Source organism: Glycine max, chromosome 12 (genome assembly GCF_000004515.6).
Source record: "Glycine max cultivar Williams 82 chromosome 12, Glycine_max_v4.0, whole genome shotgun sequence".
NCBI classification, from domain to species: Eukaryota; Viridiplantae; Streptophyta; class Magnoliopsida; order Fabales; family Fabaceae; genus Glycine; species Glycine max.
The window spans coordinates 1,396,658-1,463,464 of NC_038248.2; the positions used below are offsets into that span (position 1 = coordinate 1,396,658).

At 31.0% G+C, this 66,807-nt stretch overlaps 7 protein-coding genes and 2 long non-coding RNA genes across 15 annotated transcripts; 5 read left to right on the plus strand and 4 right to left on the minus strand.

Annotated features, from left to right (window-relative positions):
- Window positions 1–6,556: 6,556 nt before the first annotated feature.
- Window positions 6,557–10,241, plus strand: LOC100811998 (protein RETICULATA-RELATED 4, chloroplastic). Its single transcript, XM_003540202.5, has 8 exons — window positions 6,557–7,229; window positions 7,311–7,379; window positions 7,527–7,658; window positions 7,748–7,801; window positions 7,916–7,960; window positions 8,896–9,035; window positions 9,749–9,874; window positions 9,964–10,241. The coding sequence occupies exons 1-8, from the start codon at window positions 6,738–6,740 to the stop codon at window positions 9,998–10,000; spliced, it is 1,095 nt and encodes a 364-aa protein (XP_003540250.1). The 5' UTR covers window positions 6,557–6,737; the 3' UTR covers window positions 10,001–10,241.
- Window positions 10,242–11,392: 1,151 nt separating this feature from the next.
- LOC100813625 (NAD(H) kinase 1) lies at window positions 11,393–19,255 on the minus strand. The gene is made up of 11 exons (XM_003540205.5): window positions 18,846–19,255; window positions 18,054–18,201; window positions 17,834–17,953; window positions 16,782–16,966; window positions 15,510–15,623; window positions 15,260–15,354; window positions 14,517–14,623; window positions 13,275–13,348; window positions 12,459–12,537; window positions 12,062–12,369; window positions 11,393–11,933 (listed from the first exon to the last, which is right to left on the minus strand). The coding sequence occupies exons 1-11, from the start codon at window positions 18,870–18,872 to the stop codon at window positions 11,625–11,627; spliced, it is 1,566 nt and encodes a 521-aa protein (XP_003540253.1). The 5' UTR covers window positions 18,873–19,255; the 3' UTR covers window positions 11,393–11,624.
- Window positions 19,256–24,522: 5,267 nt separating this feature from the next.
- LOC100816796 (protein TRAUCO) lies at window positions 24,523–28,655 on the plus strand. Its single transcript, XM_003540211.5, has 2 exons — window positions 24,523–25,672; window positions 28,225–28,655. The coding sequence occupies exons 1-2, from the start codon at window positions 24,562–24,564 to the stop codon at window positions 28,497–28,499; spliced, it is 1,386 nt and encodes a 461-aa protein (XP_003540259.1). The 5' UTR covers window positions 24,523–24,561; the 3' UTR covers window positions 28,500–28,655.
- Window positions 28,656–29,474: 819 nt separating this feature from the next.
- LOC100788651 (ABC transporter G family member 15) lies at window positions 29,475–36,469 on the minus strand. The gene is made up of 9 exons (XM_003540567.5): window positions 35,995–36,469; window positions 34,144–34,223; window positions 33,489–33,950; window positions 33,115–33,237; window positions 32,101–32,226; window positions 30,926–31,210; window positions 30,559–30,831; window positions 30,381–30,488; window positions 29,475–30,025 (listed from the first exon to the last, which is right to left on the minus strand). The coding sequence occupies exons 1-9, from the start codon at window positions 36,245–36,247 to the stop codon at window positions 29,669–29,671; spliced, it is 2,067 nt and encodes a 688-aa protein (XP_003540615.1). The 5' UTR covers window positions 36,248–36,469; the 3' UTR covers window positions 29,475–29,668.
- Window positions 30,024–30,907, plus strand: LOC121173180 (uncharacterized). Its single transcript, XR_005887533.1, has 2 exons — window positions 30,024–30,210; window positions 30,338–30,907. It is a non-coding gene; the product is annotated as an uncharacterized lncRNA (long non-coding RNA).
- Window positions 36,470–40,661: 4,192 nt separating the features above from the next.
- Window positions 40,662–42,911, plus strand: LOC112998522 (uncharacterized). Its single transcript, XR_003263590.2, has 2 exons — window positions 40,662–41,287; window positions 42,800–42,911. It is a non-coding gene; the product is annotated as an uncharacterized lncRNA (long non-coding RNA).
- Window positions 42,912–42,931: 20 nt separating this feature from the next.
- Window positions 42,932–49,459, minus strand: LOC100777598 (ABC transporter G family member 15). 5 transcript variants are annotated; one of them, XM_041007325.1, is made up of 10 exons: window positions 49,359–49,459; window positions 48,809–49,121; window positions 46,893–46,978; window positions 45,837–46,298; window positions 45,499–45,621; window positions 45,131–45,262; window positions 44,730–45,014; window positions 44,291–44,563; window positions 44,088–44,195; window positions 42,932–43,462 (listed from the first exon to the last, which is right to left on the minus strand). In XM_041007325.1, the coding sequence occupies exons 2-10, from the start codon at window positions 49,068–49,070 to the stop codon at window positions 43,106–43,108; spliced, it is 2,088 nt and encodes a 695-aa protein (XP_040863259.1). In that variant the 5' UTR covers window positions 49,071–49,121; window positions 49,359–49,459; the 3' UTR covers window positions 42,932–43,105. The 5 variants fall into 5 exon arrangements, with proteins under 5 accessions (XP_040863259.1, XP_014619904.1, XP_003540269.1 ...); XM_014764418.3 differs by having other exon boundaries at window positions 49,351–49,386; XM_003540221.4 differs by having other exon boundaries at window positions 49,306–49,375.
- A 3,481-nt stretch (window positions 49,460–52,940) lies between these two features.
- On the minus strand, window positions 52,941–57,741 carry LOC100783869 (uncharacterized). Of its 3 annotated transcripts, none has more exons than NM_001254696.3 (9): window positions 57,658–57,741; window positions 57,372–57,488; window positions 56,481–56,583; window positions 56,233–56,292; window positions 56,032–56,094; window positions 55,714–55,911; window positions 55,516–55,627; window positions 55,217–55,434; window positions 52,941–53,739 (listed from the first exon to the last, which is right to left on the minus strand). In NM_001254696.3, the coding sequence occupies exons 2-9, from the start codon at window positions 57,479–57,481 to the stop codon at window positions 53,650–53,652; spliced, it is 954 nt and encodes a 317-aa protein (NP_001241625.1). In that variant the 5' UTR covers window positions 57,482–57,488; window positions 57,658–57,741; the 3' UTR covers window positions 52,941–53,649. The 3 variants fall into 3 exon arrangements, with proteins under 3 accessions (NP_001241625.1, NP_001401625.1, XP_006591862.1); NM_001414696.1 differs by lacking the exon at window positions 57,658–57,741 and adding an exon at window positions 57,565–57,612; XM_006591799.4 differs by having other exon boundaries at window positions 53,379–53,739; window positions 57,572–57,741.
- Window positions 57,742–61,477: 3,736 nt separating this feature from the next.
- Window positions 61,478–65,711, plus strand: LOC732577 (biotin synthase). The gene is made up of 6 exons (NM_001250298.2): window positions 61,478–61,873; window positions 62,259–62,438; window positions 62,738–62,844; window positions 63,079–63,284; window positions 64,368–64,507; window positions 65,257–65,711. Exons 1-6 carry the CDS (start codon window positions 61,682–61,684, stop codon window positions 65,554–65,556), a joined length of 1,125 nt encoding a protein of 374 aa, NP_001237227.2. The 5' UTR covers window positions 61,478–61,681; the 3' UTR covers window positions 65,557–65,711.
- Window positions 65,712–66,807: the final 1,096 nt, after the last annotated feature.

Sequence of the window (66,807 nt, forward strand, 5' to 3'; positions counted from 1 at the left end):
GAGGGACATAGCGCTTGTGAACAACCACTTAGCAGCTCAGCAATTAGAAACCACTTGATTCTGGTTTCTTTAATTTGTGGGGAGTGAAAATTCAAAATTGATTTTTTTTCTTAAAAAAAAAAGTGAAAGTGAATATCCATCTATAAGGACTATATATCTTGTTGGATGCTTCAAAGATGTTCTGTTGCGTTGTGGCAAATTATGTTTATTCCTCCCGTCATGGTCCCATGATTTTTGCTGCACCCAGAATACTTAAGAATATATATATATATATACTTCTGATATTATCTTACACATCTAGTAATATTGACCATGGTATGTTTGGAAATTAACGGTAAAATTACATTTGAGGCAAAAAAAAATTATTAATAGATCAAAATTATGTTTTATTAATGAATTTGTAGTAAAACATGCATTAAATTGTTTAAAATAATAGAGTATATTTTCTTAATAATATAAAAATATTCGTACCGATCGACGAACATTAGATACCCACCAAGAAGGGCTTGAATAGCATGACCCACTAAGAAGTGCTTGAGTGGTGCTTTGCCCAAATTCGAAGACATTCAATTCAAATTTAAGTGCATGAAATTAAGAGTAAATAATCTATGTATCGAGAGTTTTTTTACACTATTATCTAATTATTAATTATCATATATGATTATTTATTAATTTTTATAACAACTATTTCAAAATTTTAGTAATAATTTTTCTTTGATTAACAGTAAAAAAAAAAATTATACTCAAAGTGTATAGAAGTTAGAGTCTAACAAGAATTAGAAGTATGTTGCTTTGAGTTAGGTTAAGTGATATTAAAAATACGAGGTGGAGTCAATCATGTCTTCAACTAACTTGATGGCAAGGCCAAGATATAACAGTTATAGAAAAAAAAAGGCTATTATGCTTAAAAAAAAAAAAAGAAGAATATTACGAAACTGTAAAATAAAGCTCAAACAAAGCAAGTTCAACCACAAACCAGACTTTTAATAAATAACGTATATTTTCTCCAAAAAAAAAAACGTATAGAAACAGAGCGTATGCAATAATATAGTTTTCTGTGAAAAAAAAAAATGTCATAATATAGCTTTTCGGCATCGTAGGTGCACCCACTCCATGACGTAGAATTTGTTTAAATATGCGTTGGATAAAATTGATTTTATAATTTATAATAACGTGATTTTATAAAATTGATTATGGTTTGATTATTACACAACGTGATTTTTATTAGAATAATAGATATTAAAAAAGTAATTTTTAAGATAATATTATTTGAATATCTTGGGTCAAAAAAAATTTTGAATTTATAATTGTTAAAATAAGTTTTTATCCATACTTTTTTTCGACTATAACAACCATGCTTTTTTATAACATTAACTTGTATAGTTTTTAAAATAAATAATACATACATTTTTTATACAATTATTTATAAAAAATTGATTAATTTTTATAATAAATACTTTAAAAATTATATTAAAAAATATTATTTATTTATTTATAATTAGTGAATCTGGGATATTATTTGGCTGGAAATCAAAGATTAATTCAATTTTTTGTTGATTAGTAGAATTAAACTCGTTGGTTAATACTTCTTCCCTCTTCTAATTCTTAAAAAAACTACTTTTTTAAATTTCTCTTAGTTTAGAAAATTTTCATATATATATACACACACATTTTGTGTAAAGTAAAATTTGTGTGCAGATTCTTTCCAAAAAAAATTATGTAAATGGCATATATATAATTTTAAAAATTAAATAAATGAAGACTTTGTGTGTAAATCAGAATATAATTTAAAAGTCTTAAATATGAAAATGCTGGTTAAAAAAATATAGTTAAGAATTATTATATGTGTGAAAAAAAATAGTTATAAGCAAAATAAAATAATTATATGGAGTTTAAATTAATTAAATGAATTAGTGAAAAGTTAGTATTTGGGTTAGTAAGAAATTAACTGGATTAGGCAATCTATTTTTTTGTGCTTAAGGTCAAAGTGGGATAGTTTATCTTGAATTTGTTGATTCTGTTGGTGTTGTTTTTATGTAAAACGATATTATTTAGAAATTTACATCTTTCTTGTGTATATCACAATTTCAGTAATGTTCCAACAATAAATCACTATTGATGAAGTTGTATTTCACAGTGCGGTGGCGATGGTTAAGCGTGAAAAGGGAAATGAGTGAGTGAGAAGTGGGAGGCAAAGAGAGAGTTATTGAGTGAAGATTTTAAAAAATAAATGTATGAATAAACATGGAAAACAACAAGCAACTCCAAGTGAGTGAGATTGAAATTCTTAAATTTTGTTTCAACTGGTTTTGTAAAATACGAGGAACACGTACAGGAAACGTGTAATGGGAGCATCCAATTTGTTTTTGCTCGACAATGGACTTATTGGTATTAAAATGGTGTCAAAAAATTTTGAAGAAGAGGAGAATAATTTAATGGGCTAAAACACTTCAACTTAGGAGCCCAAACTTGTAATATTTAATTTATGCAACAGCAAAATAATAATAATAATAAAAGAAACTGATAAACAAATAATTAAAAAAAAATTACGTGTTTTTAGTTTTTGTTGAAGGTGTATTGAAAGATTAAACATATTGTTTTTATTAAGTATAGATATTAACTAATACAACTTATTGAGTGGTATAATTGAAAATGAAATGTTATATTTTTTAAGATTAAAAGCAAATCTCAATATTAAAAAATGATGTCGCAAAAGAAATATAACACAATTTTGTGTTAGAAAAAAATAAAATTCAATTTAATTATAAAAAGTAACGGTCTTGGGTTACCTTGTTTGGCCTCATTAATATTATTTGAAGAATATGGCACGTCAGAACCAACGTTTTTATTTATCACATTGGCAGCAAACTCACATAGTGAGAGATGAAGAAATGAATGATTAGTGAAAGTGTGAAAGTGTGAAAAAACAATGTTGAGTATTCCGCTGACACAAAATAGCACTCAAACCCAACGGAGTCCACTATTCAGAACATGTTTGTGATTTGTGAACCAATTTTGGTTATTATATTCATTTGAAATGGTAACTAAAGATGCTATCAACAATTAAATAACTCCAACTCCCTGGAGCTTGGACCGAGGGCCTCCACCTCATTCTTTCACCTTCACCATCTACTGTTTCGTCTTGTCTTATTTTCCTATGTAAGATAGAAAGAAAATTAAGAATCAAGCTAATATAAGATTTTTCTTTCTTTAAGAATAAGAGACTATATCCTCTAAAAAAAGAGAGACTATATTAGAACCATTATTGATTATTATGCTTCAATGTTATAAGGACACTCTTACTGAATTTAGTATGTTTAATGAACATCATTCTAAACAAAGATGTACAACACAACACTTCAATTGGGTCGCTAGCAACATCGAGAATAATAGCTTTTAATAGTTTACCTTTTTTTTTAAAGGCAAAAGATTTTAATAATTTACCTTAATACTAGTGTAAGATTAACTTTATATATGTAAACTAGGGAAAGATATGTGTTTGTAGTTAAAAGCATACTTTAAATTATTTTACCTTGTAATTTGTAATTTAGATTAAATTGTGGTTTATGATAAGGTTTAATATTTTGAAATATATTTTTATATATTTATTACAATTTTATTATAATTAGAATGCAATAACAGAATAAATATTTTTATACCATTATGCAATTATCATTTATGATAAGGTTATATTATGTCGTTGATCTAAAGGATTTTTACTTAATGAATATTGATCACATGATTTTATGCTAAATAAATTGTTCCTGCAATGTGTGGATGCATTGTGACTAATTACTATGCTAATATGTCAGGTTGAAGATAATATACGAAAATTAAATTTTATTTATGATATATTGAATTTCATTTAATAAGTTTTGTTATCCCTAAAATAAAAAAAAAATAGAGTTATCCCATTTGAAAAAAATCGGATTGAATTTATTTAAATTTAATATTATTTTCAAACTAAAACGCAATCTTTTTATTCTGGCAATTTTTTTATAGTTAAATCAGATAATTTTTTTATCTCAAAATTAATTTAAATCTAGCCACGAACATCTTACTTGTATGAAGCGAGTAACATCATGCAAAAGCTAACGATTGCATTCCATTTTATAATACATTAAATAATTGGGAGTATGATATAACTATTGAATGGTCTTTATATTATTAATTAATGTATAAAATAATTTATTATTGAATAAAATTTACTTTTAGTTTTTCAACATATACTCATAGGCATATATTAGAAGATTCGTTTTTTTAGAAAAGTATAAGATTTATATATTATTTTAACTTAAATAAAGAGGACTAAGAAATTCTAGAATGGTTATAAGTGGCCAGAAAAAAGTTGTATGAACCAAGTGATGGAAAAGAATATTTTTTAACTTTCACAAAAAAAAAAAAGGAATAATTTTTAACATCATGCAAAAGCCAATGATGCGTTGATTGTATAATTCATCGAATAATTGAGAATATAGAACGATCTTAAAATAAATGTGCCCCCTTAAAATCCACTACAAGGAAAGATTTAATATTGATTTACGCCATCATCAATTTTGACACATTGTTAAGAAATCACGATCATATTGATAATTATTAAAAGCTAAATGTTTATAACTTTCTCTCACCTTCATCCTTCCTTCTTCCTTTTCTTTTTTTAATGATATCGGTAAGCTAAATGACTTAAATGATCCGATACTACAAGATTAGTTAAAAACTGGTTTTTCATTCCAGATTAAATATTTTTTTAACAAAAACAAAGAAAAAGGAAACAGTTAATTATGAAAGGGTACGTCTTCATGCTCAAAGTCTCGATATTTTATTGAGGAATAGAAAAACGAATCAAAAGATACAATATGCTATTTATTGTTTAGAGAAAGGACAACTTTTTCAAAAGAAAGATAAAACAGAATAAAAGAGATCTAAAAAAGGCAGGATTATGGTTGTTAGAGATGGTGATAGCACGGCATGAGGCAAGGATGAGTAATTTTTTTATCAGACAGAATATTACAAAAAAAATAAAATAGACATGTTGTAATTCCAATTTCTCACTCGTCTTTTTGGTGTAAGATGTATATTTTTATTACCATATTATTGGAGATAGGAAAGATTCAAAAAAAAAAAAAAGACTAGAAAGGGTTTTGAAAGTTGGATTTGCGTTAGATCGAAGAGAGGAGTCTAGTTGGTTAAGAGATGAACTATCTATCTTCTATGCATAACCATTTCAGTTTGAATGTATGAGATCACCACCGATCAAAAAATTACCATAGGCATGATGTTTAAAATCCAGAGTAAGTGTGTATGAATTACTTTTAATGAGATCTTTTATTATAGTCATATTTTTTATTCAGAAGACTCGAAATACACATTTTATTTAAGAAAATTCAATCAAGTATCATTCAGGTAAATGATTTATTAGTATATTAACATAAATTTAAGTATATTATAAGTATTATTTAAGTTACAGATAATGCAAATATTTATAAACTTTTTTGAGTCCATAAACTTTTACCTAAAGAAATTACAATTTAATTAGCATCTGGAGTTCAAGTTCTTAATGTACATGTTAAACACTCTTAGAGAAGTGGAGGGTTTAACTTGTTGAAAATATGCTTGATATCTTTAGTTTTTAGAAAGTAATAATTTAGTTTATCTTTTAAGAATTTATTATTTGTTTCAAATCTTTGAAATATTGTTTAAATTAAAAAAAATTATCTTATCTTTGAGATGTTTGTTAGATTTAAAGGTATTATATGTAAATAATAAGGGGTTTATTCCTTTTTGAAGATAGTATGTTAGGTTTATCAATAAATGCCCGAGATAAAAAAAATCGTCAACCTGAAGATGAAGATGATATGAAAAAGAGTTTATAAATTTGTAATGAATATGATATGAAAAAAGTTACAATGAAGATGATGAACTAAAAAATATATTTGATGTCTAAGGATTTGTAAGCTTTTCATAAAAACTCATGATGAAGATGATGAACAAGAATTTACATGTTTGTCCCTATAAATTTGTAATGATCATGAAATATTATGCATCTCTTCCACATTTCATTATTTTACAAATATATCTCTGCCCACGAAATCAAGAAATAACCCATCATTACTATCCATAACGATCATTATATCTGATTGTCTTTCTCTAGAAAATACTAATTGTTTTTATTAAAAAAATGAGTTATATACCCCTACCCCGAATTTTAAAACGGTGTATGCGAATTAAAGAGTAAATTTTTGTTTTTGTCTTTACAAAGATACTAGCCGTGGATGACAAAATAAAGATTAACTTATAATTTTAATCTTTTAAAACATATAATATTGATAAATTAATTTTTGAAAGGAAAAAAAAGAGAAGCTAAATAAGTAGTTGAAAGTGTAACATGTGAATTCCATGGATCTAACATTTTAAAAAATGTTTGATTTAAGTAATAATATTAGTTAGGAATTAAAATAAATTTTAAAAAACTAATATGATAGAGTTTTAAATTTTGAAAATGGTGGTTTTAGTTTTTGTCTCTAAAATAAGATTTGGCACATGGTGAGAGTGGAGTGGAAACATAAAAACCTAAGAAGTAACGCCAGTCGCCTTCAACAACAATTTTGTCCCAATATTAAATACACAGCGTAGTATCAGCACTCAGCAGTTCAAGTAATACTAAACTAAAACTCAACAGAAAAGTGTTTCATTTGTTTCTCCCAAGTCAGAACACAACACAACACAACTAAACAACAATGTCGATCGCTTTTTCCTTCTTCACTCCACTCTCTTCCAAATCCGTTCCATCCTTTTCCCTCTCTACCCCTTCTCTCTGTTTTCGCCTCACTCCCCTCCGCCGCCCCACCGATCGCTTTTACCCTCTCTGCTCCTCCGCCGGAGGACCTGGCGGCGGATCCTTCGGAGGCCACGGCGGTCCCGGACACGGAGGACATGGTGGCGGCGGCGGCGGCGGCGGTCACGACAACGACGACAATGAGAGAAAGAACGAGGCTTTATTGGTGGTGGCGGAGGCGGGGAGGTCGTTGGAGAGCGTGCCGGCGGACCTGGCGGCGGCGATAAAGGACGGCAAGATTCCGGCGTCGGTGGTGAGTCGCTTTCTCGAATTGGAGAAGTCTCCGTTCTTCCGGTGGCTGCTTCAGTTCACTGGGTTCAGGGAGCGTCTTCTCGCTGATGATCTCTTCCTCGCAAAGGTTGCTATGGAATGCGGCGTTGGCGTCTTCACCAAGGTTTCTCTTCTCTCTCTTCATTCACACTTTATAATATAATTTGCCATCTAAATACATGGTGTTCCATTCTCTCGTGTTTAGACTGCTGCTGAGTACGAAAAAAGAAGAGAAAACTTTTTCAATGAGCTCGAAATTGTCTTCGCTGATGTGGTACTAATTTTCTTTCTCAATAGTTTCTTGTGTGTTGTATTGCACTTTGTATATGCTACATTCAAGAAAAAAAAAATGTTGGTTTATGTGAAATTTCTGTTGGAGTTAATGGTGTAACCTTCCCTTTTACACATATTGTTTCCCTAGGCTATGGCCATAATTGCAGATTTCATGTTGGTTTATCTTCCTGCTCCTACCGTAGCGCTTAGACCGCCACTTGCACTCACTGCAGGGCCTATTGCTAAGTTTTTCCATGGCTGCCCGGATAATGCATTTCAGGTTTTTATATATACGCCCCATAGGTTTTGATTACTTTCATAATTTTTGCGACTATATTTAGTTATTGCATTCTTAATTTCCTTCAACAGGTTGCACTATCTGGAGCATCATATTCCTTGATACAGAGGGTTGGTGCTATTGTGGTATGTACTACAATTTGGTAACTTCTGTCTTATTTATCTTTCAATTTGAATCCAATTTTGCGCCTGTAGTTTCCTGTGACTAATTGTGGCATATAATGTGGTTACCTTCCACAGCGTAATGGGGCTAAGCTTTTTGCAGTTGGAACTGCTTCATCCCTGGTTAGTTCTCGTCTTCCTTGGAATTTTTTCTTGTGTTTTTCTGGTTTAATATTTTTTTGTTTTCAAGTTTTTGACATCACTTGACCTTCTCTTCCCCATAACCTATATGAGTATTTCTGAATTTTTATTCATTAATCATCACAATAATTAAGGAGACTCATGATTTGCCAATTGAGTTGACTGATCACCAATGCAGTCTTCTTGTTTACCTTCCAACAAATCTTGAGAGTTGGATAAAGAGTTTTAGCCTTCACGTTTACCTTCAAATAATGGGCATGATCCTAGTCAGAGCTAGCACTGCAGAAATTCTAGTATGAAAGAGTTATTTTTAATGTTTCTCATAGGCATGGTGAATGGCTTTTTTTTTTTTTGGCTTTCACAAGGAGTGTCCCCCACCGAGCATAGGGCTTAGGGTACATGAGGCAAAGGGTTGATCCCTTCTTACTAGGTTTGCTCCATTCTCAAGGGCTGAGAATCAAACAAACTTTTACCACTCATGATAACACGGGTGCTATTTGAATTTACTTTTACTAGTTTTTTTTTGTATAATTTTAAGTTTTATGCACCTGGGTCTATAAGCTCAGTTTGTCTATGCATTGCTAGTGTTAATACTGATCCTTGTGCTTGTTTTGAACTTATCTTTCACTCCTTAGGTGTGCAGGATGGGACTGATTTGGCATAATACATTCAACTATTACAATCAACTGCTTTTGTACATGTTCTTCAAATATGAATTTGAAACTGTTGATAAACTAGTTCTTAAGAATGAGATTGTGAATGGCCTAAATTTTTTTTTGAAGGATCTATGTCGTATATCACAACCTTTTCTTTTAATAAATAATCCTACCAATTGTTCTTTGCCTTCACTGTTTTACATGTGACTGGAATTAAATGACCTCAGACACTGGCATATACTGCATTTTGTATTCCTTCAGGTTGGGACAGCTATGACAAATGCCTTCATTAATGCAAAGAAGGCAGTTAACAAGACTTCTGAAGGGGAAATTGAGAATGTTCCCATATTGTCAACCAGTGCTGCTTATGGTGTCTATATGGCAGTTTCTAGCAACCTCAGGTAAAAGGGATGATGTAACTATGGATGCATCTTAACAATTGTAAAATAGAATCTACAGATGATTTGAGGATGTCGCTTTTGCTTCAAATTCCCTCATGCCTTTATGCATCTGGGTTTTCCACTAATTAAATGTTATACATTTTATGGTTATTCTAACTTTTAGTAAAGGCTATTTCACTACTTGTTATATAAATATTGCCTACTATAGGAACCATTGAGAAATCAACGTGAAATAAATATCATCAATATGATTATGATGTGAGTGCTACCCACCCATAGTTAAGTAATTTACGTCAGGTGCTTGTCATTGTTTATAATGGTTAACTCATTGTCATCTGATTATGGACAAGCATCTCAGTATATCATGATGAATTGCTTGGAGAGAAAGGACACACTTTCTTTTTTAAAATGTTTATTATGTGATAAACAACTAAAGCTACTGGAAAAGTCAAACAGATGTTACAAAATGCAAGTTATTGTAGATGGTATTTGCACATTTTTAAAATGTTTATTATGTGATATTTGTTGCATAATTTTCTAAAGAAAAATCATGATTTATGAACTGTTATCTTTTGCCATGTGAAGTATGTTATTAATATTATTACTTTTACCACATTGAAAAATGCTCTAGCCTGTTCATGTCTCCAGCAACTGTATATCCATTGTTGTTTATAATCTTTAGTTCTTTACTAAGAATCTGATTTTGCTGACAGGTATCAAGTACTTGCTGGAATTATTGAACAGAGGCTTTTGGAACCTTTGCTGCACCAGCACAAACTTATCCTTAGTGCACTTTGTTTTGCTGTGCGGACTGGCAATACATATTTGGGTTCATTATTGTAAGAAATTTCATGCCTTTTATGATTACTTCTAAAGGGAGCTTTACTTGTTGCCAGTGGTTCATTTTCTCTATTTTTTTCCTTGGCAGGTGGGTGGATTATGCTCGTTTTGTAGGGGTTCAATAGGCCCAAGACCAAGATTACTACATGACTCTGATCTTTCTCTATTGACAACATTTTTCTCAACATGTTCATTTGTTTTAGTAGATCTTTACAAAAGCTATTTATTTTCTGCAGAGGTTTGGTTGTAGGACTATCTCAATAGGTTTTCGTTCTCTATTTTTATTTGCTCATTGCTGAGCACTCCGTATTCTTGTTTTTCTCACAAGTTTCCCCATTCAATTGTGCAATGAGGATGTGGAAATAATTTATTTGTTGTTATCAGGACATAATGTGACACTCGGTGAACAGATTCATAACTTTTCTTTTAGGATAAACAGATTCATAACCCGAAATTTGATGGGTTTTTTTTTTTTTATAAAAAATTGTTATGCAAGGGGTGGGTTAAGGTTTCAAAGATTAAAAAATGAATTTTAATTTCAATAAGTCTCTTTTATATAATTGTTTTTTTTTTTATAAATAAGATACTAACGTGTAACGTGGAGTACAATAAGACATTAATCAACCACATGGAGTGCCCGAGCAAGAAACTGTATGCAATTAATGCAGCAACATCTGAAGGGGTCTTTGTAAGAATAATATAAAGTGAGTCTGAAGAGTGGCAGATTCGCAGTATACTTCAGATGAGGAAAATTCTCATTCAATGGATGTAACAAGAACACTTGGCCATATTATTTACAAAGGCGCTATTGAAAGTTTTCATGTATCTCTAGAATATATAATGCCTAAAATGTTTGCAATTTTTGTTTTACTCAATATATTTTTCTAAATTTCAAATCATATCTATGAAATTCTAAAAGTAGATATTTCAAGTAGTTTTAAATCGTTTTATTTTTTTATCGGCAAATATTAATTTTGTTAAAAAGAGAAATTAAACCCACAACATTCTCCTTCTCTTTTTCCTTAATCATCTAACCCACCTTATATTTTTTTTAAATAACTTTAGTTATATTGTTAATCCAAGTAATACTAACTTTTCAAAACTCAGAAAATGGAAAAAATCTTTAGTTAAGATTATGTTTTGACAAGAATTTAATATTTTTTGGTGTTTTTGTTTTAAATGATAGTTTTTTTAATAAGTAGTTGTAAGACAAAAAAAATGAATTAAGCTTTTCCAATAAATTAAAATTAACTTTATCTACTAAACTTTTGTAAACTTTATATTGACAATTGACATGATTAAAGTTAGTTTTGAATATTTGTTATCTTAAAAGATGAAATAAAAAAAAAATCAAAATGTGATTATAGAACTTTTTAAAACATCGTTATACCTATTAAAATACTAAATAATAAAGTGTTTTAAATTATTTGTTTGTCACCAAAACTTGTGGAAAAGTAAAAACCATCATTGAGAAATACATTCATAATTATTCATTACTATTAAAAGGTACATTTATATTGAAATGATCTAAAGTATGATCCATATTCATCTCTTTCTCAAGAGGAGAGTATACATTCTAAAATAAGAGAGAGGAATAGGGTGTAGAGGAGTATAATTTACTCTAATAATTATAACTACATGTGACTATTGATAAAGGAATAAAATTACACTAGATTTTTTCTGTAACAAGTCGCTATTATCTTGATAAATGACTAACCAGTTTGCAACTAAAGTTTACTAAGAAAGAAGTCATGTTTCCCGGGGGCCATCAAATGATTGTGTCTTTCTCAAATTCCAATGGAGGCCCTCATGAATACTGCGCAAGAAGTCATTAGTAGAATCATCCAAACAAGCCGTAGGAACAGGCCATGGAGCCATGCTGCACACAAGTGCATCTCCAGGTGCTAACTGCTTCCTGTCCTTGCCATCAAATGATGCCCATGCAGGGCTTCTGCTGTTGAATGGCACTTGCACCCTCAAAGTCACATGCTCTGGAAATATCAATGGCCTAAAAGATAGCGAATGTGGGCAAATTGGAGTGAATAAAATACCTGGAACCTGCAGCAGATTGAAGACTCAGTTTCAGACTGTAAAATGAAATCAATTAATAGCTTTCCATGACACTTGAACAAAATATAGCAGACTTAAGTTAAAGAACAAGAATAAGAAACTATTCATCAAAATACCTGCGGATGGACCATTGATCCTCCAGCTGCTAAAGAATATGCTGTACTGCCAGATGTAGTAGATAAGATTAATCCATCCCCTTGCACACACGTGACAAAGGAGTTGTCACAGTAACATTCTAAATTTGTGAGGAAAGAAGATATTCCACGGTCAATTGTAACCTCATTTAGAACAAGGATAGGTTCTTCAGTTTCATATTCATTTTTAGCTGCATCTCGTATAACATGACATTGCAAACGATGCCGTAATGTGATGCTAATGGGGCCCTTTAAGATTGATTCTAGGCATTCTTTGTATTGTTCGCTATCTGAAGGATGGTTAAGTTCAGCTTCCAATTAGAAATGAAATAGATATTATAATATAAGATAATATACATGAGCACAGGTTGGAGGATACAGAAAGGGGTCATAAAGCCAAGAGACCCTAAAGAAAAGGGGACAATAGGAGGCACTGGCCCTTTGAACATTGAAGCTGCCTGCACATTTAGTACATGATAATTACTAATAAATGCCACAAAGCAAACCAATATACAATATATAATAGGATAGGTAAAGTAAAACCAAGTATTATAATAGATCTAATTACTAAATTGGAGATAGCCCATCCTTAGTCTAACAACCATCATATTCTTAGAAATCCAAGTTACAAAAAGAAAAAAATAATGAAAATCCAAGATCAGTATGGCTAATTAAATGAAATTTAAACTCTTAAAATGAAAAACTTTTTTTAGTGATTTATTAGTTTGAATGAGTAGAGTTATAAGTACAATTTGATACATTATGTATATGCATGATTCAGACTTACCTCAACATGATATCTCTCCCTCAAAACTATCTCAATGCATAGAATCATTAACAATAAAGTATCTAGCAACATATTCTAATAATAATATAAAAAAAATCAGCAATTCAACTTCAGGCATCAGTGGTATGGATAAAATTACTGGAAAACTGATAGTTTTGTAGTGTGCCAATTTCTCTCTTATTCCCAATACCTGTTGGTTAAATTTTATGCAAATAATTTTATGGCTTCTAACCATATTTTATGTGACGAAGTTGACAGGTTTCACTTTGAAAAATGAACCTTTACTAGATTTGGATCAGAAATAGTTTCTTCAAAGACTTTATCAAGGAAATACCCAGTTCCATTGTATAACAGAAAGCTAGACTGCTTTCTTACAATAGAAAATTAATTTATATTGATTTCACATACCCATAGGACAGTGCCATCTCCACCAAGAGTTACCACGAGGTCAACTTTAGTGTGTAGTCTCAAAAGTTCCTTATCTACAAAAAAAAGTTGTTCATAAATAGTTATAATTTTGAGAAAAATAAAAGTATGCAACCAATATAACCAAATACTTGATTAAAAAGATAATACAAGATATTGCGTCAAGTGATATTCGTCATCTTAATTCAAACAAGGAGGCTGTAATACAATAAAAAGAACACAATTTTTTTAATCTAAATCATAGTATTTGCTTTAAGAAAATGATTGATTAGGGTCCATCATTTCTGAGCTAAACTCTAATGATCTTGGCATTATGTTTTGCCAAAAATAAAAATGCATCATTTTAAGTAATACAGTATTTTTTGGTGCACACCAACGGTAAGTAATGCTGCTGATAAAAAAAAAGGTAAGTAATGCAATATTTGAATGCTGACTTACTGAAATAGCAAGTAAACATTTTAATACTAATAGAAGGCATGGCATAAATAACTTGACTACTAGGTTTCATTTGGGCTCACAATAACCTTCAGGAAAATGCTTTATATATATATCTGTTATTGCAATAGAATGAATATATAAGACATATAATTTAACTAATCAAAGACACTCAAAAAGTTTTGGAAAGCAACAAGGAACAGTAAACAAAAGAATAATAGAGAGAAGACCAAGGCAAGAAACTTACATAATAGAGAATTAATTTGGTCTTAGACTTGTGTGGTTAACCATAAAGCCTATGTATCTAGTTCTAGTGTGAGCTTTGATGAAAATAAAAGGAAACAAAACTACCTGCACATGGTCTAAATGATTTAGAAAAAGCCTGTGATAGGGTTCCATGAGAAACTTTGTGTCTTGCGGAAGGGTTTAGAAAAGGAACTCATATCAGAATATAAAAAGGATATGATGGATTAAATGACTAGGTTTGGACCAAAGGTAGCATATTGGGAACAAACAAAAGCTATTGCTTTAATGCATGCTTTTTACAAATGAGCAAAATCCAAGTTAATGAGTTGATAGAAGAAGTAAATACATAATTTGGCCCTCCGATTTCCTTATCTTCACACAAGTTTTCCATACATAAGGTAGCATACATAAGCAAGTTGCACTCTCAAATGCAATGAATCCACAAAAAAAGCATTAGAAAAATCCATAACAATGCCTCCAAAGATAACCTTAGGGTACAAGCTGTGCAATTTTGTGAATCAATTTATGAATTTAATTGCTTACCATCATTCCAAGTTTCTACAAAGTTAAAGTGTGATGATTCTGTTAAAAGTTCAACCCTGACGTGTGGTTCCACATAGATGTGTAGATTCTTTTGCTGGCTCAACCATCTGGAAGTGAAAAAAAAGAAGCACGCAGCACCATTTAAACAAGGTTTGGCATGAGTTGAAAAGGTAAAATCAAAATGAAAATTTCGGTGTTATATAACCTGTTATTCATTTATACCAAAGACAAATACATGTAGGAATAAAAAGGCAGAGGATAAATGTAAATAGTACATAATGAGAAGTGGAGTTAAACTTAAAACTTGAAAAGAAACAATCTTCACTTGCCACATCAAACTCATAAAAAAGAATTGCAAAGTCAGGTTAACTTTAATTTTTGCATGAATCTAGTGAGAGGTGATAGGATTGAATCTTGACCGGTCCATTATGATTGAATGATAAAGACTAGTTCCTCTCACACTCTCGTTTGCATGTGTAAGAGTAAAAAGCTCCTCTGTAATAACCAGAGACCTCTAAGTTTTCCCAATAACTGCTAAGAAAGAAAGAATGAAAGACACTATGAGATAGCATGTTTCCATAAAATGTAAAATGAGTTTTGAGCTCTATGATCAAAATTCTATTCTTTAGCAACACATTCCATACTTTTGTGAAGAGTTGAAAACTCAAATTAGTGCCAAATTAAAGAAAACCTGACTTTGGGAGATCTAAAAGTGAAAACAAACAATAGATTAAAATTCATACCTAATCATTTCAGCACACAGAATTTGAACTGAAACTGAATTTGGTTTGGTCAATATGAGCACTGTCTGTGGGCATGACTCCCACTTCAAAGAGATCTGAAATAAATATAACTTCTCAATTAGACAATATACAAGTATAACTATCGAAAATTTAGTACTAGCATGAGGACAAACTTTAAAGAAAAAGACAAACAAGCTTGTCGATCCTAAGAGTAATAAAATCAAATCGCTCACAACAACAGAAGAGACACCTGCTTACTACTGCGCTCTGCAGTGGTTATATTTCCCCTTTCAAAAGAGACAATGTCGTGTTTGTACTGATCACTTTGATCACCTTTGCTGAACCATGAGAGTTTAAATGAAGCCTGTCTCGATAATAAAGAAAATAATTAAAATCAATTTGCTTAAGTAGGAGTAAATCAGAGTATATACATTGCAATTTTAGCAATAGAAAAGAGGAATATGTCTTTGAAGTAAAAATGGTAGAAGATGTCTTACCACAGATTTCTAAGTTCAAATACATGGGATCAATAATACAAGATGATGGAAAAATTAATGAAGATGTCACGCAAAGGATACAAGCGGGATGGATAAAATAGAGAAAGGAGTCAAGGGTTATTTGTAATCGCAAAGTCCCTACCAAAATCAGGCAAGTTTTATCGTACTACTATACGTTTGACTATACTATATGGCAGTGAATATTGTTGAGCTTTAAAGGAACAACATGAGAAAAAGGTGGGTGTAGCATAAATGAGAATAGTAATATGGATGTGCGGCCACACAAAAAGGGATAGAAAAAAGAATGGTTATAACAAGAAAAGATTGACATAACACTGATTGAGGAAAAGATGAAAATCGATTGAGGTGGTTTGGACACGTATAAAGAAGGGCATGAGAAGCATCACTGAGAAGAACAGATGACATGGTTACTAGTCCAGTAAAAAGGAGGAAATAGCGACCAAGAAATATTTTGGAGGAAGTTGTCTATATTTCATGGTAAATAATATTCCGTAAGCTTCGGTTTTTGACAAAGCCGAATGATTTTGTGTGATCCATGTACCCTACCTCACCCTATGGAATAAGGCATTATTATTGTTGGTTTTGTTTAGTTAAGGTTGAATTTGTAATTTTCGCATTATTAATATACGCAACAAAAATAGAAAATTCATTAAAACAAGTGGTGATAATACTAGCACAGTGTCATAGGAAAATATTTACAAAAAATTCAATAGTAATTTTCATAATTTTGTACCAGTAATAACATTACTAGTCAGTAATTTTCCTAGTTGTCATTTGAATGTAATGGCATAAGGCTCAACAGCTTGTGCTGTTCTGAAGAGTCATAATCTATTCAGCCTTATGGATGCTTAAACATGAGAAACATCAACAAAATGGCTACACAAACACATTTACACAGAGACACAAACATTTCAAAGTATCAAATATCAATAGGAACCCAACTGTGACAGGATAATCAAAGCATAATAGCCCAATTTGCTTCAAGCGGGGATTTAAAAAAACACCTTTTTGACCATCTTGGAATCAGAACCAGGTGTTCCATCCCTAAGAACTTCATGGGAGCAAATACCATTCCTTGAACAACATTTCTCAGACTGTCCATTAGCTTCATTACATAAAACAGGTTGTTTGGCAGGGTTATTTGTCCTCACATCCTCATGTTCAGCCTGATGCTCTATACATGATTTCTCTGTAATAAAAATGAGCAGCGAACAGAAATTATAAGGTTGAGATATAGACAGAACATAACATAGCAGTTGAGATGGAAAGCATTTAATAAGCAAGAGTATGATACAGGCCATGTGGTAACACAAATCTGGAAGTAAAAAAAAATCAGAAAATTCCAGCATTCAATTTATGCTTCAATCACTATATCTGCAAGAAGTTTTCAATATTACCAGTGGACCTTCCTAGATATTAGAAAATTAGAAGGTACATATTAACATCCAAAACATTTAATGGTTTACTTTATCTTAAGGACAGGATTGAGACCATCAAAATAATTAGGGGTATGCTGTTTTCAATAATGGAAATGGAAATTCTGAAATACAATATCATGTCAAGTGAGCATGAATACATAGTGAATTCAAGGGAAAACCAAGACGCTCAGAAAATGTGATGAACAAAAGCAACTCCTTGTTCAAAGGAAGTGAAAGACTTCAATCGTCAGAAATATATAAGAACAAAAAATGAAGCCAGAAAAGTACTCTCATTTGAGAGAGTAAGAGTAGACTTCAAAACAACATAGCACAACTATAAGAACATGAATTCCAATCACTAACAGACAAAGTTGCATTGCATTAACAAATGCTTAAGACAACAATTTTGGATGAGAAGGGTAGGAACAAAGAGTGAAAAAAGTGACAGACATTGATAAAAGAACAGAAGCAATCAAAAGAAATAAACTGTTCATCAATCTACACGTATACAAAGAGCATGATTACAGTTAAGTCAAAAACAGATGAAAAAGCTTCTTTTTCTTATGCAATATCAACAGTTGAAGAATGGAAAATATAAATAAAGAATGTGCATCTTGTAGTTATTCAATTATTCGAACCTGCATGTTCAAACTTCAGATTCCGATCCCTCTCCAACTCATATTTACGTTTCCATTCAGCAGCCTCAGCTTGAGCAGAAGCTTTCCCTTCGGCAACTAGCCTGAGAGCCTTCGCAACAGCTAGAAGGAGTTCAAGATAAAATAAGGACAAAGATCATTGTATGAAGATCATGTCTTGTTGCAGTTGATATTAATAATTTGAACAAAAATATGATCATACTTCTTAAAGCTTCAGAGAACTCAATAAGATGGTCATCCGACCCCTGGACTGGAGATTGAAGAAGCTCTTGCACCACTTTCTCGGGGAAGAGAGAAAAGGAATTGACAAAACCATTCTCAGCCTGTGAACATGGCATACTAGTATTTCCCTGTTGAATAAAGGAAATCAGACAACAAGAAATACACTTATCACTGATACTGATATATGTGAAACTGCTGCCCTGTGAAGCAGTGGATACATTGGGACTTTGTTTGTCCTTTGTTTTAAAAGCATGATTGGATGAACATATGAATGACTAATAGATATTCATTTTAGCAGATATATCCTCTATGGCTCTATGTCAAAGAGATACGAAGGTAGAACAAACTGAGATGAAGTATAGTGGTTTACAATCAATCCCACCTAACAATTCAGAAATTTTGTTCATACAAGCAATCCTACTGGATGTTGATCCTACAACTAATGAGGGAATCAAGGTCAACTTTAACTGTAAGTCATTTTTGGGCATCCTCATTTTTCTCTTCGGGTTGAATTTTACTAGTATGAATAACTGTGGTCAATTGCAACAGTGAAGTAAACTGTTCCCAAACTCCCAAATTCCAGGAGCACAAATCCAAACCTCAAAATGGGACATGAAGTGACCATCCTAATGAACAAAGCCTTTTGGTAAAGAAAAAACCCTAGCAATAAAAAAAACACATGAACCCAACCAACCAACCAACAATTAAGATCAAATTTAAGCTGAAATTAAGAAGGAGATGATCAAAATATGGAAGATGGGAATATAATTACCGAGGAATTGAGCTTGCTTGGAGCCATAAAAGAGAGTGAAGAAGAGGAAGATGAAAAATGAAATTGGATCCCTTTGTGGTTGAGCCTTCTCTTCTGGTTCTGCTCCTATACAATAAAAAAAGTATTTGAAGAATTTTGACCATCTTACATATATACAGGTAGCGTAAAGCACATGCTGTGGATTAAAGATTTCGTTTGTAGTATTGTTTAATTTCGAATTTGGAACAACCCAGTGAATGCAGGAATATAGTGCAGTCATGTGTAATTAGCTTGTTCTTTCAAATTAAGAAGAAATATTAATTTAATTTCTTAAAGTTAATAGTATAATCAATCCATTTAATTTTTTCAATATTGTGAAAAAAAATTAATTGATTCGTCTATCATCACGTTTTGATTTAGTCTTCTTCACTCCCCCCAAAAAATGATTTAATCATTACCACTATAGTATATCTGATGATGAATATATTTGAGACTAAATTAAAGTGAGGTCGTTAGAAATAATACTGTAATTAAATTTATATACTTAATATTAAGAATTGAATTGATGAATAAGGTCAAGGACTTCAAAGCATGATTATGTAAAAGTAAATATTAAATTTTCTTTCAAAAAAATATATATTAAATTTACTTTTCTACAATATCAAAATTTTAAATACTAAACTAATGTTTTATTGGTATCAATGATTTCAGTTTCAGAAGGAAAAAAATTGTATAAATAACATAAAAATTATATTGTTAACCAAATAAAAGTTATTATTAATATAACTTCTAAATATTTAATATAAAAATAAATAAATTTATTTTAAAAAAATTATTATATATGACCGTTTATAATTAGGTGATTATATAAATGCATACAGTATTTAATATTTTATTTTATCATCAAAGTTCCAAGATTGTAAGAAATCTATTTTTTAATCTACTCATATATTATAAATCTAAATCATCAAAAGAAAAATATTCACACACAAAAAACGTAAAAATCACAAAAGAAAAATAAAATTTTATTTATTTTTAAATATATTTTCATTTTGAATTTAATTTAGATGCACTTTTAACATAAAAATTGTATTGTTAAACAATTAAAAGTTATTATTAATACAACTTCTAAAATTTTAATATAAAAATAAATAAATGTATTTTAAAAATATATTATATATGACCGTTTATGATTAGGTGATTATATAAATGTATACAGTATTTAATATTTTATTTTATCATCAAAGTTTGATTGTAAGAAATCTATTTTTTTAATCTACTCATATATTACAAATCTAAATAATCACATTGAATGACAACATTTTAGGAGCAATTCTCAACATTTTAGGAGAAATTAATTTATATATTATTTTTAGGAATTTTTCTTATTAGATGAAAGTATTTTTAACAACTATTATCGCTTTTATTGAACCACTTGTCCTGCCTTGATATCATAGGTTGAACATTTATTTTTATACTTCTTTTAAATATAATTCTTAATTTTCATTTCAAGTTTGATTTGATTTAATAACTAGTATAAAAAAATATTTTTAAATTAAATACGATTTTGATTCTCCAAAACCCATATTGACTTTAGTCTTAAAAAAATAGTATCATTTTATTTGGTCTCTATATTTTTTCTTTGAGTCCTTTATTTAGTTTCATTAATTTTTTTTTTTTAAAGTTTACAGCAATACCTCTTCCAATGTTTACATTTTCATTTCTAACATTAGAATTTGTTGTGACTGCAAGAATAGAAAAAAAAGATATTACAACTCATATAACCTTTGTAGTTGTTGGTAAAACCTCTTTATGTGAACAAATATAGGCAGTAGGTGCATTGACCATATAACAGTTTCAACAGGTGCATTGATTGTAATGGTGTGAATCTGAGTCACATTGTCTAAAACAAGTGAAGATGGTAACTTACATTAAATTGAAAAAAATAGAGTTAAATAAATTATTTTAAAGGAAAATTTTAAAAATTTCAAGGATCAAATATAATCAAATTATTTTTAAAGGAGCAAAACTAATATCGATCTTTGAAGGAATAAAATCATATTTAACCCAACTTTTTCCAGTATCTCAATCATTGTACTTTTATATTTGTCCATAAATTTGATTTTTTAACTGTTTATGTCGTTCAATCTATTATTAATTTTCATCTTAATTTTTAAATTGAATTTTAGTATTTTATTACAAGAAATTATTGATTGTCGAAAATAACTTTATACCACAATATACATTGTTTATATTTATTCTAAAATTCTATTTATATGTTTAGAAATGTTTATTGGTTATAATTTTTAATTATAATTAATTTATATATTAAAAAAATATTTATTATTATAAATCATTTTAAAAACACCATTCTTAAAAACGTCATTCATGAGAATCTTGTATAGTGAATGAAATTTAATACCCTGAAATAAACATTACATAACTTTAAGAATATCATTATTTTTAAGGTAGGAATATCATTCTTAAAAACATCATTCATGAGAATTTGGTACAATGAATGGAAAATCATTCCCCAACTAAACATAAAATAATCTCAACAATATCTTTCCAAAAAATAATATAGTTCCATAAATGAAAATTTTCCCCATAACAATCGTAGTTTAAGTTATAAATTTATGAATGAATAATGCATGTGTATATTTTTTTTGATATTATCATATGATCACAAATTTTAATGTATAATTAATTTATTGAATTTTATTATAATTATCTTAAAAACCATATTTCTGATTGTTGGATACTGTAATTTTTTTACGCCAATAATAAAAAGAAATTAAAATATTGTTTAATTTTATATGTATTATGAATGATTTTTCCTGTCTACTTTGTCTTTTTTTTCTTTCTAATAAGGCATATTAAGAAAGAAATAAATAAATAATACATTATCATCTGCCATCAAACAGTATATTCTGCTACTTAATATGATGCCTCATAACTTTATATAATTTATGAATAAATTAAAAAAGATCATAATCTAAGAAAACTAAGAAGAACTGAATACTGCACGCGCAATTTTTTTTTTTTTAAAATCAAGCATATTATTAAAATTAACATTGTAAAAAAAAATCCACACTACCATTAAATCATAATAAAAGTTATTATGTATAATATTATCTCAAACAAAAATTATGAAGTACAGTAGTTTTTTGTATGTGATTAAATGAAACTCTAAAATTATTTAAGATATATAGACATTGAATTCTTTTTCTTTTATATTGGCATCTTGACTTTGTCTCTTACTTTTGAAAGAAGAAAAAAGTGGCCGGTACGCGCAAACGCAATCCACGATGAAGTCAATCAAAGCAAAGCAAGTACCTACCAACTACCCGCGCACGCCACAACCAAATCAAACCAAGTAGGAATGTGTTTATTTTATTTTTTGGTAGTTGGTGTTAAATAAACAAATCTTCAATTAATATTATTTTTTCTTAAAAAACTTGTTTGCTTGGTCGACTTAACAATTACTAACATATTAATGAACTCAAACAACTAGATGGTGGAATAAGTGGGGGAAAATTCCACGTACCAGTACCACAGATACGTATACCTATATATGAGTACGTTGGGAAAATTAAGCCTTTAATAAATAAACGTTTCCTGTTATAACTTCTCTCAATCTTTCCATCAAAAAATTGTTAGTTTGTGGCAAAATATAAAGTTGCATGACCATAAATATGAGCTCGGTAATCACCCAATGGGTGAGCAAAAACAAGGATGATGGGTTGATTATTTAGCACACTTAACCTGTGAATTCTTTATGCTCGAATATTTCTAAATTATCCTACTTTGAACGTTAAGTATTGAATGCCTTTTTCTTTTTTAAGACATTAAATATTTTACTTTTTATTTAATACTTTCTTAATTATAAAGTAGTAGTAGAGGAAATTGTAAAGAAAAAAAAACTAATATGATTAAATTAGTTTATACATAAGTCAAAAATTAAATTTTGGAGAAATTAGTATGAGAGAGATTCTACTAACAATAAGCTATTTTTAACTTACGGATAAGTTTTTTTTCTTCTTCTTCTTCTTATTTTTTCACTTTAAAATATTAATCAAAGTTCTATAGTTAAGTATTTATAACATTTTATTACCAATGTATAAAATGGAAAAATTATTCAATTTATATTTTAATAGTAAATATTAAATTAGATTTTAGTATGTAACGAAAAAATACTTGAGTTATTTTAATTTTTGAAAAAACTTCCAATAATGACAATAATTACAAGTATTACAATAATATTTTGAAAATAATGCATGTATTTTAAAGAAAAAAATACATTTTTAAATAATTAATATTTTTATTGAAATATGATTGTTTTTTTGATCTATACTTCTTGAAATATTTTTATTTTAAAAAATAAATCAAAATTTTCAATATTATAATGCTTAGTAGAGCTTCAAATCTTTTTAATATCAATACAACATTCTTTTCGATCAATCTTATTTCAAAGTCTTCGATTGTTCAATTAATACAATTTTAAAATTATAGTCTTAGTAATAAAAGTAATAACAGACACATAAAAAAAAATACATGTTTTATAAATATGAAAAAATTAGGTCATAAATGATTTTGAGCATAAGATAATTGTAATATTCCGAACAAATCATACCAGAATAAAAAAAATTCAGAAGTTGTATAAATATAAGATTACACAGTTAATAACGACTTAAAAAAATTAATTGATATTATTTATATCAATAAAATGTATATACTTTTTGGTAGTCAATCATTTAACAATTTCAAAATCAAACATGCTTGACTTAAAATAATTATGAAGTAAATAACCTTTTAAAAACATTTTCAAAAAATATATAAGTGAGAACAAAACACACTTAATTTTTTTTGTTGGTACATAAAGATACTCAACTATCTATTTTGAGTTATACTTGCAAACTATTTTTTAAAATGAGTATCTTTTAAAACTAATTACGGGCATGAAACTGTTTTTGCCATGGATGAAATCAAATCACAAATTTAACATGTAAAATTTGTGCAACGTAATTTATTTATTTATTTTATCAAAAAAGTGACATGTTGATTAACGTGTGATTTAACTTAGCCCATAATCAAAATAGACTCATGTTAGTAATTAGTTTCGAAGGAAACCTATTTTAGACAATAGCTTGTGGAAGTGATCCAAATAGATCAATTAGCCCAACTGTCTAAATTGTTCTTGCAGCCGTCCCAAAGGCTTCAAGTCTATTGTGCTGATGTCATGACCCAGATTGGGTTATTGCATCTTAGTTTGTGTCCTGACTTAGTTTTATTTGTTGCAATGCTCACATTTAATATTTAATATTTTTTAGTTGTTAAACCCCAAGTCTCTCACCATAAATATTTTTTCATATTTAGGTAATGAAGATATAACATAACTGCGATTCGTAATTTTGTATAGATTAATTACATAAGATCTTTTGATACATTTTATGCATCAATTTCTTTTTTTAGTTTTAAAAAACTCCTAAACCAAAACATCTCCAAGCTATTTTGATCTTTCACTTTTATTTTTCTATTACTTAATATTTTTCCTTGTATTTTTGGCATGTGTGGCAGGTATGGTTGGTAAGATCATTGGTGTGCACAGTATAACATTCTGGGCTTATTTTGGACACAATGAGGCCTCATTTATGGGCCTCAAGAAACCCAACCCAATGGGTTGAACAAATCCATTAATCTCAAATTTCACTTTCTTTCTTCTATTGCATAGTATAGTATGACTCTTCCTCCATCCTTATCGGAGCCGCCCTCACTCTCCGACTCATTCTCGCCGTTAAACCCAGCCCTAGCCATGGATAGTCTTCAAGCCACTTACAAAGACGAAGAAGATGAAGAAGACGAGCCGCAGCCTCAACCACCACCAACCACCGCCGATTCACCTGAAGCCCCTCCCGCCACCACCAGCACACCCTCCGACACCCCAACCGAACCCCCGAACGACGCCCGATCGGAGCCCGAGCCCTCCGAAGATCTCTCCGAGGACGAGGCCGCCTCCGACGGCTCCAAGAAATCCCCCAAATCCGGCCGCGAAGAAGGCGACGCCTCCGACGAGGACCCACCGCCGAAGAAGCAGAAGCAGCTCTCCTCTCTGACGGAGGCAACGAAGGAGGACTTGGTAGCGCCGCAGGATGGCACCAACAACGCGGCGGCGACGCCGGCAACAAATGGCGCGGCGCCGAAGAAATCGAAAAAGAAAAACAACAACGTGTGGGCGACGAAGTCGACGCGGAAGGGGAAGAAGAAAACGAATCGGAACAACAACAACAACAACAGCAACAACAACAACAACCACAACCACCACGCGAACGGCGAGGACAACGTGCTGATAACGCCGGTGCCGCGGTTCCCGGACAAGAGCGACGACACGGAGGACATGAAGATTTGCCTCTCGAAGGTGTACAAAGCGGAGAAGGTGGAATTGAGCGAGGACAGAATGAGCGCGGGGAGCACCAAGGGTTACAGAATGGTTAGGGCCACGCGCGGGGTGGTGGAAGGCGCGTGGTACTTTGAGATTAGGGTTGTGAAGTTGGGAGAGAGTGGGCACACGCGCCTCGGGTGGTCGACTGAGAAGGGTGATTTGCAGGCGCCGGTTGGGTACGACGGGAATAGCTTTGGGTATAGGGATATTGATGGGAGTAAGATTCATAAGGCTCTTAGGGAGAAGTATGGAGAGGAAGGGTACAAGGAAGGGGATGTTATTGGTTTCTATATCAATTTGCCTGGTGGGGAACAGTATGCCCCTAAATCATCTCAATTGGTTTGGTATAAGGGCCAGAGATATGTTTATGCACAAGATTCTAAGGAAGATCCACCCAAACTAGTGCCTGGTCAGTTCTCAACTTTGCTTTGCTTCAATGGTTGTATGTGTAGCTGAGCAATATGATTGATGTTTTTAAGTGAAAACACTAGTACTAGTTTAGAACATGAGGGGAAAGTTAATTGTTCATGTTTTTAGGGAGAGTTTGTTTGACTTATAACCTAGTTTCTAGCTCTGGGTTGTTTGATTGTGATTGAGTTATTGATTCCATTTTGTGTCTACATTCTAAAGTATGTGAAACTGAATGTTGCCAAGATACCAATCAGTATTGTCAATGATAAGTGGTGGGCTCATAGACATGCAATGGATGGTGAAGCTGCAAATGGCGGGGGCTTGGAAACCTTGTTATAAAATGTAAAATATACTAAAAGGACCTGCAGAACACAAACAAAAGGAATTTAATGAATTATATCTAGAACAATGAACATAATAAAAACATTTTCTGGCAAATAAAAACTCATTCCTGTGTCAACTTAAAGCTACCATATATAGTGGCTGTGCAAGAATGCTATCTAGTTATCTAGCTCACAAAGAAACAAAGAAATAGTCAGAAACACATGGTGTGATTTGCATAATACAGACAATAAAAGAAACTGAGAAATGCCTAAGTAGTTAGAAGCAGAGACAAATGAAAGATATCACAAACAGTGTTTGAGATTTGATAAAACAGAGACTAGGGCCTTCTGAGAAGATACAAATGAAAGATATCACAAACAAAACTTGAGAGAGTATATAGACAGAGATGATAGAATTTGTTCAAAATTTTCACCCATCGCAGTCTAGAAACATGCAGCAGAGATGAGAGTAAAATGGATCATAAGGTTTTCATCATTTCATGCCTTTCTCTTCATTTTTTATTTTTTTATTTTTTCTGAACAAGATCAAGTAGGAACACCAAAACATTGTTTAAAAATTGGTAACCATGTGTTGGAGGTATGGGCAGACTTGCCAAAATGAGGAAATTCTCATATGCCTCTATCATTTTCACTCAGGTGAATGTTCATTTTGAGAACACAGTTTTCAATACAAGTGTTATTTTTTTTTTTGGAAGGCTCAATACAAGTGTTATAATTGCAAAGCCTGAGTACTATGTGTTTTTTCATTCTTCAAAGCTCAAATCTTATTGTTTGGACTTATCATTGGATATGGTATATTTGGAATTTGGATATGGACCCATACATGGATGTACATCTAGGATATTATAATGCAGTGAAAGTTCAACTTGATTTCAGATTATTCCTCTCTACAAATAGGCCAATGCTTTTTAAGATAGCTTATTAGTTTCCGACCCTACCAGACATTGGAATTCTTCATTAACATGTGGCCATAAAACTGATTCTTTCCTCAAATTCTTATTGTCTTCATTGATCTATTTCTTTCATTCTTCATTCTTATGCATTTTTGCTGACAGTGGTGCATTCTCCTTGTTGTGACTCTTTAGTGGGTTAAAAATTCAAATTCTTCTACTAGGATGGCAATAATGTGAAAAATTAGGGTGGAACGTGGAGGTGAAAACAAACTTGTTATGTGTCTTAAACATCCCAATATATTCTGATCAATTAAATAAAAAATGCTGGGGTTGTTTCTTCATTTGTTAGGAAGAAAAAATTGTCATTCTTCCCATTCTACAAAAGTTTAATGGCGAATAATGTATTCTAAAGTTATATTAGGGTAGTGTTTGATCCAACTTTTTGGATTCTACCGAATACACAATTTTAGAATAATTCCCAAAAGTGATTTTTTTTATCAAATGAAAAAAAGCCCTAAAGGTAGATATAGAAGCTAATTTGAGGAGCTTTTATTTTTAATGAGAAGATATGTCCCCCAAAATTTTATGCCAAACATTACTTTGGTCATTAATGCTACATTTAAATACTTCTCATTGGGCAACAGGGGACAACATTTTGCAACATGGATTAGATGTGTAAGTGAGGAATACATGCTTTGTGATGTATGAAGAGGAGACCAGGTCCATGGATGAGTAGGGGCTAGTGAATCCAGTGTATATATGAAGTTTCCCACTAGATGCACTAACTTATTGCCCATTAGGATGAAATGTTTGGAAGTGAATAAGAAAGTGACGATGCGGAATAGTAAATTTATTTGTTAGCATTTTTGCTGGTAGTTATGTACAATTTGTGGAGGTAATTGTAATTTGATCCTGAATTGATTTTGGCATCTTTATCTTAGTGTATATACCATCTTGACTTCCTCAACTTAAAATATAGACTGATTGAATGTCAGGGCTGTGCTTGCCAGTGACTCCTTGAGAACCTTGATGGCAAATCTGATTTTGTCAGAGCCCTTCATTAGCCATGCTCCTTACAATTGAATGCTGTCGACATTTAATAATTGCTTCCCTTGCATATTGTACATGATTCACATTATAATATTATTATGACAATATTTGATGCATGTAACTGACCTCACTAAATGGGAAAGGGTTGCTTGTTATTGTTGTTCCCTTACATATAGTAAAAACATTGAATTTCCCTTGCTGTACTGTAAGGTGTATTTTATGTATCCAATTTGAACGTTTTAAATATTCTATTTTCTGTGCAGGAAGTGAGATATCATTCTTTAAAAATGGCATATGCCAAGGTGTAGCTTTCAAGGATCTTCACGGTGGTCGTTACTATCCTGCTGCTTCAATGTTTACTCTCCCCAATGAACCAAACTGCACGGTGAAGTTCAACTTTGGTCCCGACTTTGAGTGTTTTCCTGAGGATTTCAATGAACGGCCAATTCCCAGGCCAATGAGTGAAGTTCCTTATCTTGGTTTTGACAATAAAGTTGAAAATGAAGAGTCTAACGAGAAGAAATCCCAGAAAGAGTGATGTGGGTTGCATTTATTGTCAAGTATTAAAATTGATTGTCTTCTGTAATGTTAGTTGGTATTTAAGTTGATTCACAAATGATTAGATTAGTGGTGTAAACTTCTGATAGAGAAATTTGGTCACGTGAAATACATAAAATTTTCACGTGTTCAATTAGATATTTTGTAGTTTCCTACATTCTTTGGTATTTTTTCTATTCGACTTGCATATAGTGTCAGTATGATCATGCATAAATCCTTTGGTTACTTCCCCCCAGAGGGAATAACTACGAGCAAGCCTTAGCTCACATGGTAATCTGATCCTTATAAGGGATCAAGTTCAAGGCCCTGATGCTACAGTTGCCTTAGTGTAGTATTGCTGACCAAGGCAATTTACTAGAACAGGATAAGATTAACAGTGGAATTGGGCACTGTTCAATAAACTTTACTATACGGGGAACTCGGACTACCCGGATCGTATTGGAAAATAAATCTGAAAACCCCAAATGACCATTATTCATGTGCTTATGGGAGAGTACCCAATGGCTATTAGTCTGGAATAGTGAGTGGGTGAGAACCAACTTCAGTAACCATCACTATCCTTTGCCAGTAGAATAAGCCTAACCAAAGCAATTTTTGTGACTATTTCTTTTAGCCGAATGACCAATTGAAAGTTATCTTGTGAGGAAGGGATTCCCGTGGTCTTTAGTTACGTTAACGTCAAGGCGTTTGTCATCTGTAAGTACCAAATCTTGCGGATTTTTATGTGTTTGCCTTCACATTGAAAATTGCTTTTAGGTTCAAAATTAAAGTGACTTTATGTAATTTTTACATTAGATTATTTTTTTTTACTAAGTTTCATTATTAACTTTTTTATAATAACAACATCTTAACATAAATAAAATTATTTTAAAATTGATTTAAAATCAATTTAGCCATACACGTCTTACAAAAAATAATCATACACAGTGATTTGTTCAGACCTGAAACCATCATATTATAAGGCCCCTTTCTTATATTTATATATTTTATCCATGTGAATTGTCAAGACAAAGTATTCCCCAATATACAATATAATATTCGGGTCATATATATATATATGATCGATGTGTGTGATTCTTGAATGTTTTTTGGAAGATTCTTCTTGTGTTTGTAATTAAATATATCAGCATATGATATGATATGATGGTTCTAATGAATAGGGGAGTTGAGACCCTCTTGCGAAGACAAGGGATGCAGTGATTGGTGGGGCTTGGAAGGGAAAGATGGTCCTTTCCTGAACGAAGGTCGCTTCTTGATACGTTGCAGAGTTTGCCTGGCGTAGATACTATAAAGAAAAGGTGCAGCTCTCTCCTTGAATTTCAGAATGACAAAGAAAAGAACTCTAAGCAATACGAGGATGATCATGACTGCTGCTAAGTCCCACCACTTTGAAATCTCAACTCGAATGCCAAGCATGGTTTTGAGGATGATTTCTCCTTTCAGTTTTGTGCCCCCGGGTTCTAAGGGATCAAACTCCATCCCAATCATGTCATTCTTGAAAGCTCCCTGCATTCCCCATTTAATTATATATATATAATCAGTAAGTGAGCTGAACAATTTGCATGCGCTTGTTATGTTACACACCCTAAGGCATTAAAAGTTGAAACTACAAAAGTTATATTTCATTTTTTTTTTTGTTCTCTGCATGCAAGGATCATCCTTTAGAAATATTCTTGTTCAAGACGCTAAATGTGAGTATCTCTTTCAACGGACATTTGAACTTTGATTTATGATGTTGCTAGCAATTTGTTAACACGTACGTTTATAAACCATTCAGTTGACAGTTGATATCCTTTTGATTATATGCACTTAATTTAGGTTTTCTCTCTTTATTGGAGAATGGCGGTGCTTCTAAATTTACCTGCAATCCCCATGCGCCATAGTTGATGTATGATATTGGGTAACGCCAGAAGATCTTGGGAAGATCAGGGATCTGACGGAAATAGCCAGCAGTCATCATCATAACACCCTGCACACTTTAATATCAGCATCAAAAGTAAGTTTTCAATGAAGAATAGACTTATATCTAGTACACTTACAATATATCCCGCTCCAATTATCAATCCCATGAGGAAGTTGGGAACCAGTGAAGCTATAATCATCATGGAGCTCTCCACAACCGCAATGCAGCCAATAAGATCCAGACAGATATACACATAATGTGAAAATTCTGTGCGAAACCTAACCATATAATAGGTTATTGTCCCCGTAGCAATGGACATCACTGCCACAAAGGGAAATGAAGACAGAAAATTTGAAAGAATGTAGACTCCAACGCCATAATACCCGTTCAGTCTTTCTTTGTAGAAAACCTGTATTGGGAAGGAAAAAAAAAGATCAAGTACAGGTAAAAAACTAAATGCCATAACCCTTTTCTCATGTTTTAAACATTAATTTCATACATACCTTCATTTCTTCTATGAAAGACGGGAAGCCCCCTATGGACATGAATGTCATGAAACCTGATATAAAAGCGCCACATGCTCCTCTTGCAAAAATGGCTCTATAACTCGATCCAACTTCATAAAAGATTGTTCCAACAGACAGAGATAAGGCAACATAGATAGTTATCCTTATCCAGTAGTATCCCACATCTCTAGACATGTTCACGAAAGATCTTCGAGTCAGCGTTGATAGTTGCTTCCACCATTTGGCTTCGCAGTTGCTTTTACTTTCAAATTCATGCCCTTCCTGTTACACGATTAATTCCTTGGCCTTTACATAAGATGTTTCTGTTTTCTAACAGACCAACACCATCCCACAAAAATATATGTTTCTAACAGTTCCTTTACATATAAGAGTCTTAACCGATTCACACCTTTAAGAAAACTAATTAATTTACTTAATAATATTAAATTTATTAGCAATTTGTATTATTTGTTTTCCTTATTTCCTACAAAATGGTATCAAGTCACTTGATTGTTTTGAAGATGTCTAACTCTGCTAATTCAATCCCCAAACTCTCAAGAGAATCCTAATAATTGGCGTGCTCATACATAGACAATGAATGAGTTTGTTTAAACTAAAAAATAATAATTTTAAAATAAATATTTTTTAAGAAGTAAATATTACTTCTTCAAATAAATACAAATATTTTTTTAAGTAAAAATAATTTAGACAAACATATTAAAAAAATAAAAAAAATTATTTATTTTATAAAAATAAAGATTTATTTAAGTAAATATGTTTAAACAAACTGATGAATATTTGGCTCTTAAAATGTGTTAGAGATGGTGGGGAAACGAAGTAGTAATAGTTTAAGGATGGGTTAAAGGTTACGATAATGTATTAAACTTACCTAGAGGAATCACGTTTAAGGAGAGTGTTGGGAAAATGGAGTCTAGTGGAGCATTTGATTAAACTTGATTCATCTTGTATTTTGATATTTTTTCCTATGGATGTGTCTTTTGATTCAAGCACAGAAGCACTTATAGTTTAATAACACCTGATCACGTTTATTTCCCAATAGTTTTCTTCTTCCACAGCCTGGTTAACTGTAACAGTTTCAGCTCATGCAAAGAATCTTTTTATGTTCCGTAAACAGTAGTTAGTAATTACAATCCAAGTAAGAGGCTACTTACAATGCTTGATATTTCTTTGATTCTTGCTCTTGCAGTGGTTGCGTGCTCTGACCATCGGTATTTCTCTATGAGTGTTGCTTTGATTGCTGCAGTTGATAACGATCCCGTTGTTATTGACATTTCTTCCTGTATTGAAATTGAAACAGGGAAGATAGTGAGAGAGTAACGACTTTGAAAGGAAGAGATTTCACGAGAAGGCGGAAAAATATTACAGTAATTAATGACCAGGTTAAGTGAATAAATAATATATCCCAGTTTAAAAGTTTTGTACCTATTACTCAATCACAAATGCCATATATACAACTTTTATAATAAGTATTTTATTCTAAAAGTGACACTAAAAATAAAATATAAAACTTTTGCACTAATAATAATACATACTTCTCAAACCCAGGCTAAAAATTCATCTTCATTACATTAAATTAGAAAGTGACTTATTTTTTTAGTTTATTTTTTTAAAAAGTGACACATTATTATTAACTTTTTAAATTATATATATTTTATAATTTTAATATTTCCCTTTTAATTTATATTTGTCCAATTCTAATGAATTAATTATGGGTATTTATAATTTTAAATATTATTTAATTTTTACCTTTTAGCTTACCTGATATTTAAAAAGAATGCAATGGGGGATATTTGCTAATGTTTGAAAGTATGTTTTGACTAAGATGCGATTATGCAAAGCTAATTAGTATCTGATTTTTTTTTCAAGGCCAACCGATGCTATAAAGCTACATGTAAGCTACCTTTTGAGCTTCTATGATCTTTTGAGGATCCTGATAATTAAACATGTTCCAGTTAGCTAGGTAAAGTTTCTTTTGCATCAAGTTCACCTTTTAATAAAATTGATTTTTCCCTAAAGCAGGGAAAACAAGAGGAGGAGTCATAGACGAAAGCAAAATCAAGCAGAAGAAGAAAAAAAAGAGAAAGAAAGAAATTAACGATTAAGTAAAGTAGACAAATATGAAACTTGTGAATATATAGATAAAACAAATGGTTAGGCATGCATACATGTACTCTTTGGCAGGCCATCATAGTTGTTGTGACAGCGTCAAAGTCTGAATTAATACAACGGAGGAAATGATCTGAAGGGTTTCTTCTACTTGGACATGGGAATCCCGCTTTGGCAAAGAACTGCGCAAATAGATGGATAATTATCTGTAATATTTTAACCTATTAAGGTTCTAAACACATACCAAAACAGGACAAATTACATTTGTGTGTGTGTATATATATATATATTTTATTTTATTTTTAAGGCGAGAGCAAATTAAGTTAAAAAATTCTATAAACACCGAGAGTCTATACCAATTTTAAACAATAATGGCATATATGATTTTTTTATATACCACATGTTTTTTAGAAGATATGAATAACAAATGTACCTCAACTGCCTTTTTGGCCGGTCCAAAATAAATTGTTTGACCTCCAGAAAGAAGAAAGAGATCGTCAAAGAGTGCAAAAACCTCACTACTTGGTTGGTGTATAGAAGAGATAACAGTCTTGCCATCATGACCTAAGTTTCTCAAAGTTTGGGCAACAAAATATGCTGAGGCACTATCTAGACCGCTGGTGGGTTCATCAAGGAACAAGAGGCTTGGCCTTGTGAGGATTTCAAGTGCTATGCTTAGCCTTTTCTTTTCTCCACCGCTTATACCTCTCAAGTGCCAATTCCCTATTAGCCGATCACCACAGTCTTGAAGACCCATCTCCATAATTGTCCCCTCTATGATGCCATTCACCTCTTCTTTTGTCATGCTAGATGGAAGCCTTAGATTAGCTGAGTAAGATATTGTCTCTCTCACTGTTAGTGTTCCCAACACTATGTCTTCTTGGGTCACATATGCCTATAGGTGTGGTAGATAAAACATAATAATGCTATGAGAGGAGATTAATCACAATAAAATAAAAATGAGGTTGACAATTAAATTGGAAAAATGTCGTTTGGTGCCTTCTTTTATCATATATGGATGGAAATTCAATAGCCAAATACCAGCAACAACAAACTTAATTTACTAGAAGTTAGTGTTGGATACTTACTACGACTCCATAGTCTAATCTCCTCTTCTTTCCATTTAAAAGCACATTTCCAGACATGATAACGTTTCTAGAGAGTCTACCTGCAAGGATTCCCAACTATCTGATATGTTAAAGTCCACAATATATAAACATGTCACTTCATTACAAATTCATTTGTTCCTATCCAATTTCCAAACCAGGGTATCTTCAGCTAACTTTTTCTTTTTATTTATTTTAATTACGCTTATATACAAGCATGCTAGGCTGAGGGTTCTGTTTATGGTAAAATTATTTTACATTTATTTTTTCTTTTTCCAGATTGATTTATGAAAATATTTTTTGATTTTTTTTATTTTCATAAATAATTACATTGATATATCTTATGTTTACTGTATGTCTTTTCAATGATTTGTATAAGAAATAGTGAAAATAAGAAATTAAGCAAAGTAACATTTTTATAATTATTTATAAAAATATGAAATAAAAATAATATATATATATATATATATATATGTATATATATATATTTTATAAGCAAAGTCGGTGAAAGATAATCAAACATTAATCCTCATCGTACCAAAAAAACATTCAATCCTCCATACCAAGGGTAGATATTGTTACTCAATTGACAATAAATGAACAGAGTTTATCCATATGAGGAAACAACAGGGTCATGGAAAGTAAACCTCCTTGTTTGGACATGGTAGATGCTCGCCAAGAGTTTCTTTGCTTCAAGCGTTGTAATAAATAAATGCGACTGTGTCCGTAAACCTAATGGATAATTTTTGCCATCTTAAAATTGATCTCGAAAAATATCAAGGCCAGGTTTTGCTCCGCTCTTTGAAATGAAAACCCAACAAGAAAAAAAGAAATGGAACAATTTGATGGCTCCATATTGCTCATTTTTACCCTCAAGTATAAATCTACAGTATTTCAACCTTACACTGGGAAAATGTTTCCATGAATAAATGACTCATAACATTATCCTGTTTCTTGGCTTCTCTAAGTTGGCAAGTCATTTACCTAGTATATGGAAGGACACTCCTTGGTTTTTCGATTAAAATGGACATCATGATGATGGAGTTATGATTTTTTCACACCCATGCCATCAACGTTTTCTTCATACCCTTTTATTTCTCTGTCTCGTTTTTTTCAATTATATATCTCATCATAAACTTTTCCATCTAAACTTTCAGGGCCACTGTATACACGATGTTATGACTAACAAAAGAGGAAAGAAATATGATGTGATCGAAGTAGAAGGCCACAAACTATATCTATGCATTTTGTTTGGAGAGAAAATATTTGAGATGAAAGAAAAATTAAAATGAAATAGGAATTATATGCACGATTGTGTTGTTTACAAGATCAACATAAAAAACGAGGAGGAAAAAGTAGAGTAAATATTACTAATAAATAATAGAAAAAATGAAAAGAAAGTAAACTTCATATTGTTAACTGAGAAATTTTAAGCTTGATTTCAAGAAAGGTTAATGCAAAATAACGAGAAATATCAGTAAATATTTTGCGAAAGATAAATACATATCAGTAACACAGTTATTTACTTCCACTCCCCATTATTTTCATATGTGCTTCCAAGCTAGAAAAAGAAGAAAAAAAAACATTTTCTCTCCCCAATCTTTTTTCCACCAGCCGTGAGTCCACTGAGTTCATCCAAATAAATCATAGTTTCTACTTTCTTGATCCTCTTCTGATTCACCTTACAAATTCTACATTTGTAATATAATATAATATATATATGAAAGAGACCACACACACAAACATTCCCATAAGATAAAAGGAAAGACAAGAGTAGTATTAATATTAAGATAACATGCACACACACTAGCGGAGAGAGGTAGGGAGAGAGACCTGCTAGAGCATCAAGAAGAGTAGATTTTCCAGAGCCAGAAGGACCCATGATAGCCATGATTCTGTTAGGTTCAGCAAATCCACTCAACCCATCAAGCAATCTTCTTGTGTGCCCATTCCCAAAATTTGGAACTACAACAGTTAAATCTTCCCACACAAGATACATCCCTCTCTTATTATTATCTGAAATCATTTCAGCATCACCATAGTCGGTAACACCCTTTTCATTGGTAGTGGCTTGTTCTATCTCCATTTCTAAAATGGAAAACTGGCTTTGGAATTGGAAACACAAATAACAAATGGTAGTAGCCTGAAGCCAGCTTAGAGCTTACATACAAATAGAGATATATGTACGTGATGAATGGTGGTATAAGAGTAAGGGAAACATTAGTAGGACCACAAACTCACACCATGTTGTTTTTGGTCATTCGTAACTATGTGCAATAATTACTGTCATCCAGCTCCCACAGAACTGTATTAGTTGTTCCGTTAAGGCCATGCATGTGAAGGAGAACGACACGTCTCAGATTTAATGAAGGAACTGCATTGCTCGGGGATTGAACTCAACAATTTGACATTAAAGACTCAAAATATTTCTCAGAAACAATAAATGATTCCTAAATTATTACATTATAAAATTAATTTCAATTATTGAATTAATATTTCGTGTTCTAAGTTGTTTTTTTACTTATGAGATCATATAGTATAAATTAGTTATAGAATATGGAAAGTGAGAGACTCTGTTTCCATTCTCTTAATTAAATATTCTTTTTATTTCTCATTTAGTTATATTATCTTTTACATATTATTTTTACAATTGATTAAAAAATTTCCTTGCCAACTATATATAGGCAACAAATTACCTCAATGAATTTAGTTTAGTTAACAAAGAGTTGAGTATATGAAAAGGATATAAATTTGATTCTCATAAAATAAATCTTTGGATAAAGACAAACTTTAAATGTAATTAAATTTGGGATCAATCTAAAATTAATACACAACAAATCAAGATCTTAAAGTTAACAATATATAGAGTATTGCTCTAATTAAATTATAACAAAGCTGATAAGTTTATTTATAAATATCATTTTCACCTAAATGCACTTACATAAAAACTTGCCATCATTCATAAATAAATAAATATATATATATATATATATATATATATATATATATATATATATATATATATATATATATATATTACCAACTAGAAATGTTAACAATACATTATGTAATACAGTTTTTTAACATACTCTTTAATATTGGTTAACATTTATTGAAAAAAAAATCATGAATGACACTTATTAAATAAAATATAACTCACAAAATTTTATAATTTTCAATTAATAATAAAGAGTGTAAAGTAAAATACATCATATGAAAAATGAGATTCTTTTTCTTAGTTAAATATTCTTAATTTTCTTTCTTATTTCTCTTTTGGAGTATATTTATTTCACACATATTGATTCCCGCAACTAACTAAAACTTTTTATCGTCAATTATATCTCAAACTATATATTTGATCTTCTTAGTTATTTATCTAATATATTCTCTTTTTGTCTTTATATATATCTAAATTAATTTTTAATATATCTTTTAAAATTCTAAATAAATAAAAACAATCTTATACTATCCAATATAATTTAAATTATTTATTATAAATTTTAGCTATATAAAAGTAAACATATATCCTATACTCTTTGCTGTTTTGTGCTACACTTCATAGACTAAAATAGGTATTATTACTATAATGAGAACATTCAAATTGATTGATGACGGGTGAGTAACTACTCTCACCAAACCATCTAACCTGCTAACAATAAATTCCATTATGAAGCTGGTGTGAGGGAACTGAAGCCGAATTGAACGTGAACCGACTTTGAAGTCTCACATTGAATAATTTTGAATGATGCTACCACACAGTGTACACACTATCCCAGTGTTCCACGTTCATTTGACACGATTTGATCTTTAGCTTCCACCTGTACGTAAGCAAGCTCTCACATCCTTCAATGTCTTCCCTTCACTCCACAGGCAAAATAATACATGCTCCTAATTTATAATTATATAATAAGTAAAAAATAAATGTCAATCAGTATTTTAAAAGTATTGATCAAGAAATTAAAAATAATATTTTTTTTTTTATAATTTTCATATTAAATATTTTTTTTAATTTCTTAATTAATATCTTAAAAACACTAATTAACAAAACGTATCCTACTCAAGGAGACGTAGAAAAAGCTATAATAGTAAAACCTTAAGAGGGATGATATTTACTATTCCTTGGCATATGTGGTACCAAACTCCAACTGCCAATTAAATCCTGAGGCATACCAATACAATTTTCTCTTGTTCATCCTTCCCGATTTAGGTGGGGGGACCTAATTTACTGAACGAACTGCCTGACATTAGGGCAATCCCATTTACATATATATGTTCATGTCATCAGCTGATTATGTTTGACAAAAAAAAACTTTGGGTTGGTCTTACATGCATCTTTATCATGCTTAAATGCTACTCCATGTTATTTAAGGATCTGTAAATTTAATTGTTTGTTCCAAATTATGTTTAAGGTACACATCTAGCTAGCTGTTCTTTTTCTCCCCCACTCCCATAAAGAAAAAAGAAAGCCTGATCACATGAACCGCTTCAAAATACCACAACATCGTACATAATATTGCATTTTAAGATTATCCTTTTGTTGACGGATGCTCCATCACACTTATTTGGGATTCTCTTCTTATAAGTTGTTGACGACCCAAAAGTATAATATATAAATTGGCTGTAATTCACTGCTTCAACTAAATATAAATGTATCCTCACGTAGTTATGTCATGTGATTTGCCCACATTATATATATATATATATATATATGAGATCACACAAATTTTAGTGATGATTTTTTTAAAAAAATTACATACAATTTGTTTCAGACCTAATTTTAATTTTTCTCGATCGTAGTGATATTTTAGTAATGAAAATTTTCAAATAGAAGAATTAATGAACTAAACTTATGGTGGAGCTTGGAGCACGGCGGCACGTAAATTCAAATTAGAACAGTGAACCTGCAGCTTTGTTACACCAGAAATAGTCTCAACCTTTGCAACTGTAGACTCATTACTACAACTCCAGAACTAGACAAGGGGCATAAGTCTTGCATTGGCATATAAATTGATACTTAATTTATCTTTTAGCTTCTGTTTGTTAAGTAAGAAATTTGGGAGAGGGGAGTTGATGAAATTATTAGACTTGTTTGGTTGAGAAGATTTAGAGGAGAATTAATTTTAAAATTGGTGAAACTCACTGGGCTATTTCTCAACTGTTTTCACTTATTTTTATTTCTTTTCAATAAAATATTTTTATTTTTTTTTTCTTTATTTCTATTCATCTTATCTCTCTCTTTCTATCGAACTGAGCATAGTCATGTGCGTATTCTTGAATTGATCCACCTAGCTTAGGGGCTTACCCATGGTGTCTTATCTAGCCCTATGTATACTTCTTCTGCATTCCTCACATGCATGGTGTGAATTTAAGACGTGATAATCTCAAGGCGTGACTCTCTAAAGTCTAAACACAAGAAATAAGAACTAACAAATTAAAACAAAAGTGATGATATGTGAACCACAAATCATATACTCTATTAACACTTATTATTATTTTTTTCTACCTTAATATCTTCTTCTTCCAATCATGTCATATAACTTATTATACTTATAGTTTTCTCTCTTACTTACCCTAGGTGTTAATTAATACCCAAATGTCTGTGGATGATTTTTCTTGAAACAAAATCTTCACGGTTTTTTTATCTTTTATCCCCCAAACCACAAATTTCTCGAGGGCCACAGACACAGTAGTGCTTTTAACCTGAGAGAACACAAATTCCATACGCGGGTCGACACAAGAGTCTTTTACAAATGTTGTGTAACATATCCACATCACTTGAATATAATTAATATAATGTAGTACGTACGTATGCGAAGAGAAAACCCACGTTCATCATTACATGACTTTCAATACGTATGGCTTAGAGAGTTGGCGCAAGGTCTAGCTAGCGTGAGGTACAATAATGGTAAATGGTGCAAGGTGGAGCACCTAATTTACTATTTTTTTAATGACTACTCGATAATGTTAAATAATTAAACAGTCTACCTGTCTAGGCACGGCCAATTTTTATTTTTTTACCACATGAGACAAGTTCCTGTAGACCAACTGGTGGGATCAATTAATAAAGGTTTATATGTAATATCTCTTCAATTTAAGCCAATTAATTAATCCATTAAGCTAGTTTGTTTAAACTTATTTTATTAAAATAAAAATAAAATAAATAATTTTGTTTTTTAGTGTGGTTGTTTAAACTTTTTTTATTTAAAAAATAATTTTATTTATTTATTTTAAGAAATAAATCCTATTTATTTATTAAAAAATTTAAAAGTACTTATTTAATTTTTTAAAAAAGTTTGAATAAACTTGACCATTATGTTATATTCAACTTGTCTAATTGTTCTGATTGTAACTCGTGTTTTGTACAGAAAATGTACGTAAGTTGAATCCGTTAGCTAGAAGGTAATAAAAAAATTAGAGTTGTTTGGAAATGTGAAGGTGGATGAGTTGGGTGTTGTGTCATGTGGTGTAATGATTTGCGGGAACTAACATGTAGTACTCTTGTTTGCTGCAACAAATAAATGAATGAAGTTGTCCTCTCTTTTGTCTCTACATAATTTTATTTTATTTTTGTCTTCTTAGGCGTTGCCAAATTGAAGAAAATTTAAAGGACCTTAAAGAATGTCCATCAGTTTTACCAGACAGAGGAGTTTAATTAATTAATTTCTGTTTTATTGATTGATAAGGCAAATTAAATAGCTCATGCAGGAAACAAGTGGTGAAGTTTGTAATTGTAATTGCAGGCAGACACATTCAGCCAAAGATTGAGAACTGAGAAGGCCATTTCAGCCTGCAGTTCTCTCTAGCTAGAATATTTATCTTTGCTCTGATTGAATGAGTTTTGAGCTGAGAATTGATGAATGATGATAGCTGTTGCTGGTGGTCTGTACTGAACTGCATGTGGATGGAACAATTGCAGCTTATTCATCCAAGAATTTAAGTGGTCCTTCTAAACCAGCATGTTCCCTTACAATATTCCTTCAAAAGATGAGAATGCACATATGAAAAGGGACAGGTGGCAATTGATCCGCAAGAAAAGGGAACAAATGATGAGGGCAGAGTGCAAAACACGAGGGCAATATAGAGGAGGTTGAGGTACTTGTGAAATTCTCAGTCCATACTTTTTCTGGTCAGATTCTTATCTCTTCATTCCATACTATGATATATATGCTGATATCCATACCAATACATTTCATTATGCTGTGTTACTATTTCTTATGAATATCTACAGCATCGTAACAAGATGCTGCTTTACAAATATATTAGCACAAATTTATTTACAATAAGGATGTGTTTGCAATTTTGAGTTGGTTCACAATCAAATGAACAATATGCGGAGCTCAAAGATGATGAGTAATGGTTGGAATTTTTTTTCCCTTAAGTTACAAAAGAAAATTAATAACTGTTGTGCATGTATATATAGTACTCCCTTGCCCAAGAAACTTCTGTTCTTACTTTTCCACTTTTCAATTCTTTTTCTAGCCTTAGCCTTTTAGATTCTAAAGCTGTTGTGCGGCTAGATCTTCCTCGCATGTCTTCATTTTGATCATTAATCCGTGAGACTAAATGGGCTGTGATACCACCATCTTGAAATATAAAATGGGTCTACTTCAAATCTTGAATTATGAGAGAGAGCTATCGTGATCTTCTTCTGGATGCTTGAGAATTGCTACTTAATTTGTTATGTCCAAGACATTTGTCCCTTTAAACTTAACGGCTCCTTATACATTTGTCAAAATGAGCTGAAGGTTTTTTCTAAATAGCCTGATATGTGATGCAAGTTGAGTTCTAAAAATTCAATCCCAATTTTAATTAGGCTTACCCTAAAATTAACTAATGGATTGAACCAATCCATTTGAGTTATAAGCTCGCAGTAGATCGAACCAATCCATTTGAGTTATAAGATTAAGCTCACAATGGATTGAACCAATCCACTGATTTGTTTTATTTTTATTTAGTATGACTATTAATTTTAATTATTTTGGACTTGCTTACATTAACTTTTTATGTTAAACTAGACCTCCGTACTAAAATCAAAGATACATAATTTTTTTATATTTGCATTAAATATTAACTATCAAATTAACAAAGGAGTACGATAATAATTTTATATAAATATTATTTTTAACTATCAATTTGTTTGTCCCACGGCTCATAATAAATTGCAGTGGTAAATTTTTAACCTGTAATTAAATTGGTCCAACTTAATAACATAATTTAAAATTTTATTAATCCAAATAGATCGACTAACTAAAATAGATACTTTTGATTACCAAACTGTGAATTTTGTTCTCATTTTTTTGTGATTACCTGCTTGTTTTTTGTTTTTTCATTTTTCTATCTTTACTTTTTTTTATAAGTAAAGATTTATTGAGATAAAAAAAGGCAAAGTACAAGATGTACAAGTTCTGCAAACAGTAAAGATGTGTTGTTTTGTCATTTTTCTGATAAATGATAACAATTATCGGGTTGAATTAATTTATGAGAGCATATATAGTTCGTATTATATTAAAAAATTGCACACTCACTTTTCGAAGAAAAGTTTATAAACTATATTCAGACGTCCTGGCCTATACGATAAATTTTTTGTACGTAGTTAATAAAATACATCATTATATATATCTGGACTTCGTTCATGCAGGTATTCATCTATGCAAAGTTTCAACCTGAAATGTCCACTAGGCTAAGGACCATGCTAGAGATACCTGCATTTGTACAAAGTAATTATCCCAATTTAGAGATTTTAATTTAAAGAAAGAAAAAAAAAATGTAATGGAAGGACGTAGACAATGTCCCATTAATTTGTCTGTTTGTACCTTAAACGGTTATGAAACATTTTTCTCTATACATATGCTAAGAGATAACAAATACAATTTTGTATGTTATAATCCGAAAATCCAGGTGCATGCAAGTGCAACACTTTTTTTTATTTGTGGTTGATATTGATTTAGTGGAGTGGAGAATCAAGACCATCTTGAGAAGAAAGTGAATGGAGGGATTGATGCCTCTGTGAAGGGAAAGATGGCATCTTCCTGAAAGAGGGTCTTTTTTCAAGCTGTTGGATGGTTCTCTTGGCATAGAGTGTCTGAAATAATGGGGATGCTCTCTCCTTGAACTTGAGAACAGTAAAGAAGAGAAGTCTGTAACATATGAGAATCACAAATAGAGCTGCTAAGTCCCACCACTTGGAATGGTTTAATTCAATGCCTAACATGTGTGTGATCACGTATTCTCCAGTCAATTTTGGGTCACCAGGTAAGAGAGGATCAAACTCAAGCCCAAGCAAGTCATTCTTGTAGGAACCCTGCATTATATATATTTCAAATCATAAGATAAAATCAATGCATCATTTGGCAAGCATATAACTTCACAATTTGTTTTCTTTAAATGTTAAATCTTAATATCAAGTTAAAGATTTTTAGCTTTCTATCAATAAAGATCATTACATTTTGATTTCAATTTCAATAATATTATATATATATATATATATAAATTTATTTTCGTAAAATAAAATAATATGCATTATTGATAATGAAAACATCTACTATGTTTTATTTATTTTTGTTTATAAATTTTACCTAAATTTAAATGTTAATAAAAATTGATTTTAAAAATATGAACAAATTACACTATCACCCTCTAAACTTTTATCAAATTACACATAATTTCACTTTTTAATTTTTTTCAATAACTTCCTTTAAATTTAAAAGTATTACACTAACATCCATTATATGTTTAAAAATATTACACTAACATCTCCATAAATCTTATATTAATATCTCTTACAAGGAAGATGAATGTAATGATTAAAAAAACAGAAAATATTTGTATAATTACACAAAAACCTCATCAAGTGTTGTTGTAATTTTCTATAAAAACATTCATGAAAAAATAGCTAAAAAAATAGATTTGACAAATTAATTAATAACCTGAATTGCCCAGGAACCATAACTGATATATGAAATTGGGTAGCGCCAAACCGGCTTTGGAAGATCAGAGAGCAACCTAAAGAATCCGGAGGTCATCATCATGATTCCCTGCCAATAATACAAAATTAATATATGATGGTCATTTTTCAAGTACAATTAAAGGCCCAATAGTAATAGGTATTAATTAATTGTTAAGTTCTTACTATTATTCCAGCCCCTGTAATTATTCCCATGAGGAAATTTGGAACAAGTGAAGCTACAACCATCATGAGGCTCTCTATTACGGAGATGCAGCTGTAGATGTTGAGAAAGAAAAACACAAAGTGACTGATTCCTGGCCTGAATTTCACCATGTTATACGTGATGGTGCTAGTTGTCAGAGCAATTGCAACCAAGAATGGGAAAGAAGAAAGGAAGTTGGCTAAAATATATGCTGCAACTCCATAGTATCCATTAAGCCTTTCTCGATAAAATACCTATTTCATGTCAACAAATTAAATAAGCCTAAATGTTAAACATGTATTGTGCATAGACACAATACATACACAAAGGAGATTAATGATGAAAACGTTAGAAGCTTATAGATTAATTTAACGTGTTACATTTTCCAAAGCAAATTTTGTATGGAGTACTATATATTACCTTCATTTCTTCAATAAATGATGGAAAGCCCCCAATTGACATGAATGTCATAAATCCTGATATAAATGCACCGCAGGCACCACGGGCCAGGATGGAAGTGTAGCTATAGCCAACATCAAAATAAACGGTTCCCACACATATGGATACAATGATGTAAATTATGATCCTCAACCAGTAGTAACCCACATCTCTACACATGTTCACAAATGATCTCTTTGTCAACGTTGATAGTTGCTTCCACCAACTAGCTTGACTTCCATGTTGTGTTGGAGGTTCAAGCCCTTCCTGCATGTAAAACAGTAAACATCAACAACATAATTAATATTTTATGATTATGCTACCAATTATCAAATGTTATTCTTGAATTAATTAAGTGTAGAGCTAAGTATGGAAATTCATACATCGGTAGACAGTTCTTGAATTCTGTTCTTTGCCCTTCTGGCATATGTTGAACGCCTATATTTCTCCACTAGCGTTGCCTTAATCTCTGCTGTAGCCAAATTCATGAAAGGATCTGCTGAATTTGGAACATCCTAATAAGGAAAAAAGAGAAAGAACAATTCCATGAATTAGTATAGACTAAAAACAAATTAGACCCTGAAAAGGGAAGTTCAATTAGATAACTAGTTATTAAACATCTATAGTTTCCCTCTTTAAATTGAGAGACAGGCAGATGTATATTAAATCTGCATCATACATTAAACACAAGAGAGAGTTTAAAGGGGGTAAACCACAAAGCATATTGTTATAGTTACTAGCAAATACATACATGAATTCTTTGAGATCCCTTCAGTGTAGCTGTTACGATGTCGAAATCAGAATTGATACATCGTAGGAAGTGATCAGAAGGATTTCTTTTACGTGGACAAGGGAAACCAGCTTCAGCAAAAAACTGTGAAAGAAATTGAAAAAAATAAAATAAAATTAGGCATTGAAGCAGAGTTTCTAACAACAAAACATTAAACTAACTGAATAGAGAGACCTAATTAATGTGACCATATTTTGGTGCTTACACCAAACATGTAATTTACTAATCATACTCATTCAAGGAGGGGATCATAAATTAAAATTACCATTTTATATATCACTGAAGAATAATTATTGTACCTCAATTGCCGATTTTGCTTCTCCAAAATAAACAGTTTCACCGCCAGATAGTAAGAAGAGGTCATCAAAGAGTGCAAAGACTTCACTGCTTGGTTGATGAATGGAAGAGATAACAGTCCTTCCATCACGAGCAACATTTCTAAGAGTTTGAACAACAAAAAATGCAGAGGCACTATCAAGGCCACTGGTTGGTTCATCAAGAAACAGTAAGCGAGGCCTTGTAAGGATCTCAAGTGCAATGCTAAGTCTCTTCTTCTCCCCTCCACTTATCCCTCTAAAGTGCCAATTACCAATCAACCTATCAGCACAGTCTTGAAGACCCATTTCTATGATTGTTCCATCGATGATGCTGTTCACTTCTTCTTTGCTCATTGATGTTGGAAGACGTAGATGGGCTGAGTAGGATATGGTCTCCTTCACAGTAAGTGTTCCCAGCAGCACATCTTCTTGAGTTACGTATGCCTTAAGTTTCAACGTCAAAAATTAACAACAACTCCCAGAGATGCATGTGCCCATGCAGAATTAAAATACTAACTTTCAAAATACTTATTCTATTAGAATAAGATAATATCTTCCACTAACTATCTACATACACACATCTACAGGCAACAATGTGTTACAAAAGCTTTATACTACTGTATGAGGTATGTTACATGAATAACATGAAATCAATTTGATTTGAGTAAAAATTAAATTTAAAATGATATTATTTATTATGATGTCCTTCTTGATAGCTAAAATTGGAATAACTAAACTACTAAAGTTACTAACTAGGCTATACAAAAAAAAAAAAACTTACACTATAGTTTAAAAAAATAAAAAAAAATTACAATTGGATTAAAAACACTAACAAAACCAACTAATTAATGATTAACCGATAACCACTTATCGAATATTGATGACCAGTTGGATAATTAATTATTCCTAAACTAAAATTATTGCTTATATCAATAATTAATAATATATTTCTTGTAAATTTTCCGAGAAAAATCACTATTCCCGTATATTAATCGATCCACATATTATTATATGAAGAAAATGTGTTACTTTACTTACAACAACACCGTAGCCGGCGCCTAGGCCTTTTTTCTTTCCATTGAGAAGAACATTTCCTGTCATAACCACATTTTTTGAGAGTCTACCTGCGACATTATCAGGACATTTAAATATTCAGAAAATTCTAGTATTAAAAAGGAATGTAAAATGATATACCAATTTTTCGAAGCACATGGCATCATATTATAGATACAACTACAACTCTTCTTTAACCGAAAGAAATAATTTAAAATTCATCAGCTGTTTCCTATAACGGATAGTTGTCTTGTGATTAACAGAAATAATTGGGTCTTGTTAACTAATGCAGTGGTTAAAAAGTTAAAGAAGTTTTTTTTATTGGAAATTATATAGGAATACATTTTAAAAATTATAAAAGAATGTATTTTTACACATCTCAATAAAATCATTTCATCTTTTACTTTTTTTAACTAATAAATAATAAGGTAAGCCAGATACATAAATTTAATTAGAGGGTGTTTGGTTTTAATTTGTATAATTTTTTTATCGATAACTAAATAAATATCAGTACTTTGATTCCTATAAGATTTTATGATTTTGCAAAAAAAAAATTATAAGATTTTATAAAAGAAATAATAAAAATATTTTTATATTTACTAATTAAAATATATCAACTTAAAATGATCAAACCAAAACAAACTAAACACAAACAACTTATATTTTAATTACGAGTAATTATATGAAACCAATAATCTCCCCCTATGGGAAATTGCGAATTAATTTCATCTGTGATCACTGATACTACTATAAATCATACATCATTCAATTAACGCTTTGCGATAGGCTAATGTTAGATACAAGTGCAGAGACGAAACTGATCGAGGCCCAATCCCATTACCATGAAATGAAAATGACAACACAAAAGCCTGCAATGTGCAGCAAACCTACTACTCTATGGTCCCAACAGTCCCCATAGGGCATGCAAGTTGGTAATTGGTAATGGTATAATGAATAATCATTTTGTTATAGTGAAAAAAAATCATTACGAGTCTTAGCCACAGTTTTCATGTTTGGGATATTTAAATAAGCCCTTTCAAAATCCGTGAGTTAGGTTATGGTTATGGTTATGGTTATAGCTATACACTTCAACATGCATGTAATTCCAATCTCATCGTTCCAACTACCAAAATTGAAGACGCCTCTACTAAAGTTTAAAGACAACGATCAACTTGTCCTTTTCAATGTCAACTTTCAGAAATTTCGAGCGTAAATGAATGGAGAATTAAATAATAACCTCCACGACGCTGCTATGTTAAAGCCAATCCAGCAAAAAGTGCAAAATCCAGTGCACATTAAAAAAAAAAAAACCAAAACATGAAAGGGAAAACAAAATAAAGCAAAATTCAATACATAAAAAAAGAGGTTAAACCTTAGGGTTTCTTTTTTCTTTGTAATTATTTGAAGTGCAAACATCAATTTAAATATTTTACAAGAACAGCAATACATATGAACTTGGATGGTCTACTTATTCTTGTTATGCGTGGTAGTTGGAGATAATAACATCATATGCATACCCCACCACGTACCAAACCATTAAAACAAGGGCCCTTTAGTGTCACTAGATTTGAGTTGGAATGATAGAAAACAAAGATCAATTTAGTAAATACAACACACTTAAAAATTCAATTTAATCAAACAACCCCAAAGATGAATCTCTATAAGGAAAGACCCAAATCCCAATATTCAGCTGCCCCAATTGATTAAAAGAATTTGTCCACCACTAGAAGTGAGAAGACAATCATTAAAGGTTGAGTTTTTTTCATATAAAAATGACAACTTTGCTTTTTGAGAAGAACTCTAGCTAGGTAAATCATCTACATGATGAACTCATCAAGTTAGCACAAGAAAGGTGTGACACACATAGAAATTAAGAGGAGATGAGATAGATAAGTTAGTACCTGCAAGTGAATCAAGAAGGGTGGATTTTCCAGAGCCAGAAGGACCCATAATGGCCATGATTCTACCAGGCTCAGCATAGCCATTGAGTCCATTAAGCAACCTCTTGGTTGGTCCCTTTCCAAAGTTAGGAATCACCACTCTCAGATCTTGCCAAGCCAAGAAGGTTCCTCTGTCAAAGCCAGTGTATGTCATCTCTCTCTCAACAGCAGCTGCACCACCCCAGTTGTTGCTATCGGTGGCTGCTGATGATTCTATCTCCATGTTGTTGATCTCTGCAGCTAGCTAAAGAGAAGTTTGACCCTGAAGATGGAACTTAACATAAAAATAAAAAAATTAACACAGATAGATAGACAGAGGCTAACTAGCTAGGAGGGAAACATAGAGTGATTGGCAACAAATACCAAACAACTAACTATTAATGCTATCATCAAATGAATTAGAGAGAAAGGTTGAGAGAAGAGTTAATGGCTCGAGCATGAACAGATCAGAGGCATACAGGTGGCAAGTAAGGGAAATTAATGCGAGAGTTACAGGTGTATACATGTATACCATGCTTGTGATGGCACAGATATGAATGCTGCTGTCAGTTTCAATATGGCTTTGTTTGTGTTTACATTTTCCATAAGGAATTTTGTCAAAGGATAATTCTCGATTTTTCTGAGTAATATCTTCCTATTAAATTAAAAAAGTATTGACTTTTTTTAATTTGTAATATTGTTTTTATTAGTAGGAATCACATACAAACAGTTTTACAAAATTACAACACCTTGTTTAATTAATAAAACTAGATTTTCTTATATTTTTTATATTTTTAATATATTGATACACTTTCTCTTTTTTATTTAATAATTAAATTTATTAGAATTCATCAATAAATTAAAGATACTTATATTGTCATTTAATTAAAGATGGTTAAAATTGTTGACTTTTATAATAATTATTTTAAAATTTTTACATAAAATAATTTTAATTAATTGACAATAGACAAATACTTATATGACAATAATACATAAAAATTAAAATTTTTAATATTTTTGATAAAATAGTAAGATGATTAATATAAATATATTATAGAACGATACATAGTATATTATTCAGTAAAAACTTTTTTTTATAATTAACTCGATCTTTTGCACAATGGATCCATTCTTGTAAAATTTTACAAGATTAAGTAAAAAATGTGTGTTTAATTTTCTTTTCATAAATTAACATTAAATAGGTTTTTCATCCAAATTTGTGAAAATCTATCAAGAGAGAAATAAAAACAGTACATAATTTTCTCATAATAACTTGTCATGCAAAAATAAATCTAACATGAGAGGATCTATTCCTAAATTCCTTCATCTTTTAGCATGAGAACAACTATTTTCATGTTCATATAATTTGTTATGATTGTTTACATATATTTATATTTGGAAAGATTAATCATTTAATTGTACCTAACATTTTTTTTATCAAATTTACTTACAATTACTATGTTTTAAATATCTGTATAGTTTGATGAAAATAATTACAATCTGTCATTTATGATAAAATTCATTAATTTTATGATAATTATTTTAAAATTTATATTAACCATAAATTATAATGGAATAACAATTTACACTGTTACATGACTATTAAACTCATAATTTTTTAGCGTGATTTATGCCTTCTCCTGAAATGTTACGTTCATTAAAATACAGGCAATGACTCAAAGCAAACTGAATCGAATTCCATTTTAAGATTAGACTATCTCAAAAAAAAAAAAAATTGATTTCACTTATGCAAAGGTTCAGGACATTCTTCTTTGGCATATATATGCTATAATTGTTTCCATGAACATATATTTAGATCATCACTGTAAAATATTTTTTTACCCACAACTTTGTTAGTTGCATTATATTTAAATTGTGTAATCAGGTTCTGAAAATTTTATTTGAGATTCAACTAATTCCATATTGCCAATTGATACATTTTGGATCAAAATGATATTTTTATTTGTGATTTCGTAATTAATCAAGTCAAATATCAAACTTCAAATCTTAATTAAGAATGATTTTTTTATACAAAATATGTAATTTGATTAACTGGTTATCATTCTTTTTCAACCTAACATCTGAATTAGAAAAACAAAAATAGTGTATGCTTGTGCATGAAGTATATTCCTTTGTATATTCTCGTATATTCATTAATGGCTTCGAACTTCATTTCTCAATTGAGTAGAAATTATCAATCATAAAACCAGTAAATTCCTATTTAGTCTTCCAAAATGTAAGTGTATTAAATACATATTAATCTTTGACTTTACAAAATATCTTTTATTTTAGTTTTTTATGCAGAATAATAATGAAAAATAAAGAGAAAAATTAAAATAATGTCATGTTGCAAAATTAAGAACTAACAAGAAGCAACAATATAAAAATCATTTATACTGTACATAAACTATTTACTCTTAAAAATATTTGAAGTTCGAATGTGTGATATAACCACCCCCATACAGGACAAATTTTCCAAGATTTGCACAATTGAGCTAGTTGTGCAAAACCTTCTTTTAAAAAAAAAATAAATTACGGGAGTTGTGTAAAACTCTTTAGCCATGTAATCGGTACCTCACAACCACACCCGAAACCTTCTTATAAGTCAAATGAATGTGATAATGTGTTATCCTTTAATTTATTTATTTTTTACAACAACAAACTCATAATTTCATTATTGATAATAAGTGCAATACAATGTGGTATCAAATGATAAAACGATGCACTACCATTATCAATAGCTAACCTTGCAAGAGTATGACAACTAAATTATTATTTTTTATTATTTTAAATTTGTTTTTGTCTTAGACCATCAATAGATACATTGAACTACGATTATTTTGAGTTGAGTATGATAAATCCGGTTAATGAGGTAAAACACTTTCAACACCTCTTTTCTCCTTCCATATGACTCCAACTTGAGTTTTTATTGAAGGAGAACCAAATTTCTTGGACTTATAAGTTATTACTTGAACCGACAAATGTTGGCTTTTAATTTTAAGTTTAATAGATCATTACTTGCACGGTCATCAATTATGTAGTTTTTTAAATCATTAATTTTTTTTATCATAAATGCTGAAGGAGCTTTTTATGAAACTTATTTAAATTTATATTTTGTAAGTACTTAAACAAAAAAAAAATAAAGATATTTAATGCCCTAAAAAATAAAGATATTTAATTAAATCTATATACGATCCTCTCTTTTTTTCAGATTAATTTAATAATTTTTAAGATAAAACATATTTAAATAAATTTATTGATTAACATTAAAGTAAATAGTTTAAGATCTTATCCATTAAAAAAATATCACGTGAAAACTAATATCATAAATGCTTACGTCAATGAAGTTATTTTTCATAAACTTCTAAATGTGATTCAAATAAGGGTCAGTATGCTTAAACTTTCAATAAGTTATTTTTAAAATGTATACAACAGAACAGAAGTTTACTTTTTAAAATATTTTATGTGAAACAAAAATTATTTTTGTCCGATTATAATATTAGAAAACACTTTGTATTTTAAGAAATACTTATAATTATAAAAAAAATTAAGTTACTAAAATAATCTCATAAAATATTCGATTTTTCTTCCCATTGTTATAGTTGTTCAAAAGCTTAAACAAACAGTAATGTTTTTTAAAGTATGCTGAGAGGAAAAACTCACATTGGTAATGTTTTCACTTGAAAACAAATTAGTCTTTTACTGTCAATTGAAAAATACTCTTAATACCAAAATAACTACAAAAATAAATTTTTATTTTATTTTTTTGCTTCGTTGGAAAATACTATTTGATTATAACTCACCGATAATTTAAAAATATTTTACACTACCATCCACTATAAAAGATTTTTAAATAATTAAAGTGATCTTTAAATAACTATATAGCTTCTTTTTCAGCTTAAATATTTGTATCCTAATTCATGAAAACTCTTCTAAATATAGCCTTTTTTCACTATTGGCCGTGAAATTTGTTGAGATTGTATGGGGTTTCAATTCGTACTTCCACTTTAAGTTTTTATATATTTTTTTTATTGTTTAATACTAAATGATAATATAGGAGACTTCGAATCAAAATCTAATTTGGATTCTCATAAGCAATCAAAATCTAATATTCAACTTGTTAAACCAGTAACCATTTATTTATGTATAGAACATAACACTATTCGATCTGTTTCAACAATAAAAATTAGAATATAAATATCCTATTCAGATTTCCAACCATAACGATTGATATATGCTATACAAACACGTGTAAACAAATTGCATAAAATTTCAGCATCTCACTCAATGCATGCAGCGAAGGTAATTGTTATTAACTTCCTCTCAATTTATACCCTTACCTTGAAATCCTTCATCTGACACTCGTCTACTTTTAGAACTTCCACTTGTTAATATCTTTAACTTCAATCTCAAACTTTAACTCGAAATTTTACCATATTGCTAAACATTCTTCAAATCAACTTCAAACTTCAATTCAAAACCCAGCAGAAATAAACTTGCAACTGCATCGATCAGCAATTATGCACAACGAATGGGGCAAATTTGCGAACAGTTAAAAAAATACAACACATAATCTGAAATTTCTTCAAATTTTACATAATCTGAATGGTGGCGGGATCAAAATTAAACCTAAGCTTGAAGTTTCATTTTTATATACTGATACAAATTATTTTATTATTCAATATGTCAAGTCCCTGAGATAAGTCATCAACTACAGAACACTTATCAGAGCCTCCGTAACATTCGCAAATAATATAGCAGTAATATTTTAATCCAGTAGACCGAGAGCATCACAACATTTATTAGCTTCAGCAAATGGATCATTACTCTTGTGGCGTCTCAAATCTTGTTGGGGTGTCAATTCCCATCATGCAGCAAAGGCCCGATATCAAAATTATTAGCAAAACTATACCCTGGATTAACACATAAAGCAATATTATCAGAACACCATAAATGTCATAGTCACGTTGCAGTATTTCCGCAACCCTCAGCAGACGGTAGTCAAACATAAAGAGAAATCACACAAGACAGCCACCTACTCTAAATGACCCACTCAGCTAAATATCAGATGCACAGACAAATAACGATGAAAAGTCATAATTGCTTTCTCGGGGCATATCAAGTGAAAGCATAAAAGGTGAAAGGAGCTAATTTGACAATACTATGTACGTAGATAGTTAAGATTTAAACTTAAACAAAATCAATCTTAACCATCCATGAAAAACTAAATGATCAAGAATCAAGATTACATCATCTCAGACTTAACACCTATTACACTCCCTTGTATTGGCCTGCCTACATATTGCCGTTTACTAGGTTACATATAGCACGGGTTTATGATAAAATGTGTGATCAGGGAAAGAAAAGCAAAATAACAAAACTAACGGACATGATAAATAATAGGTCATACATTTATGAAAACAGCAGACCGGGTAGAGAGGAATAAAGGACAAACATTTCATGTTCTAGTTAAGATCAAAAGCAAATTTTAGTCACTTCCTACCACATTAAACTGGATTTAGGGCCTATCAGAGACTCAAGCTCCCTATTTAAGAATTAAGATCAACTTTCCATTTAATATTTGCTTTACTGAAGCCTAATTGCAACATAAAAGATCCTCTTTTGAAGTTCCAAATTTTAAATTTGTTCTCTATGCTACTGAAACCTAGACACCCATAGCATTAGAAAGGATATTCCTAACACAGGCAAAGATATGAGATTGGAATATTCCAGGACAAAGTGAAGAAGTATAAGCAAGTCAGGAAATAAAGTAGTAAACTGTAAAGGTAAATATCAAGTATAAATGGAAGGCATTAGTTATTATAGATAATCTCCTCATTTCTTATCCCTTCAAATTAGGAGTTATCTTTTATAGGACATTTGAATTGTAGTACTTAATCTAAATTCATAGGGCTGAGAGCCAGAGAGGGGGATTCTTAGATGATTCCTAAGTATTTTAAGAGTTCTCAAAATATGCATTGGTTAAGAATACTATAGTATTATTTACTATGTTTTCACATCTTAGATTGAAGGACAGTTCTACAAGGAATGTTGCCACATAACACTGGCTAGATTTTTTAACAAAAACCAAATCTAACCAATTGTATAGTTTGTAGGGGAGGAAATGAAAAAAATGATTAAGACCTCCTAAGTCGAGAATATTACAGGATGTGCAACTGAACGTGGTCATTTTATCATACTTGCATTGTTAAAACTGGAGGCAGTAGTTAGAAACAGACAGCAATCTACCCAAGCAGGCCCAACGAGAGTATAGTTGTGGTACCATAGAACTTACTCATCAAGGAAACAAAAAAAAAAAGGAATTAAAAAACAAGACAACTCACAGGTCATCGAGCTACTGCACTTGTAAAAATGGACAAGGAAATTTACCACTAAAATTCCCTCTAGAAGAGATGATTTAATCTGGCAGACTTCATCACAAATTGTGGAATTGGTTGATTCATTCCCGGCTGTACTTTCTGCTAGAAACCTTTGCAGATCCCTGTAAGAAGGATACTGGATTGACCTTGAGGGATCTGACACATAAAGAATGGCATATTTTGCACCAGATTCCTCCACAGAATTGATAAGATTGGATAAAACTTCCCCTACAAATACACAGCAAACACAAGCATTTAGCATGTGGTAAAATCATATCTAGCAAAGCCCACACATAAAAGTATATGTACCTTCAGATTGTGTCCTGTCAACATTCTCAAGAGCTTGAGAGCCTTCATTGCAGAACACAACCAAATCAGTTTTCCCTCTGTGACTCTCTTCCATCCTCTTGGTCAAATAGTCCTGTCAATGGTAAATAAAGAGCATCAGGTCACCATACAGGACCCAAAATTCCATAGTGGACCATGTCACATTAATTTGTTGATTACTTGAACTGAGTGCAAAGTTGTGATTTCTTCATGATTTGCATCATCAATGGAGCAAGATCCATGGAAAGCAACATTGCCAATTCCCATATCTCCACAGGCTTCAGCAAATCCTGAAACCAACGAGTTTTCCAAAAGCACATCCTCTGATGTAGAAACATAGGGAAATGCCACAGAAGTGTTGGATCTGGCGAAAGAGTTCTGTTCATGACAATGGAACAGTATCACAGTGAAAAAAAAAAAACATAATTCCTTATGAAATCTTAAATCAGGATTACTCGACATGGAAAGTTGACAGACTGCATGTCACAATTTACTCACCTTGAGCAGGTCCAAAAGAGCTGAGTTTGCATGTTTGTTCATGCTTAAATCTGAAGATTGTAACTGCAAAAGAAAAAATGTAACATAGTTTACTCAACCAGTGCCGCTTCACTAGTTGACAGAAATATAATATCAAGTAAACAATAAATAAATACAAAAGCTGCAACATGATGATCTGTATAGCTGGTTGAAAGATGTTACCTCTCTACCAACGAATAAGAGTGCCAGATCCAGAGGCTCATGAAATTTCTTTCCTTTGCACTATCCAAAATAAACAAAAATTAAAAACACTAAGCAACAACAATAATAGCAATAAAGTGAACAAAATCGAAGCAAAACTAGCATAAATAAAAACAGAAAAAAAATCCCCTTCTCCATAAAGGTTGGGAGGGGGGGAGAACTGCAGAGTACATAGTGGGAAACCAGTCATGAAAATTAGTGTAACATACCAGAAAATTTGACCAGCCTGCTTCAGATAAAATAGATTTTGCTAGATCCTTCGGAGAAATGACTTGGTAATTTACAGATTCCTTCAATATATTTTCAGAGGCCCTGTAATAGTCCAGTAAAATATAAACGGTTTTCATTTTTGCTGAAGTACATAATGTAAAGTTGTAAACACATTAAGGGAATATTCAACAACAATACTCAAAACCCATTCTTACAGGGAATAAATCACATGAAGTATCTGGCAATTTAAGGATGTTGTCAGTTGCCACTAAAGACAATAAGAATTAAACAAGTGTTGCATATTTTACTGACAATTTTCATTTTAACCCTGTTCATGTTTTCCAGTTATCCATTGCCTTCATTTTATCACTCTAAACTAAACCTTCAAAACCACAAATTTGAAGCCTTAAAGTCCACCATATCTGAAGTTTTCTTGAATAATTCAGGAAATCTATCTCCCCTTTATGAACCAAAAAGTGGGTATAATGCCAGTGGAAACCTCAAAATGAAGTGTGGGGCTTTCTCTACTTCAAATCCTCCTTTGATTTTCTTACGTTTTGAAACCTTTTTCACATGTGGTTTCTATAAGCCAGACACACTACTTTCAATATCCCCAACACTACACTACAACCTTAGAAAACCCATACTACTCCTCCTTCCAACAAAATCCAAATTCACCATTCCTTTAACTTCCAGATTAACCCTATCTTGTTCTAATCCGAAAAGGCGATAGTAAGCTCGGCAATAACTCAATTTAAGTTGTTTGCTATTAGCCACATCCACACGAATCAAACAGCGTGGAGCATTGCAAGTAGAGATTCATTGTATAATGAAGTATAAATTGTAAATTGACACAAAAACGAATAAAGTGTAAGCGAATGAGGAATTACAGTTCATAATGTGATGACCAAAGGAATGCCGGGACGGTGGAAGGAACTGCTAACAATCCATTCGGAATAAAAGCAAAGAGAATGAAAGCAGTAAATAGCGGCAGCACCATCGTTGTCCTGCACTCACAAAACAAAAATTCGAAGTTAGATCGCGAGATATTTTTTATCGATCAGCTTCAGATCGAGCACATACAACGTACAAGGCTCCGTGATGTGATGAATTCAACAATCGAAATCGATCGAATCAGAGAGAGAGAGAACAAAAACCTAATCTTACGAAACTCACCTCCTTCTTAACAGGTGTCTATTTTGTTGTTTTCATTAGAAAACTGCAATGGACACCACCTCGCTCTCCATTCAGATCTATGCTGCCCAAAATTTTATTTGTGATTAATGATTAAATGCATATATGGTCATTTTTTTAATAATAAGAAACAATTTAAAAATGACAAATGTTAATAAGTGATTTAAAAATAAGACACAAGGATAGAAAAATTGTATTGAAAAAATAAATAATTTACAGTATTATATAAAAATCAATTAACAATTAGAAACATTTTAGAAGATACATTTGATTTTTATCACCAAACGGGTTAATCAACTAGTCATAATTAATCTAACTTTACATGTAATGTAGTCATCTTACTCTATAAGATTATCTCTTATAAAATATTTTTGTATTCTTTTTTACTTTTTTTTTTTAAAAAAAAGATGCACTTAATTTTCCTTCTAATCTCTTAATTAATTTGTTAAATCTTTACTTTCAGAAAAATAAATACAATAAACGATATTTGTTAAGTTAAGAAAGCATATAAAAAGGAATATCTAATAGAGTCTCCACTACATTATTTTTAGACAAAAAAATTATTTCAAATTTAATTTAAGTGTCAATTTGTTTTTCTAACTTTTATGGTCTAGTTTAATCTTCTAAGCTTTTTTATGCTAACATTTTCTTCTAACTTAGTTTTGTCTCTCAGCTGAAATTTCCTAAAATGTCTTAGACTAGGGCTATTTTTTATTTTTTATTTTTGGACTAGAGCTACTTCTTTTGCAGTTCATTGTCAAAACATAAAACTGGTATCTTCTTCCTCGGTAGCCATCTCCTTTTTACATTTCTATGGCTTCCTCCTTCATCTTCACAAGCTCACGAAAGCATAGTTGATTTTGTGTCTCCAAATTAACTGCAGCTCATTTGAATGATCTTTGTTAACTAGAGTAAGAGAACAAGTGCTTCATATGTCCAAAATTTTGGATAATCTGCAACATGAATTGATTGAAGAGCCTGCTGAGTGCTGAGTTCTCCAGCTGGATTAATTGCTCCACCCTTGAGACTTTGAAGTCTAACCCTAAGGGTGTGTTTGATTTAATGCTAGAACGGACGCACATTTTAAATTAATTAAACACAAAGTTCACACAATCTTATTGAGAATGAATCCTCTCTTATCACATTTTTACTTCAATCCTCTCATCTATAACCAAAATGTCATCATAAATCTTCATAGCTCACTACAAATTGCCTATGTTTAGTCACCTTGTTTTTCATTTTAAAGTTAAACACTCAGCAATCCTTATAAAGCCACCATCATTGACTAAATGTTAGACTTCCATTTAGGAGTATTGATGACTCATTACATCCCGCTAAGGCATTGACCCGTTTTGACTCAAAGCTAATTTTGATGGATTTAGATTTTAGATATTAACTCTAATATATGTTGAAAAATGTTTTAATCATGCTTCAGTTCATTCTAATCCGAGCAAATATCAGCATATTACTTGTCGACTTAATTAATATTATTTTACATAATTTGACATTATATAGTATTAATATTATTTATTTTGAACTTTAATTTGTAAAATATACCTTAATATTACTTATATTTCTTTAATATTGTATTAGTTATACATAACAATGAAAATGATATGAGTTTTTTTATAAAAAAAAAACTATTTGGATCACTTGATTAAAGAACAAAAACGGTTAATACTTGTGTTGTGTTAATATTATTAGTAAATATTATTTATTATACTTATAAATAAAGTCAATTATTCTTATCTCATTCATTATTAAATTTGGATTGTTATTTTTATATTCAAATAAATAAATTTGTAAAAAATATTACCTTTGTTTGTGTAATTATTAACCCATTTTGACCATAAATTTATATCAACATTATTAATGCCAAATTATTGAATTCGTGAATGAAAAGAAATTATTTTAGCTTAATTAAGTATGTTTAAATAGTGGTTATGCAGTTATTAATAATATATTTTTTTCTTAACCTTTTAGTTTATAAAAAAAGAAAGAGATACAAAAAGAGATCCTAACTAATTTGGAATATGACCGAAATATAAATAAAATTTAACTAATAATTATTTATATAAAAAATCAAACTCGGATACTATCCAAACGATTTAATCTTAATTTTAATATATTAACTAATAGTTACCCGTGTATACATACGGGTTGCTCCGCTTAGATTAAGACATAAAATACTTTAAAAACTATAAAAAAAATATAAAAAGTCATTTGTATTTCTTTTTTCAAACTATTTTTTTTTTAATAAATGGAGTTGGAAGTATATGCCATCACATTAGGCAAGACCCAATTATGAGTTCAATGAAGCATGTAAGTTACTCATGAAAATCGAATAACCACAGGTCAGCCATAAAGTATCAATGTTTTTTCCATATAAAAAATTCATCCCACTACTTATACTTGACTCTACAAAACAGTTATCTGATTTCTATACATACCTTAACACCCCAGCTGAAAATAAATAAATAACTACACTAAATTTAGTCAGGGCGATATTTTTTTGTAAGAGTTAAATAGTCAAAATTCTTGATGAGTATTACTTTATATGATATAATTGGTCCTCGTCATCAAAAGAGTAGAGCAGTAACATTAGAGATTTTTATAATGTTTACAAATTATCAATAGAAAGAAAATAGTAATTTCAATGTACATAAAGCTTCTTACACTAAGCAAAACTATAAATCCTAAATATTCCTACTACGACAAATCCTTTAGCACAGATGAGATATTTTACCATGGCATGGTCTATGCATACATACAACTTCAATACGTTTGACAAACAAAAGCATGCATCATCTATATGTAACTGCTCGATTTTCATGACAGACAGCCAAGATAACATTATCTATGTTCTGCATCACTCAGCCCTGCATCCTATTCTTTTATATAAAGTAAACTTATTATATTATTAAAGCAAAATGACAAGAAAACCACAAAATATCAAAGGTGTCAATTTTTTAGTTGGTCTAATTTTATAAAATCAATAACCTATTATTTCATATCTATTGATTGATTACTTATGTCTAATAGTTAGTAATATACTAAGAAGAATAACTTATCATTAATAATAATCATTTGGGCAGAATCATTTTTCGTACTAAAAAAATATTTTAAATAAGTAAAGTTCAGTGATGAACACAATTAGATTGAAAACATTGGAAAAAAACCCTAAATGGTTAAATTGAATTAAATGAATATTAAGCAAAATTATTAATTCAAAAAAAAACTTTAAAATATCAACTTAAATTAAAAAAGTCAAAGAACATATTAAAACTCAAATTAAATTTAAAAGAAAAAAATAATAGTTTTGTTCGTCTATATCTTATTACTACCTCCAAACAGAAATATAAAAAATTAAATTACATTTATCAAAAAAATTATTTAACATCATTTAATTTTGATATTCTTAATAGAAAAGTTAATTTCTTAAAATACTCTCTACATTAATCGCATAAGACAAAAAAAAATATAAAACTCCAATTAAATGAAGAATATTTTAAAAATAATATAGGATTGACTAAAATTTGTTTGTATTTTAATCCAATACCCATTGAATTATTTTTCTTATATTTCATTCCGCAAGAAATACTATGCAACGCATCTTGATTTAATACACTGTAAAAAGAAAATGTTAAACTTCTATACGTTTCTTATATTTTTATTGAAAAAGTACATATGAAAAATAAACATATTTATTATTTTTTTTAATTTTTAAAATATTCATTTTTTTATTATCCAATACTAAAATTATTGTTATAAAAAAATACTAGTTAAAATCATAGATAGATTCATGCATTGCGTGAGGTAGGTGAAGACCTCTCGGACTTGGAACGCAGAACGAATGATTCATCAATTTAGGAGAGTTTTGGCCGCCAAATAAACACTCTCACTATAAACTCCAAAGTCCCAACGCTAAACCAAACCAAAACTAAAACAATGTTGTCTGTCTGAGTTTACATTGAGAGTGCCCAAGTTCGAATTCGAAAGCAAAAACATGTTTTTGGCGAGACCCATTTTCCGAGGACCCTCCCTTTGGGCGTTGCACTCTTCCTATGCATATTCCTCTGCCTCTGCAGCTGCTATTCAAGCTGAGAGAACCATCAAAGAAGGGCCCAGAAACGATTGGAGCCGAGACCAAGTCAAATCCATCTACGACTCTCCCATTCTCGATCTTCTCTTCCACGGGGTAATTCCTGTTTCTTTGTGCTTTAATGGCTTCCTGTAAAAATCTTTTTTATTTATTTATTTTAGATATTGTTAAGTTGATAAGGAAAGTGTCGGAAATCTCTCATTAATTAGTAATACGACGAAAAATAATACTGTATGTGGGTGGGGGGGAACCCTTGGTTCATAACCTAATTTTTGAAGTTGAGTTAAGATGATACCTGAGTCTATCCTACTAGTTGTTGTTAGGCCTATCGAGTCACCTGATATCAGACCATTATGAGACCACTCAAAGAAGTCCAGTCTCTCACATTTCACGCTCATGTAACGGATGCATGATCATAATTGTTGTAATTTTACTAAGAGATTTTGTTTTTATTTTGGGGGTGCTTGGTTTGGTTTGTCAGGCTCAAGTTCACAGACATGCTCATAACTTCAGGGAAGTTCAGCAGTGTACTCTTCTGTCTATCAAAACAGGAGGGTGCAGTGAAGATTGTTCCTATTGTCCTCAATCCTCTAAGTATGATACAGGAGTCAAAGGCCAACGCCTTATGAACAAGGAAGCTGTTCTCCAGGCTGCAAAGAAGGTACACTTTTTTTTTCCTTCAGATAATCAGTTTAGGGGCTGTGTGCTTCTACAGCAGTTGTCCTTGTGATGTCATTATTGATGTCTGGAAAACATGAATCTGCCTCTCGAGTGACATCGTGGAATGGTTATGTATTCATCTCAAACATTTCCTAGCTTGTGCATCATATCAAATTAAGAAATGTAGCTTAATTTAGATGTTGGGAATCTTATTTTATGTAAAGAAGGAAAAAAAAATCATGCATGTTGTTGCTTGTTGTTGGTATGCTTTTTCTTGAATGGAGAATCCTTTTCCTTTAGGCAAAAGAGGCTGGGAGCACTCGCTTTTGTATGGGTGCTGCGTGGAGGGATACACTAGGAAGAAAGACCAACTTCAACCAGATCCTTGAATATGTGAAAGACATAAGGTAATGCAACATCATTTTATTTTTGTCAAATTTATCAAGTACCACAGAATGAGCTGTTGAGTCTAGGCAGATAAGTCTTCTTATTGGGATTTGTTTGTTAAATACATAATAAAAGGTTGGCGGTGACTGAAAAGTATGCTGAATGTTTTATTTATTACCTTTCAAGTTTCAAGTGAAATATACTTTATTTCTTCATTAAAAATGATAACACTTAGACTATCTGCCTTATTCTAGGGACATGGGAATGGAGGTTTGTTGCACCCTTGGCATGCTGGAGAAACAGCAGGCTGTTGAACTCAAGAAGGCAGGTCTCACTGCTTATAATCACAATCTTGACACTTCAAGGGAGTATTATCCAAACATAATCACAACAAGGACTTATGATGAGCGTCTTCAAACCCTTGAGTTTGTTCGGGATGCAGGGATCAATGTTTGTTCTGGTAATTATTTTACTTAAAATACAATGAAACTTATTAGTAATTTGCTATGACTTGTAGTCAAGTTCATCAAGATGATTATAATATACTATTTGTAAAATCTTTTCTATATTAGTAGAAGATCCTCCATTTTATTCATAAGCAGTTATTCTTTTTTTATTCCAGAACATAAGATGTAGATCTTATTTGTTATGAACTCTTCTTTCACTGTTTTCCTTTGCTCTGAACTGGGCAGTATAAAGTTATTGGTTTAATACTAGCCGGACTTGACAACTTAGTCTCGATAAATGGTTTAAATCTTGTTTACATGAAAGTGAGAATTAAGTTTCAAATGGATTGCTTTTGGAAATAAGAAAATTCAAAATGTTAGCTTGGAATTTGTAAAATTTGAAATTATACATATTTTATCTATTTATAGATTAATTGTGTAAGAGGGCGAGCCCTGGTGCAGCGGTAAAGTTGTGCCTTGGTGATTTGTTGGTCATGGGTTCGAATCCGGAAACAGCCTCTTTGCATACGCAAGGGTAAGGCTGCGTACAACATCCCTCCCCCATACCTTCGCATAGCGAAGAGCCTCTGGGCAATGGGGTACGAAGTTTTTTATAGATTAATTGTGTAAGATGCAAATCAAATTTTTCTAAGTGGCTTAAGAATTTTTGTTACTGTATTTTGTTTACTTTGGTAACATTGTAGTTACTTGAGAAAAGAGATTCACAGCAGTATAATCATGTCTAATGGACTTGAATTCATTAAATATCTTTTATGTGAATTTTATGGCATAATTTCTATCACTTCCCTTAAAGCTATGTTTAAATAATCATCTTATGGATGAACAATATTTATTTGAAGACTCAGCCATGACATCACCAGCTATCAAATCCAGAGTTTGCTTTGTATCTATTTAAAGCTAACCTGAATTACTTTTGTTTATCTTTTCACTTCAACCTAAACAATGATTGTTCAAGGTCTCATTCTATTCACCAGTTCTTATAATTGAGCCATTCCATTTATGCAGAAAAATATCTCATTGCAATGAGGAGGGTTATTTTTCTTACAATTGTCTGACCAACTGAAAATTATTTACAGGAGGAATTATAGGGCTTGGAGAAGCAGAGGAGGATCGTGTAGGTTTGTTACATACATTGTCAACACTCCCCACCCATCCAGAGAGTGTTCCTATTAATGCACTTGTTGCTGTAAAGGGAACCCCTCTTGAGGATCAGAAGGTGAATTCAATAAACTACTTAAATTGTTAAACTGAACTATTAGTGAAGAAATGCCAGTCATCTTAATGGATCTTAATTTTTTATTGAGTCTGATAGTTGAGTCAGGAGGACAAAAAGGTCTGATTTTAAAATGCTTTGAGTTATGAAATTAGCCTTTCTGGAGACACCTTTTATGTAGTGCATTTCATAAATGTGAAGATAGTAACTAATATTTTATTACTGGAATCCAAATTGTAAAATTTATGTGTGTTGAGGTGACAAGTAGAGAGCGGGTTAGTGTAGTAAAATTGATAGATAACAATTATCAGTCAGTGACAATTTCTTGTGTGGTTTGAATGATAATGATGTAAAAGAGGAGGTGGAACCTAATTAGTCTGATGGGAGGTGATAAATCATGTTATTCTCAGATTTATGACAGAAGCTAGGGTGTATGCATTTTGTTTACGTGGTCTTGTCAGATATTGTTTATTAGGATTTTAATTCTGTCACCTTCTCCTAACCTTTAAGCATTTTAATGACTATATTTGTATCTTGTGTAGGATGTAATTGCCCATTGATAATATTAAATAACAAGCATCAAAGTTGTATGTAGCTATTGTGCTTGCTTTTATGTTTGGATTGATAGCATCATCAGTAATTGCTTCAAACTTACTGACTTTGTGTGCCTTATATGCAAGTTTACCCAAATTACTGCCACGTTGTTACTTGTTTTGAATTGTCTATAACTTCTTATCTACAAATATTTTCAGCCTGTTGAAATATGGGAGATGATTCGCATGATAGCGACTGCACGTATCATAATGCCAAAAGCAATGGTAAGATTATCAGCTGGCAGAGTTCGATTCTCCATGCCTGAGCAGGCATTGTGCTTTCTGGCCGGTGCAAATTCTATATTCACTGGTGAAAAGCTTCTCACTACTCCTAATAATGATTTTGATGCTGATCAACTCATGTTTAAAGTTCTTGGACTCCTCCCAAAAGCTCCAAGCTTAAATGAAGGTGAAACTAATGTGACAGAAGATTATAAGGAAGCAGCTTTTTCTAGTTGAGCTGTCAACGGTTTTTAAAAAGTGTGATCTTTCAATTTCTCTAATTGCTCATTAGCATGTACTGATGTTAGGTTTCATTGAATTTTGTCTATTCTCAGCTTTGAAGACACAAACTCCAACAGTTAAAAATAAATATTGAAATTATTTATTTTTCACTAAATGGGTTTTTTTTCAAGCTTAAAATAAATGTAAAAAAGATGTTGACACTTTTCAGCGTGATCATTCTAAAATTATGCACCAATATCATGGTGGTGGTTGGAGATTTGCCAAAATACTCTCTTAAAATCGAAGTATCGTTATCAATTTATTTATTTGTGAAAAGCATTTGTTGTAGTCTGCAACCGCCAGAAACTTTTGTTTTGGGTGTTCTGCAGCCGCCATTTCCAAGTGGTTTAAGATCGCCAGAAATTGCTGGCAAATATGGTCAGTCTACACGGCTGCAGCCTGATTCATGTTTCAGGCAGAAAACAACCCTAATTTTGTAATGAAAAATGCGAAATTGCACGAAACAACACAAAAAGGGATACTGAAATCTGATTGGTTATTTAATTATCACTTAAACCAACCATGAATGGTTTTAAGGGTCCTGATTTGTCAAATGACTGATTCTTGCATTTTGAATCCATTTTTATCATAATATATGGCATCTAAAAAAAATATTATTTTAGTATATTAAAATTTAAAGTAATTTATTTATATTTAATAAAACATTAAAATTTATAGACATATACTATCTTCAAATTAAAGAGGCTACTTTTCGGGTGATTTACCCAAACCAATTACAAAAGAGATGTCTGAAATTTTAATGTTTTATTAAATATTCAATATAAATAAATTGCTTTAAATTTTGATATAATAAAATATTTTTTTAATAATATTATTTTAACTTATCATGTATTTTGTAAGCATATAACAAAGTTTCATGTATAAAGCAATTTTGCTAACCATTGTTACAAAGACATTAAAGAGTAAAAATTGAAATGATTTTCTTAAAACACTTATTATAAATTTCCTATCTATAAATTTGTCTCACGCATCATAAGTCAAAGGATTGTCTATTACCCTTTATGTCTAAACGCATAATAAATCATTAAATATTTCATTTTAACGGCATAACAAGAAAAAAAAATTCAATATATCCATGGTATCATAACCATGCAAACATATAACTCAAACCATTTTTACCAAATAATTTACTTCTGATTTTTATTATTGACATCTCTATCTTGTTAGATGTAGGCACAAATACCC

Coding starts and splice junctions, on each gene's coding strand:
- LOC100811998 (XM_003540202.5), top strand. CDS start 6,738: ATGTCGATCGCTTTTTCCTTCTTCACTCCACTCTCTTCCAAATCCGTT. Junction 7,230..7,310: donor GCGTTGGCGTCTTCACCAAG/GTTTCTCTTCTC, acceptor TCTCGTGTTTAG/ACTGCTGCTGAGTACGAAAA. Junction 7,659..7,747: donor GCCCGGATAATGCATTTCAG/GTTTTTATATAT, acceptor TTCCTTCAACAG/GTTGCACTATCTGGAGCATC.
- LOC100813625 (XM_003540205.5), bottom strand. CDS start 18,872: ATGGCTCCAAGCAAGCTCAATTCCTCG. Junction 18,202..18,845: donor CAAGCAAGCTCAATTCCTCG/GTAATTATATTC, acceptor TTTATTCAACAG/GGAAATACTAGTATGCCATG. Junction 15,624..16,781: donor ATTCCAAGATGGTCAAAAAG/GTGTTTTTTTAA, acceptor TTATCGAGACAG/GCTTCATTTAAACTCTCATG.
- LOC100816796 (XM_003540211.5), top strand. CDS start 24,562: ATGACTCTTCCTCCATCCTTATCGGAGCCGCCCTCACTCTCCGACTCA. Junction 25,673..28,224: donor TCCACCCAAACTAGTGCCTG/GTCAGTTCTCAA, acceptor TTTTCTGTGCAG/GAAGTGAGATATCATTCTTT.
- LOC100788651 (XM_003540567.5), bottom strand. CDS start 36,247: ATGGAGATAGAACAAGCCACTACCAATGAAAAGGGTGTTACCGACTAT. Junction 33,238..33,488: donor CGGCCAAAAAGGCAGTTGAG/GTACATTTGTTA, acceptor CTATTTGCGCAG/TTCTTTGCCAAAGCGGGATT. Junction 30,026..30,380: donor ATGGCGCATGGGGATTGCAG/GTAAATTTAGAA, acceptor TGGGGAATGCAG/GGAGCTTTCAAGAATGACAT.
- LOC100777598 (XM_041007325.1), bottom strand. CDS start 49,070: ATGGAGATAGAATCATCAGCAGCCACCGATAGCAACAACTGGGGTGGT. Junction 46,979..48,808: donor CCTTCTTGATTCACTTGCAG/GTACTAACTTAT, acceptor ATAATGTCGCAG/GTAGACTCTCAAAAAATGTG. Junction 45,622..45,836: donor AAGCAAAATCGGCAATTGAG/GTACAATAATTA, acceptor TTTCTTTCACAG/TTTTTTGCTGAAGCTGGTTT.
- LOC100783869 (NM_001254696.3), bottom strand. CDS start 57,481: ATGGTGCTGCCGCTATTTACTGCTTTCATTCTCTTTGCTTTTATTCCG. Junction 56,584..57,371: donor TGGTCATCACATTATGAACT/GTAATTCCTCAT, acceptor GGACTATTACAG/GGCCTCTGAAAATATATTGA. Junction 56,095..56,232: donor TCTTATTCGTTGGTAGAGAG/GTAACATCTTTC, acceptor TTTCTTTTGCAG/TTACAATCTTCAGATTTAAG.
- LOC732577 (NM_001250298.2), top strand. CDS start 61,682: ATGTTTTTGGCGAGACCCATTTTCCGAGGACCCTCCCTTTGGGCGTTG. Junction 61,874..62,258: donor TCGATCTTCTCTTCCACGGG/GTAATTCCTGTT, acceptor TTGGTTTGTCAG/GCTCAAGTTCACAGACATGC. Junction 62,845..63,078: donor GAATATGTGAAAGACATAAG/GTAATGCAACAT, acceptor GCCTTATTCTAG/GGACATGGGAATGGAGGTTT.